This window comes from Callospermophilus lateralis, chromosome 18 (assembly GCF_048772815.1).
Source record: "Callospermophilus lateralis isolate mCalLat2 chromosome 18, mCalLat2.hap1, whole genome shotgun sequence".
NCBI lineage: Eukaryota > Metazoa > Chordata > Mammalia > Rodentia > Sciuridae > Callospermophilus > Callospermophilus lateralis.
Window position 1 is genome coordinate 16,003,149 of NC_135322.1, and position 72,089 is coordinate 16,075,237.

Here is a 72,089-nt window from a genome sequence, read left to right on the forward strand (position 1 = left end):
AAAAGCTCTTTTCACATTCCTTGCATTCATAGATTTTCTTACCAGTATGAGTTTCCTGGTGATGATGAAAATTTGAGCCATAAAAAAAGGTCTTTCCACATTCCTTACATTTATGGAGTAAATTTTCTTAAATTTTCTCATGTTGAGCAAAATACAAAGCCCAAATAAAAATCTTCCCAGCTGGGCATGGTGGTGCATGTCTGTAATCCCATCGACTCAGGAGGCTGAGGCAGGAGGATGAGTTCAAAGCCAGCCTCAGCAAGGGCAAGACTGTAAGCAACTCAGTGAGACCCTGTCTCTAAATAAAATACAAAATAGGGCTGGGCATGTGACTCAGTGAGTGCGCTTGAGTTCAATCTCTGATACTACCCCCCAAAAATGTCTTGTGCCTAGATGGGTTACAAGTCAATGTATCCTATGTGGCAAAAGTTATTGTACTGATGATCTCTTGCAGAGGGCACTCACACCAGCATATTTTGGTATTGTTAAGGAAGAGAATATAAGAATGAGAAGGAAAAATTCATGAGAGAAAAAAACATGTAAAGTTACGCTCATGATAAGTACTATGAAACTCAATGGAAAAGCATACTTTATCTAATTTATGATTATGTTGGGATATGTGCATGTCTGCTCGGTAATTAAAATTGTAACATTTGCTAAATCTATACAAGTTGTTTGGAAACAGTATACTCTAAGATGTCATAGAAATCTTGTTTGAATCACGTCAAAAAGTATAAAAAATATAAAATTTACATAAACAGTGTCCTTAGTTCAGAGAAATGACAGGTGGATTATAGTCATATAAAATGTAACAAACTTGCATACAAAGTCAGTAGGAAAATTTCAACTATTCACATAAACTCATTGGGGTGGGGAGCTGGGGGTTGAACCCAGGTGTACTTAACCACTGAGCCACATCCCCAGCCCTCTTTCTATATTTTATTAGAGACAGGGTCTTGCTGAGTTGTTAAGTGCCTCGCTAAGTTGCTGAGACTGGCTTTGAATTCATTATCCTGCTTTGGTCTCCTGAGCCCCTGGGATTACAGCCATGCACCATTGTGCAGGCCTAACCTAAACTCATTTTTAATGGCCTGTCTCTCAAGCTGGCATATGAAGAACACATTTCATTTCTCCCATGGATTCAACATAGTTCAAAATGAAAGGAGAAAAAAAAAAAAAAAAACCCGGATTCAACTTAAACAGTCCATACTGATTAAAACCATACACTATTGTTTAAACAAAACTTATAGAATTGTATCACCTCAAACTTTAGTTTCTTTTCCTGTTTTTTTTTTTTTTTTTTTTTTGGTTGTTGTTTGTTTGTTTTGTTTTGGTAACAGGTATTGAATTCTTGTGAGGGTGTTGCTTTCTTAACCACTAAGACACATCTGCATCTTATGTATTTTAAGAAAGGGTCTCACTAAGTTGCTGAGGCTGTTCTCTAACTTAGGGTCCTCTTGCTTTAGCCTCCCAAGTCACTGATATTACAGGCACACACCACCACAGCCAACTTCAGTATTTATTCCCAAGAGTAAAAATTTTTATTAAGTCACTGATACACACAATATATATTTAACTTTTTTACATTCTTTTTAGGTTTTGCATTTTTTGCAGTATTCTACACCACTTCAATTGAATCAAGGTTTTAATAGTATTTACATATATTTCCCCTACATGGGGAATTTTTACAGGGCTTGGAATCTGTAAAACCTGAAAACTTTCTTGTGTTTTTCACATTTACAGGGCTTTGTGCATTGTTATATATGGGCCAAATCAGGAGTTTTGCACCTTTTTCTAGTCATGGTCCCTGACTATATTTTGTTCTTTCACATATATGAACAAAACCAAGATGACTAGAGACATTCCACACATCTTTCATTGACATGAGTTTTTTCCACCATTCAATCTCAAATTTTCTAGAAACTTTGTGTGGTAATGAAGCATTTACACATTCTATATTTTGAGTTATTGTCTAGTGTGAATATTTTCATGCTTGTGAAAGGTATTGCAATGACTAAAAGCTTTCCTGCATTGTTTACTTATATAGGAATACTCTACACTGAGAGTTTGTGTTGTCTGTGTTTTGTGAAGGAACTGTGATCTCAGATGTCTTTCCCACATTGATCACATATGTGGGGGTCTTCTGTAGTAAGTAATTTCATTTAAAATGGAATATCTGAGCATTTTATCACCTTGTATCCATTCTTGATGTTACTCTAAAGTGTCCTTTCATTCCTCTGAATGTTATCTGGAAACAACTGAGGGACTCCCATATTCCTTGCCTTTGTATGGCTGCTCTCCATATTCCTGACATTCATATCATTTGTATCTGGTATGAGCTCTGAAAGGAACATTAACACGTGAATGACCAATGAGGACTTCTCCAAACAAATTACTTTGACCAGCTTTTTACTCAAGGAAGTTTTCTTGTTTACCATAGAATCTATAGTACTACTGAATATTTTTTCTACGTTTTGATTACCTATTTATGTTTCGGAGTCTATGTTTCATTTGATTTCTATAGAGGCCAGGTTCCTGAAGGTTTCCCACATTACATCTCTATAGAGCTTCTTTTGGAAAGGATCCAGCAAAGCCCACTCCTCTACAGAAAAGCTCAGAGCGACATCCTCAAAGGTAACTGATTTCATTTCTGGATTCCAGGGTCCCTCAGCCTCCTCTCTACAGTTCCTCCAGGTAGTGGAGGACATAGACTGACAGAGGTTGAGCCACATAGTTCTCTCTTCAGCTGAGGGAATGTCCCTAGAAAAGAGGTGCCACAAAGCACCAGTATGAATTTTCTGATGTTGAGTTAGGTGTGACTCAAGAGTAAATGCTTTCCTACAGTCCTTACATTCATATGATTTTGCACCATTGTGAATTCTTTGATGTTTAATGAGATGTGATCTTTGACTAAAGGCTTTTCCACAGTGCGTACATTCATAGGGTTTTTCGCCTGTATGAATTCTGTGATGACGAATAAGATCTGAGCCAGAGCTAAAGGCCTTCCCACATTCTTTACATTCATAGGATTTCTCACCAGTATGAACTCGCTTGTGAACACTAAGTTGTGAATGAAATCTAAAGGCTTTCCCACATTCTTTACATTTTAATGGTTTCTCCCCACTATGAATTCTCCTGTGACAAGACAGACCTGATCTCAAACTAAAAGTTTTGCCGCATTCTTTACACTCATATGTTTTCTTACCAGTGTGAAAAGTTTGACATTGAGTAAGTTCCAAGTCAGGAAGAAAGGTTTTCCCGCATTCTTTTTCTTCACGTAACATTTCACCACTGTGAACGACCTGATGCTGATTATGGTCTGAGGCAGAACTGAAGACCTTTCTACATTCCTTCCATTGACACAATTTCTCATTAGTATGAATTTTCTGATGTCGAGTTAGGTATGCACGACGAGTAAAATCTTTCCCACACTCCTTACATTCATAAGGTTTTTCACCAGTGTGAATTCTCTCATGGTTAATAAGATGTGAATGCTGACTAAAGGACTTTCTGCATTCTTTACATTGATAGGGCTTTTCACCAGTATGAATTCTTTGATGGCGAGTAAGGTCTGAGCCACACGTGAAGGCCTTTCTACAGTCATTACACTCATAAGGTTTTTCACCAGTATGAATCCTCTGATGTCTAGTAAGGTCTGACATATAACCAAAGGCCTTCCCACAATCCTTACACTTTAAATCTTTCTCCACAGTATGAATTTTGTTGTGACTACTAAGACTTGCACATGACCTAAAACACTTGCCACATTCTTTACATGTATACGTTTTCCTATCATGATGTATCTGAGATTGAATAAGTTCCAAGTCAGGAACAAACATCTTCTGAGATTCCTTATCATCACAGAATTTCTCATCAGTGTGAATTAACTGATGTTGACTATGTTTTGTACCAGAACTAATGGCGTTTTTATGAAAGTCTTTACATTCATGGGATTTCTCACATTTATGAATGTTCTGATGTTGAATTAAGTGTGAAATACGAGCAAAATTTTTCCCACACTCTTTACATTCAAAAGGTTTTCTACTCATGTGAATTATCTGATGGCTAATAAGATGTGATCGCTGATTAAAGGCCTTTCTGCATTCATGACATTCATAGGGCTTTTCACCAGTATGAATTCTCCAGTGTCGAGTAAGGTCTGAGCCACAACTAAAGGCCTTCCCACATTCTTTACATTTATATGATTTCTCACCAGTATGAATTCGTTTATGGATACTAAGTTGTGAGTGAAACCTAAAGGCCTTCCCACATTCCTTACATTTTAAAGGCTTCTCCCCACTATGAATTCTCTTGTGACCACTGAGACTGGAACGTAAACTAAAAGTTTTGCCACATTCTTTACATTCATATTTTTTCTTATCATTGTGAATAGTCTGATATTGAGTAACAGCTGAATCAGAAAGAGAGAACTTCCCACATTCCTTGTCCTCACATAGTTTCTCAATAGTGTGAATTAACTGATGTTGACGATGATTTGAGCGAGAACTAAAGGATTTCCCACATTCCTTACACTGAAGTGATTTCTCACCAGTATGAACTTTCTGATGTTGACTTAGGTGTGAGCCACAAGTAAAAGTTTTCCCACATTCCTTACATTCATAAGGTTTTTCGCCAGTGTGAATTCTATGATGTTTAATAAGATGGGATGGCTGGCTAAAGGCCTTTCTGCACTCATTACATTTGTAGGGTTTTTCACCAGTATGTATCCTCTGATGTCGAGTGAGGTCTGAGCCACAAGTAAAGGCCTTTCTACAATCATTACATTCATAGGGCTTTTCACCAGTATGAATTCTCTGATGTCGAATAAGTCCTGAGCCACAACTAAATGCCTTCCCACATTCCTTACATCCATAAGACTTTTCACCAGTATGAATTCGCTTATGAAAACTAAGATGTGAATGACATCTAAATGCCTTTTCACATTCCTTACACTTAAAAGTTTCTTCCCCAGTATGAATTCTCTTATGACCAGTAAGGCTTGATTGCAAACTAAAAGCCTGGCCACATTCTTCACATTCATATGTTTTCTTACCAGTATGAACTGTCTGAAATTCTGAATCAGGAATAAATGTCTTCCCAAGATCCTTATCTTCACAGAATTTCTCATCAGTGTGAACTGTCTGATGTTGAGTGTGGTCTGAGGCAGAAATGAAGGCTTTCTCACATCCTTTAAGTTCATTCAGTCTCTCTCCTGTATTGAGTCTCTGATGTTGAGTAAAAGCCATGTGTGGGTTCACAGTAAGCATTTTTTCCTCCTGATTTTTCTGTTTTGTTTGAAACTGACTTTTGCCTTCTGTATCACAACTATAACATAATCATCCAAGGTTGCAGATCAACACATTTCCATTGTGGTTTTTTTTTTTTTTTTTTTTTTGATTAACTTCTTGGTTTGATTCCTGGAATGTATGTCTGCAAGATAAGAAGGTAAATAGTTTTACTCTACAAAAGAGATTAATATTCCAAAGTAGACATAGAAATAAAAACTAAAATTAAAGCACAAAGAATTCCCAAATTTTGAACCATCTGAAAAAAGGTAAATAATAAAATGTAAAAGAAGAAATAAAACTGGAAGCATTTGATGAGACAGGAAGTTTTGTTTATATTCATCTGAGGAGTTCAATAAAAAATGATCATACAGCTGGGTATGGTGGCACATGTCTGTAATCCCAGTGACTCAGGAGGCTGAGTCATAAGGATTACAAGTTTGAGGCTACCCTCAGCAATTTAGTGAGGCTCTCAGCAACTTAATGCGAAAATTAAAAAAAAAAATTAAAGGTCTTAGAACATAGCTCTGTGGTAATTCAATCCCTAGTACCTCCTCAACCATCCCAAAAAAATGAAAAAAAAATGTCCAGCTACCACATCAATAACAGAAAAATAAGTTAAAGATTTAAAATTGTGGTTAATTCAGTGTGATATAATCAAACTTTAGGAACCATTAGGCATTAAAAATTGTGGAATAAATAAACTTACAAGAAAAACAGCACAGTTAGGATAGATGAAAGGTATTAAAAAATCTAGGGGCCAGGAAACACAGATGGGATAATCAGGGTAATAAACACGTGAATTATCTCACTCATGTCTTTTGTATCTGTAGGGAAATGATTACACATACTCCTTGACATTCTTTACAAATAGCCAACAAAAGCATACCCAGCCTAGAGTGATGAAAGACAAATATGAAGGAATGTGATCATATCTTCTCATTTTTTTGTTTTTTCACATGTAAATATTTAACCTTGCTCATTTCCTTCACTGTATATCAAAGTCGTTTTTGTCATACAGTCCTAACCAAAGTGCATTTGTTTACTTAGGTATTCTTAATGTCTATATATATTGCTCATCCATTGTAATAGCATTAACTGTTTGGTGCTTTTAATTCCTATATCCTGATTTCCTTTTTTTTAAATATTTCTTTAGTTTTTGATGGTTTTTTTATATTTTATTTTTTTGTGGTGCTAAGGATCAAACCCAGGGCCTTGCACGTACTAGGCGAGTGCTCTACCACTGAGCTACAATCCCAGCCTCTCCTGTGATTTTCTTTTGCTCTTCTAACCAAGGCTAATGAAAGTATCTGAGAAAACAGCTTTAAATTGAAAGTACTTTGTAAGGCACTATGATCAATATTTTGTATAATTCCAAATTTTAAAAAAGGAAATAATACAGTATCCGTTGAGTATATCGGAAGCAATCCAGTCCAGAGTTACAAGTATACCAGGCGCTTAATAACTCAGGGTATGTTGTATTTGTATCAATGAAGATAATTGTAGATGACAGTTCAGATAGAAAAATAGTTCAATAAATCTGTCAAAGGAGTCTGGCAAGAGTTAGGAATACGTAGAAGTCTTAATCTTCTGTGATTCATTTTTCATCTGTACTTAGGATTCAGTAAAAATGTCATCCATTTGTGGTATAAATATTTCTTAAGAGAACAGAATTTCTTGGAAACTAAGCAAGAATTTGAGCAACAGAATGAGGTAAAAGACAGTTCAGTTATAAGGTATGAGCAGTAACTCCAGGGGAAAGATAACAAACCACAGTTTCAACTACTTCTGTTTACTGAAATTACCTTTAGTGATGAGAAAATTACTGAGCTTTACAGAATTTTTATTTTCCTATATGTTAAATAAGAATAAAATCTCTTTTTCTATCAGAGTTCTGTTGATATAGTAGGAAATAATGCACTATTTCTATAAATCACCTGAAAACAGAATAAATGCTTAACAACTAATAAATGATCATCATTATCAATATAGAAAAAAATGAGAATATGGGGAACTAGACTAGCCAGGACTTCTCTTTTTTATGGTGAGTTCTCCTGTCTTTTAGTCTTAACCTCTATTCTGCCACTTCCTGATTATTAAGATTAAAAAAACCCTTTTAGCCTATTATCCTGATTTCCAACAACCACTTTTTTTTTTTTTTTTTTTTTGTACTGGGGATTGAACTCAGGGACACTTGGCCACTTAGCCACATCCCCAGCCCTATTTTGCATTTTATTTAGAGACATGGTCTCACTGAGTTGCTTTGTGCCTTACTAAATGGCTGAGGCTGGTTTTGAACTTGTGATCCTCCTGCCTCAGCCTCCTGAACAGCTGGGATTACAGGCACTACTACGCCCGGCTAGCTCTTTCTTAATGTAGAGCCCATCATGCAGAAATATATAGCCATGTTCCAGTTAAATAAAATTTTTAAAAAAGTTCTTAACCCATTAATTCCCAAGTTTTTAATTCTATGAATGTTTCAATGAATTTGACATGTGCATCAAAATAGGTTAGAAGTCATAATCTAGTTATTACATATTATATTCACATAACTATCATTTAACTATTATAATAATGCTTTTATTGCTTTATAATTTTATTAAATATTATGTAATTGCATTAAATATTATATACTATATTTTAGGTTTGTATGCATGTACAACATCTGGGACAATGGGCCAATGTATTATATACTCTGTTAATTCTTCTAAACCTAAAACAAAATTAGAAAATCAGTGAATGTTAGTTCAAAGAATAAATTAATTGATGAAGAAAATGTACAAGCAAGTAAAGAACATAAAATAAGAAAAATTCAAGAGATAGTAGGTAAAATTAGAACTAAGTCCACAAAACTAAAGGGCAAAGAAATTTGTAAATAAATTTTTAAAAACATAGGAAGGAACTTGATGCCAATAATCCACAATATGATGTCACTGGAGGAAAATTATAGCATCCATCTAACCTTTCTGTAATAATAGGGGAAAACAAAAGTATAGAAATGGAGAGGTATCTGAAGTAAAGAGAAAGTTCTCTTGGAAAAGGGTTTGTGTATGGATTTCAAGTTTTTATCAGAGATATTTTGTCAGGACGTAATACTCAAGCTGGATATTCTAGGGGTGCTGGTGCCTCATTAAGCAGCTGAACTATTATCTATGATGGCTGCCTGATGATGCTTACCCATACTCACCTGGTTAAGACCCTCTTAATTCATTCCTCGAACAATCCTGAGTTCTTGCTGTTTCCTAAATAAATAGAACATGTCTGGCTGATAAAGCACAGTCCAAACCAGCAGATTTGAAAAAAAAAAAAAAAAGACCACATGGCTAAAAGTTCCAAATCTCCAGCTGGTACTTTGGTGAATCACAATTCTAACAAAAATGATAGAGGATCTCTGAACCTTGGCAACTGCTTGCTTTACAAAACAAACCATTTCCCCAGAAAAAAGGTCAAAAAAGCCCTGTAAATATTTTTTTTTTTAATCCACAGTAATAGCAGGAATATCTTCTTTTCTTTCCTTTTTTAAAATTTTTTGGTGCTGTGTATTGAACCCAGGGCCTTGTGCATGCAAGGCAACCACTCTCCCAACTGAGCTATTTCCCCAGCCTGATAGCAAGAATTTCTAAGTTCAAATTCTGAATCTTCCCCAGTGAGATGAGGTGGCTCTAGTTCTCCAACATCACATGTCTGTAAATATCCCTGTTTTTCAGGCCTATCCATTACCCTTCCACTAAGAGAAATCCACAGCCACATTCCTGAACATCACAACTGCTAAAAGCACAAACAAAAATATTAATGGTGAAATCTGATGAAATTTTTGATGGAAAGGGAAAAGGTAGAAAAGTGCACTGTAGGGAACTGGACATACAAGGAACAAAAAAGTAGAGTTGGCAGCCTGTGGTATGGGACAAAATTATATATTAGTGTGACTGAATCCAAGAGCTTTCATGCTATCAAAACTCCTATTGCTCAGTCACAACATCCAGTGACCTTCATATAATACAAGGCACTAGGATGGTAGCCTAGAGTATTATATGTCATAGGAGTCCTTTGTGATGTCACTGAGAGACTGCATTAGGCTGCAATCACTACCTCCAGATTTTTAATATGAAGAAAGCTGGGGTTTTTGTGGGCTGTTCATTTTCCTTGTGTTTTATGTAAACTACTTTTAGTTGAATTCCATTGGTTTAAATAGGAAGAACGCTTTACAGGTATGCTTCCTAACTGAATACTATTTCCTGTGGACGATGTGTAAGGTCTCAGGCTCTCTGCTATGTAGCTAACAATCGGCACAGGTTTTGTTAATACTGCTAGTCTCTCTCAGATTTCCTGGCAAGATCCCAGATCTCTATGAATTTTCTGTCTTGTCATACTTCTGACTAAAAGCCATATGTTGAAATGAATACCAACTAATGCTGAATTCCATTTTAACTAATTGAAATATCCCATTTATGGAGTAAATTAAAAATTTCATGTGCCTTCACTGTAACCACTTGGTTCCTCCTTGTAAAGCTGCAGTTTTATGATAAAGGTGTCTTCTATTCTCTTTTAAAAAATTAATTTATTCTCTTTCAGTGCTCTGTCAGAAAATTAGGATCCAGGAGATACTGAATGCCGTGTCAGGCAATTTGGGAATACTGGTTGGAAAAAAAAAAGAGGGACATCTAGGGAAGGCATGGGACTGTCTGACAACCATCATTTACCACCTTGGAATGAATCAGGTAATTAGTTTAAGGACATGTGATAAAAATGTTCATATGCTTTGAAATAAATGATTACATTTTGGAAACAATTTGAGTCAAATGGGTTATGACTTTAAATTCCAAGAGTTGACCAATCCTCCTCTGGATTATTTTCTTGGTAAAGTAGCCATGAGAACAGAGCTAGAGGAAAAGAATGGAGAAATGAGAAAGGCCATTTTCTTCCTTGCAGTAAGGTTAGAGGAAGTCTGGGAAAATCCTGGCCCTATTCCAATTAGAAAGATTTTACTTAAGCACTATGGAGTTTCAATCTAATTAAAATTGCCAAAATCATTACATGAATCTAGGTATGAGATAACATCATTTTAATTTTTTGCAAGTGTTCTCTACAATTATACAAACCCAAAATCATCTCAATGGCAATGGAATTTTCCAATTGGGAGTGCACTGTACCTGCCCACAGCAGTCCTATATACTTCCATGACAGTAACAAGTTTATTGTACCTACCAACTGATTTTCATCCAAAACATCCAAGAGGGGCCATAAATCTAAAGGTAAGATAGGCCACAATAAACTTTACCAGGCTGAATGACATTTAGAGACATGACTGATATATACAGCCCAAGTAGTCTTTACTGGGGCACAAACAGACATGTGTACAAGTCTTGGCTCAACTGGACTGTCAATTCTCATTAACCTCCAAGTCCTGACACTCTCTTCTTTCTCTGCTTTCTGCCCACATCCTTGCAACATTTTAAGACAATATATGTCTTAGAGAAAATGAGAACATGATTCTGATATTCATTCCCACTCTAAAATGAAAACAAAAAAAATACCAAATAAACAATATTATGTTTGGGCAATTTGTGAGTATATGTGTATGTATGTGTTTACTTAAAAATATGGAATAATCGAACCTATATAAAATTAAATAGAATAGCTTTACAGGTCTCCATGTCTGTTCCCTCAGACTCATCAAAGGTCACTTCATGTCTAGTCAATCTTTACTCTCAAGCAGTCTGTTAAGGGCAGTTATCCTCATTTAAAAGATTAGGAAATTGGTAACTTGCTCAAATTCACTATTAAGAAATAGTTTAGGGGGCTGGGGTTATGGCTTAGTGGTGAAGTGCTCACCTGCCATGCGTGAGGCATTGGGTGCGATTATCAGCACCACGTAAAAATATTGTGTCCACCTACAACTAAAAAATAAACATTAAACAAATAGTTTAGGGTTTTGAACCCAAAGCTTGAATTTCAGAATTTCTAATTTATAAAATGGTGAAAGATGACCCAAGTAGTGCCCTTACGGAAGTAGACTCCATTCTCTGTTAAGTCTGTGTTTGCTGATACTGAAGAAGAGTGAGGCGCTGGATAACAAACTCTGGAATGAAATATATTTGTGTCTGGAAAGCAAATGGGATTTGAGAGACGTATGATATACTTTAAAGGAGTAACTAATTCTGTTTCTGCCAGTCCTCCTGGAAACTGTGTGGAAAAAAACAAGGAGAACGTTTTAGATGCCACAGTCATACTATAAAGAAAATCAAGAAATATTCATTGCCATGAGGAGAAGGCCAGACCCTGAATGGAAGTTTCTGTGATATAAAAAAGAGGTACTAAAAGGAGGCATATAGATATAATGGCAATTCAGCTAGTAAAACAGCTGGCTATATTTTTAACAGCTTTATTGGGGTACAATTCCAAACTACATAATTAGCCCATTTAGAGTGAACAATTCAATGGTTCTTAGTGTATTTTTATATATGTGCAACCATCCTAAGTCAATTTCAGAATATTGTCATCAATGCAAAAAGAAAACCTATACCTTTTTTAGCTATTATTCCTCCTGTTACCCACCTAAACTTAAATAATTAATTATCTAGCTTTTTTTCTCTATTGATAACCACCCCATAGCTTTTAACACAAATAGAATCAATACATGGACTCATGAGTGGTTTCTTTCTTTTCTTTTCTTTTTTTTAGAGAGAGAGAGAGAGAGAATTTTTTAATATTTATTTTTTAGTTTTCGGCAGACACAACATCTTTTTTTTTTTGTATGTGGTGCTGAGGATCAAACCCGGGCCGCACGCATGTCAGGCGAGCACGCTACCGCTTGAGCCACATCCCCAGCCCCATGAGTGGTTTCTTTGATTTATCATGTTTTCAAGGTTCATCCAAGTTGTAGCACATCTAAATATAACTTTCTACTAATAATATTCCTGCACAGATAGACCATATTGTTTACCCATTGCTTCAGTAATGGACATTTAAGCCATTTCTAACCTTTGACTATTATGAAAAATGTGGCTATGAGCTCTCATAGACAAATCACTGTGTACCTATTTTGGAATTTTCACAATGTAAATTAAGTTCTTTTGTTAAATTTATTCTAAAGTACTTTTTTTGGAGTATATTACTGGGTCAATTTCATTTGTGGATTGTTTGCTGCACATGTACAAAGACAATTAATCCTATATCCTCAAGCTTAGCTGAACTCAGTTCTATTTATTTTAAATAATATTTTTATACCTTTATTTTATTTATTTTTAAGTGATGCTGAGGATTGAACCCAGAACCTTGCATGTGCTAGGCAAGCGCTCTACCTCTGAGCCACAACCCCAGCCCCTATTTTTTTTCTCTTGTATATGTGTCTTGATTTTTTAGGATTTTCTATGTAATGTCATCTGGAAATGGAGATGATTTTTATGTGTATTCCAACCTTGATTCCTTTCTTTCTTTTTCTCGTCTACATGCTCTGGCTGAAACCTCCATAATGTTGAATAGAATTAGCAAAAGTGGATATCCTTGCCTTGTCTCCCTGATCTTAGGGGGAAAACACTAGGCTTGCAGCATTATGATATGTCATGTTCAGAAAATTCCCTTTTATTCCTAGTTTATAGAATGTTTTTATTGTGAAAGGGCATTGGCTTTTGTTAAATGACTTTTTTCTGTCTATTGAGAAGATTGTATGATTTTTTTATTATTATTATATTAATAAGATGCATTACATTAATTGATTTGAGGTTAAACCAACCTTCCATTCCTGGGATATATCTGACAATGTCATTTGTATAATTCATTTTGTTACTGGATTTGGTTTGCTAGTACATTTAAAGACTTCTGCACCCTTATTCTTAAGAGTTATACTTTGACTCATTTTGGTATTTAGGTAGTACTGGTTCCTAAAATAAGCAGGGAGCTTGACTATATTCTTCAATAACAACAGAGAAGACACTAGATGAACTCAGAGGCAGTAGCAGAAGTCCTCCTGAATCCACTTAGGTTCTGAATGGCAAATAAGAGCTGGCAATTTTAAAGGGCCAGACTACAATGAAACTGTTTTCTAAATCTGGGCAGAAAAACCTAAAAAAAAAAAAATCTATCATTGCCCAGTTCACTCTTTCAGAGAATGTATTAGTCACATTATTGCAAGATACATATTTTTTTTCATACTGGGAATTGGACTCAGAGGTATTCGACCACTAAGCCACATCCCCAGCCCTATTTTGTATTTTATGTAGACAGACTCACTTTGTTGCTTAATGCCTCACTGAATTCATGATCTTCCTGTCTCAGCCTCCTGAGCTGCTGGGATTTCAGGTGTTGCCACCTGGCTGGCTACAGGAAAATTTTTTACATTAAAAAAAAACAACAACAACAATTAAATACAATTAGAAGTACTGTTTCTAAAGATATTCAAAAGTCTGAAAATGTGTTAACATTCTCGCAAAAAACAGTAGATCAAAATTATCACCCACCAGTCCAACATGAATAAATAATAAATAATGATCTCACAGATCTAAAGCTGGACTACATAATCAAATACATAATCCCAGAAAAGGTGACAAAGCCATGGCTAGACTATAGGTGGGAGTTAGTAGAATGTGGGAGCTACCCTGCCCATGGACTAAGCATCCTTTCTCAGCCTTGAGTAATGGGGATGTTTGATCTGGCATCGCAAGCCATGCACTGTGCGAAACAAGTGGTCTCCACTTAAACTTGGCAAAGAAGTTTGCTCTAGCCCTGGACTTGGGCATTACCCCAATGGGATTGGACATCCCCCATTTGAAACCCTATCCCCTACCTTATTTGGTGAGGAACATTCCATTAAAGCTCCTTTGTGTGTCCCCCTATAAAATAGATTCCGGGTGTACACTCTTTTGCCTTCCAGGATGGAAGAGGACCCTTGAGGTCACAGAGCAGTCCCACCCTTGACCTGAGAAACTCATGTTCATGTGTTGCGTGATCTCTTTGCCATTTTCTTAGACTAATGTTGCAGCCAACTCTTTTGAACCCAGATCATCTTGTCAGCATGGGCAGCTGGCAAGAGTGAATTCAAAAATAAAAGAGAAAATAGGCAAAATATTCTTCCTTCATTCCTTTCTGCAAATAATACACTACAAAGAATACAAAGGTTGAAAAATCATAGACATATAGGTAGTGAATGGAGCAAAATCTAACAAGAAAAGGGATTTTTTAAAAAAAGCAAAATCAGAGCACATCCAATGTACAAATAAATAAGCAGACTCACTAAAGATGAAATCAAAATTAAGGTACCAAGCATAAACCTATAATCCCAGCTATTCTGAAGGCTGAGGTAGGAGAATCGTAAGTTTGAGGCCAGCCTAGGCAACTTAGTGAGATCCTGAATCAAAAAATACAAAAGTCTGGGGATGTAGTTCAGTGGTAGAGGGTTCCTGGTTTCCATCCCTAACACACACACACACACACACACACACACACACACACGCACGCACAGATTTTTTTAAAGAAGGAACAGAGAAATTAAGAGGCAATATCTAATATTCTTTTTTTAACATACTACCAATATCTACATTAACTACTACAAATAATATCATGAAAGTCAATGAAGACAAATGAATGAAGGAATTTATCACATTCATAGATGAGAGTTTCCTCTAAACATAGTAGTTGAGGATAGGTAAGATATATCATAATAAAAATAATGTTCAGGTGGCTAGGTGATACCATACAAGGCAAGGCTGGGGTATAGTTCAGTGGTAGAGTGCTTGCCTAGATGGGAGTTTGATTCCCAGGCACAGCACACACACACAAAAGACACAAAAAAGACACAAAAAAACCTGACAGCAGGATTGATTTCTTTCCTTTTTCTTTTTTCTTTTTTTTTTTTTTTAACAGGAATTGAACCCAGATATGCTTTACACTGAGCCTTATCCCTAGTCCTTTATTTCGAAACATTATCTCCTTAAGTTTCTTAGGGCCTTGCTAAGTTGCTGAGGCTAGTTTTGAACTTGGATCCTCCTGCCTCAGCCTCCCAAGTCACAGGGATGTGCCATCACACCCAGAAGGGAAAAATAATGAGATTTTTAAAAGCAGTTTCCATTCATGAGAACAGGGTAAGAACAGGGTAAGTGTATCTGCATACACAGAAATGACAAGGGACTCACATTGATTACATAAAAAACGCCTAAAAAACAACAATAAAAAGACAAACTCCTCAAAATTAGGCTAAGGATTTAGCCTGGCCTTGCCCAAAGGAAGATGTCCAAATGGCCAACAGACATCAAAATAAAGACATTCCACTTCACTAGTCATCAGGAAAACCACAATGCCTTACCATTACCCCACCATATTTTACTGTCTGACGACACCATGTATTAAGAAGAAGGTGGAGCAGCTGGAACTTGTATAAATTGTTAATGAGTCTCATAACTTTTTCAGCCATTGTGGAAAACTCAACAGTAACTGCTTATGTAGACTCACATTCTCTGACACACCAACTGCTCCCCTAATATATTACCAAACAACCATATGAAGACAAAGCAGCAAGTTCAAGAAGGCTCATAGCATCACTATTCATGATAGCCCAAAGAAACAATCCAAATGTCTGTCAAGAGTAAAATGGACACAGACAAGTGATATATTCATGTACTGAAATACTATTTAGCAATGAGGATAACCTGAAATGTTTCTACAAACAGTAATCTGGATGGTTCTCACAAATATAAAGTTGAGCAAAAGAACCAACACAACAGGGTACACATATTTCATGATTCCAGTTCAAACAGAGACAACTGATGTATGGTGGGTACATTGAGGGAACTATAGGTTGCATAGAAGCTCCAAAGGAGCTTAGGTTTCAGGTAATGTTTTTATTACTGGACCTGGGTACTTTCCCTTGTGGTCCTTCATTTAAGCCATACAGTTGTGATTGTATTGGTTGTTTGATTGCATTATCATGTACAGACTTGTCTATACACATGATAAACTCTAATAAAATTTGGGGGGGAGAAATATATATATATATATATATATATATATATATATATATATATATAGCATAAGCAGGAGTTATGATCTTAAAGATGCTAAATCTGTAGCCTCTAATTCACAAAAAAAATATATAATAAACATAATGTCTATATATCAATTAACAAAACTACACATTTCAGACTGAAGTTGTAGCTGACTGCTTTTCTCCCATGCACAGCACCCTAAGCTGGATACTCAGTGTTACAAAATCAAGCAAGCAAGCCAAAAAACAAAACAAAACAAAAAAAAACCCCAAACTTTCCTAAAGCATAAGTTACAGGTAAGTTTCGTCAGTCATACAGGATTTTAATACACATCTCAATCCATTACAAACAAGTGCAAAACTATTAAGTAATTATAGACTGAGTATATATTAGATCACGACAAGAAACATCATTAAATGCCAAATTTCAAAAATCACAACACAGCAAATTTATTGCCTAGAAGTACTTGGAAGATGGTGAATTGGAAGAAGGGTGCACTTTCCAGTCTCTCTGTGGCTTGAGATTTAAATATTGGGAGTACTGCTTCTCAGCAAGGTGGGTGATAGACAGAATTCACTGGATTTCAACAGTGGACAGTAAAATTATCATAGCAACTCAGAAATTCAGAATCATTGAACACAGAAAATGAAGTGTTAGAGATGTGCTAGCTTTGGCAACTATGTCTGTTCACTGCAGAAAAGAGGGGTAACACAGGCAGAAAAAGAAAAAAGCACTCTGAAAATATCTGGCATGAGAGCTCCTGTGGAACAGACAGGGAGGCTGATCTTAATTGACCCAAGACAGTATGCAAGCTGATTGAAAAGTACTCTGAATCTCTTGGCTGGCAAGCAGAACTGAGGTGTGAGTCATTCTGAAGACACCTCATGGCAACTCCTGGCAGCGGCAGGGGGGCAGTTCATAATAATGTTGCCAGCCTATCCCAGCAAACGTCTGCCATGGAGTCCAGAGTGTGCCCAGTATGATTGATACGGGCGCAGAAAGGACTGTGCCCAGGGGAATCCAGACTGGGATTACTGAGGGGAGAGAGGCTGGTGTTTCCTTTGCTGATAGCCACTCATTCAGAATGGGGTAAGGTCAGAAATTGGTCAGGCAGGCCATGTTTACCCTCCAGGTCTGTTCCTGGGAAGTTCACATCCATGACAGTGGATTAGGGTTTAGATCCCTCACTATGCAACTCAGAAGGTCCCTGAGACCCAGACATCCAGACATTGGCATCTTCCCAGTAACAGGGGGTGGGATCTAATCTCTGGAGTAAATACCACCCTACAAAGTTTCAAAGGATGTTCCAAACTAAATCCCAGCAGCTGGAATTTTTCATTTAGAAATCTGCATTAGCCCTGCTCTGGGAGCACACTGACACAGTCCAGAAAAAACTCCAATTGTCAGTACTCCTAGTCTGTCCCATCTTATGCTGTGAGACAAGAAGCTGAGAGCTACTACAACCAGCTTTGGTCCAGGCCACACCAGCTGGAAGTTTGGTGAGAAACACAAGTCAGATTTAATAACACCCAGTCCTTGAAATAGGGTTACAGATCCCAAAAAGAAACAGCAAGAAGGGCACAACAGCATACACAGTGAACATCTGTCCTTGTCAACAGTTTTGACCACAGCAGAAACAAGTCCTTCATTTTTCATTAAGAATTATATTCTGGGGGCTGGGATTGTGGCTCAGCGGTAGAGCACTCACCTAGCATGGTGAAACCCTGGGTTCGATCCTCAGCACCACAAATAAATAAATAAATAAATAAATAAATAGAATTTTTTAAAAAAGAATTATATTCTGGGCTGGGAGCTTAGTTGTAGAGCGCTTGCCTAGCATGTGTGAGGCACTGGGTTCAATCCTCAATAAAGGTATTGTGTCCATCTACAACTAAAAAGAAACAAAAAAGAATTATATTCCTATTTTTTCTTTTTTAAAATTCTGTGTGTGTTCTTGCTGTACTGATTGGTTTTCATATAATTTTATTTTATCATTTTTCAATTGTTTGTTATTTTGACTTTGGAATGATAGGGGTTTTTTTTGTAGTGGGTTTGTTTTGATTTGCTTTTAAGTGTTCTTACCTTTGTTTTTGTTTCTCTTGTTACTTTTTCCTTTTCTTCCCTAATAGTCAAATTGTATTGTTTCCTCTTTTTCTGTTTTAGCTATCAGCTGTTCTCTGACTTCCCCTCTGTTCACTTTTTAAATATTTCAAACTTTCTCTTGTTTTCCTATTTCATTTTCTTTTCACTTAAGGAACCATAATTTTACTATGTTTTAGAACTATTTAGTGTATATAATTCCGGCCTCCCACCCCACATGGTGTTGTTGTGTTAATACTGTGGACGGCATAGTTCACACCTGCTATTTAATGCCACATCTAGTTGTGGTTGCTTATTGTTGTGGACAATCCTAAATGCTAACCTCCACCATAACCTTTTGTTTGGCAGTTAGTTTTAGAGATATTATAGTAGACACCCAACATTTATTTTAACTGGATAACGGTTACTCTGTTACTGCTATTGCTTGCTTCCCTTTGTGCTAAGAGGGCTGGAAGTAATTGGGACATTACAAGTTCATAGGGTAGAGACCCTGCTGCTGAGCTACACCCGCATCTCAGCCAAGTGACAATGAATCTTATTCCATGTACAAACTAGCCTCATTTAAGCTCCAATAATACATTAACACATAGGATAAGGGAGACAAAAACCCCACTTAATGACCAAGCCCCCATGTAGGAAGAGCTAGAGGGGGACCTCAAGTCCCACTCCTAGACAACTACTCATACAACAAAACAGAATTCCCAAGATGATAGCTAAGAGGAACCCAGAGTACTGCAGCGGTTCTACAGCAGCAAACTGACCAAATTTGGAGGTTGAAATCAACACTCAGATTATAAGGAGCTTAGGTGCTGAAGTTAAAATATACCAAAAACACAAGACTTATTACCAAAAAAGACAAATACACATCAAAGGATGCAGGAATTCTTATCTACAGCAAGTTGAAGACCTCTGAAAACATAAGACCACAGGCAAATAAGTATGCCCCCCAAACTTTAAAATCCTCTAACAAAGGAACCTGCAGAAACGAAGTAGATGAAATTCAAAAGACACTATAAAAATTGATTATTAAAATGTTCGATGAGCTAAAAGAAGATCTAAGGAATGATTTAAGAGAGAAATGAGATGAAAACCTTCATCTTTTTTCCATATTTTTATTGGTACATTTTATAACTGTACATAATGGTGGGATTCATTGTTACATATTATATGTGTACACAATGTAAAAATATGATTTGCTGGTAGCATTCACCAGTATTTCTTCTTCCCTTCCTGCCTCTCTTCCCTTGCTTCTTACCTCTACTTACTGATCTCCCTTTGGTGTGAAAGACCATGTTGGTACAGAATTAATAAAAAGAAAACAATCAGAATTCCTGGAAATAAGACACAGTGATAAAACAAAAAATTCATTTGCAAGTATCACCAACAAACTGTACTATGTAGAAAACAGAACTTCAGACATTGAAAACAGTATATGAATTTGAACACTTGATATTGAATAAAGGAAAAAAATAAAAATCACTATTAGAATATACAAAGAACTCTGGGAAAAACATCAAGAGATAATACATGTAATTGGGATAGAAGAGAGGATAAAGATACTATTTAATGGCATTAAGAATCTTCTCTAGGGGCTGGGGATGTGGCTCAAGTGGTAGCGCACTCGCCTGGCGTGCGTGCAGCCCGGGTTTGATCCTCAGCACCACATACAAACAAGGATGTTGTGTCCGCCGAGAATTTAAAAAAAAAAAAATATATATATATATATAAAAGAATCTTCTCTAGAGTAAAATTATGGCATTTTCCAGTAAATGGTTGGAGTTGGAGAATATCATGTTAAGCAAAATAGCCAATCCCACAAAACCAAAGGCTGAATGTTTTCTCTACTATGCAGATATTAATTCACAATAAGGCAGGGGGCACTAGGGAAGAATAACATTACCTTAGATAGGCAGAGAGAAGTGATGGAATGTGGGCATAGGAAAGATAGTAGAATGAAACAAACATTATTACTGTATGTATATATGTGACTACATGATCAATATGATTCTGCAACATGTACACTCTACTATTATGTATAACTAATTAAAACAATTTAAATTTTTTTTAAAAATCTTTGTGAAACAACACATTTTTTTCCAAACTATAAAAATGAGATGGACATCTACATAGAACAAAAAAGAACTTCTCCAAGACACATCACAATCAAAATGCCTAACACAGAGAATAGGAAAAAAATATTAAAAGCTGTAAGTAAAAAACATCAGTTCACATTTAGAGGTAAATTTGTGCATCTGTAGGCATGAATTCCTCTTCCTCTGTTAAGGCTTACTTTTGACTTCTCAACTCAGACTGTAAAATAAAGGACGGCTTGGAATGAGGTATTCAAAGTTCTGAAAGAAAACAATTGCCAGCAAAGACTGCTATATCCAGCAAAGCCATCTTTCAAAAGTGAAGAAGAAATAAAAACTTTTCATGATAAAGTAAACCAAAAGAAGGTTGGGGTGTGGCTCAGTGGTATAGCACTTGCCTCACATGCATGGGACACTGGATTCAATCCTCAGCACCACTTAAATAAAATTAAAGTATCATGTCCATCTCTAAAAAATTTTTTAAAAAGAATTCAAAACCTCTAAAAGAGCACTAAAAAAAGTAGTTAAAGGTATACTACACACAGAAGAACTCAAAACATGCCCAAAGCTCCCAAATGAATGTTCTCTAGAAGAGCAATTAAATAAGTGAAGTTAAGACTGAATTAAACATAAAAGACAAACAAAATGATACAATAGAACAAACACTTATCCATAATAACACTGATTGAGATGGGCACAAGTGGCACATTCCTGTAATCCCAGTGACATGGGAAGCTGAGATAGGAGAATCACAAGTTCAAGGCCAACCTCAGCAACTTAGATTCTGCCTCAAAATAAAAAATAAAAAGGAATAGAGATGTGGTTCAGTGATAATGCACCTTTTGAGTTCCATCCCTAGTACCAAAATAACACCAACAACACTGAATGTAAATTTCTCAACTCTCTAATTAAAAGACATAGATTAAACATTCCTTATATATAAACAGATATGAAAAATTGTGCTCTATATGTATATTGTAATGCATTCCACTGTTGTTGTGTATTTTTTTAAAATTATAAAATCAATTAAAAGACATAGATAAATGGAATGGATTAAAAAACAAGATCCAACTATATGCTGTTTAGACTCATTGGCAAAAACATCCATAGGCTTAAAGTAAAAGAATGAAAAAAGAAATGTCATGCAAATACAGTTTGAAAACAAGCAGGAATACCTATTATATCTGAAAAAAAAACCCACTGATTTTTAAGCAAAAATTAATCAGAACAGACAAAGGAGGTCATTAATACTGAGAAGGAGAACAATTCAACAAGAAGATATAATGATAGTAAATATTTATGCCTCAAATGTTGGTGCACCTGATGACATGAAACACCCATTGACACTAAATTCCAGATAGAACCTGATACAGTAATACTGAGTGATTTCAACATACCCCTCTCACCAATAGACAGGTCCTCCAGACATAAAATTAATAAAGATAATTCTGACATAAATAATACTAAAATAAAATGGGCCTAGCAGACATCTATAAAATATTTCATCCAAAAACAGCTGAATTCACAATCTTCTAAGCATGGGATCTTTTCCAACATAGACCATGTTCTAGATCACAATGTAAGTCTTAGCAGATACAATAAACAAACTGATATAATGCATTTCAACAGATCATAATGGAATGAATTAGAAATCAACAACAAGAATTATAGAAACCACATAAACACACAGAGATTGAATAATGCTCTTTTAAATCAGAAATGGACCATAGAAAAATGTACAGGAAAATTTTAAAATTCCTAGAACCAAATGAGAATAGTGATACAACATGCCAAAATCTCTGGGGTACTAGAAGGCAGTTCTAAGAGGAAAGCTTACAGTAGTAAATGCCTATATTAAAAAGAAAGATTCCCAAATAATCAATCTAATGTCACATCTCAAGCCCTAAGAAAAGCAGGAAAAAACTAATTCCAAAACTAGTAGTAAGACAGAAAACAATTAAGATCTGAGTTAAAATTAATGAAATTGTCAGTGGGAGGGGAAATCAATGAAAAAAAAAGTTGGTTCTTTGAAAAAATAAAGTTTAACAGGGCTGGGGATATGGCTCAAGCAGTAGCGTGCTCGTCTGGCATGCGTGTGGCCCAGGTTCAATCCTCAGCACCACATACAAACAAACATGTTGTGTCTGCCGAAAAACTAAAAAATAAATATTAAAATTCTCTCTCTTAAAAAAAAAAAAAAAAAGATTAACAAGCCCTTAGCCAAACTAGGCTAAAGAGAGAAGAAGACCCAAATCAACAAAATTAGAGATGGAAAAGGAGATATTACCACAGATATTGCTGAAATCCAGAAGATCATAAGAAACTATTTTGAAAACTCATATTTCAATAAATTGGAAAATCTAGATATTGAGAAATTTATAAAAACTTATGATGTAACCAAAATGAACCCAAAGGATATAGAAAACCTATATAGATCTGTTAGAGTCTGTAAACAAGTCAGGATGGCGCCTGGCAAATGTTAGGGTCTGTAAACAAGTCTGGATGGCACCTGGTATTTTGCCAGGAGGAGTGGTTTGTGAGGTGGTGCCAGCGAGCCATTAAGTGTGGAGATTTCTTATTGGTTGACTGCTGTATCTAGTTTATGCTAATTAAGATAAGCTGTGTGGAATATATAAATACTGCTCCTGTCCTACAATAAATGGCTCCTACTCCTGCTGTATCAAGGTACACAAGTTGTTCGTCACCCCCCCCCCCCCACGTTAGTTTGCTGCAACCGGACTGCGGCACAGGTAAACATCAAATCAACAGGATTATAGTGGTAATAAAAAGTCTCCCAAAATGGTTGGGGCTGGGGCTCAGTGCTAGAGCACTTGCCTCACAGGTATGAGGCACTGAGTTCGATCCTCAGCACCACATAAAAAAATAAATAAAAACAAAGGTATTGTGTACAACTAAATATTTTTTTAAAGTTATTAAAAGAAAAAAACTCTTCCAACAAAATAAAGTCAAGGACCAGGAAGATTCTCACCTGAATTCTACCAGATCTTTTTTTTTTAATATTTTATTTACATTTTAGTTTTAGGCAGACACAACATCTTTGTTTCTATATGGTGCTGAGGATCGAACCCGTGCCACACCTATGCTAGGGGAGCTACTGCTTGAGCCACATCCCCAGCCCCCTACCAGATCTTTTAAGGAGAACTGATACCAATCCTCTTGAAATTGTCCCATGAAATAAAAAGTGGGTGAACAAACCCAAAGTCATTCAATGAAGCTAATAACATCCTAACAACAAAACTAGATAAAGACACAATAAAGAAAGAAAACTAAGACAGGCCTGGGTTGTGGCTCAGTGGTAGAGTGCTTGACTAGTATGTGTGAAGTACTGGGTTCAATCCTCAGCACTGCATATAAATAAAATAAAGGTTCAGTGACAACCAAAAAAAAACATTAAAAAAAAAAAAACAAGACCAATATCCCTGATGAACATAGATGCAAAAAACCTTAATAAAACATTAGCATGTCCAAAAACACATTAAGAAGGTTATATACCATGGTCAAATTGGTTTCCTTCCATGGATTCAAGGTTTAATATATGTAAATGAATACATGTAATTCATCACTTAAATAGAATTAAGAATAAAGTTATATGATTATTGAATCGATGAATAAAAAGCCTATGACAAAATCCAGCACCCATTCATATTAAAAACACTGAAGAGGGACTGGGAATATAGCTCAGTAGAGTGCTTACCTTACCTTGCATGCACAAGGCCCTGGGTTCAATCCCCAGCACCTCCAAAATAATAATAATAATAATAATAATAATAATAATAGAAGTAAAAAATAAAGAAAAAACACTGAATTTTTAAGAAAAAATACTGAAGAAACGAGGTGTAGAAGGAATGTACATAAACAGCCCAAAGGCTATATACACAGACAAACCCATAGTCAACAAACATCATTTTGAACAGAGAAAAACTGAAAGTAGGATTGGGGTTGTGGATCAGTGGTAGAGGGCTTTCCTAGCATGCATGAGGCACTAGGTTCCATCCTCAGCACCACATAAAAATAAATAAATAAAATAAAGGTATTTTGTCTATCTACAACTAAAAATAATATTTTAAAAATCCTGACAGCATTTCCTCCAAAATCAGGACCACGATGAGGATGTCTGTTCTCACCACTCCTATTCAAAATATTTCTTGAAACTTTAGCCAGAAAAACCAGGCAAGAGAAGGAAATAAAAGGGACAAAAACAAGAAAAGAAGCCAAACTACTTCTCTTTGCTGATACTATTTAGAAGACCCAAAAAATCCCAGAAGACTTCTAGAGTTAATAATCAATTTAAACACAGTTGCAAGATATAAGATCAACACCCCAAAATTAGTTTTCCCATATTCCAATAATTAGAAAGAAATAAAGAAAACTATTCCATTCACAACAGTATTTTTAAAACCTTTGGAATAAATCCAACTGAGGTTGTAAAGACCTCTAGAATGAAAATTATAAAACACTGAAGATAGAAATTGAAAAAGACTTAGAGTATGGAAAGACTACCATTCATAAACAGGCAGAATTAATATAATCAAAATGGTATTTTTCACAAAACTAGTAAAAAAAACTAGTAAAAAACTATTTTTACTAGTTTTACTAGTTTTTTTTTACTAGTTTTACTAGTTTTTTTTTTTTACTAGTTTTGTGAAAAATACCATTGGTATTTTGATAGAAATTGCACTGAATCCATAAATTGCTTTTGGTAATAATGCCATTTTGATTATATTAAAAATATAATAAGTAAAAAAAACTAGTGAAAAATTATTTTTACTAGTTTTACTATTTTTTTACTAGTTTTGTGGAAAATACCATTGGTATTTTGATAGAAATTGCATTGAATCCATAAATTGCTTTTGGTAATATGGCCATTTTTATTATATTAAAAATATAATATGGAAAAATAAAAGAGCAAGACAAACCAAAGCCATTATGACCAACAAGAGTGAGGATACAGGATCTGCGGTTGTGGCTCAATGGCAGAGCACTTGCCTAGCATGTGTGAGACACTGGGTTCGATCCTCAGCACCACATATAAATAAATAAAAAATAAAGGTACATCAACAACTAAAAAATATTTTTTAAGAAAGTGAGGATACAGGTATCACAACACCTGATCTCAAAATGTACTACATGCCTATAGTCATAAAATCAGCATGGTATTGACATAAAACCATACATGAATACCAACATAATAAACTAGAAGACATAAAGACAAATGCACATAAACATAGTCATCTGATCCTTGCCAGGTGCCAAAAGCATAAGCTGCAGAAAAAGATAGCCTGTTTCACAAATGGTACTGTAAAAATTGGATAGCCATATGTAGAAGCATGAAACTAGATTCTATCATGAAAAATCAACCCAAAGAGGATCAGAAACCTGAAACAGTGATACTCCTGGAAGAAAATATATGAACAACATTCCAACATACTGGCATAGGCACTGACTTCCTCAGACCCCTAAAGCTCAAGAAGTTATCAGTGGAATAGTATTACATTAAAAAGCTTCTGCAAAATGAAGGAAACAATTAAGAAGGTGAAGAGAGCTTACAGAATGGAGGAAAATCATTGTCAGGTAGTCATCTGATGGGATTAATAACCAGAATACATACAGAACTCAAAATACTTACCACTAAGTATACTAAATGGATAAATGGGTGATATATCTAAAGAGAACTCAACAGAAATACAAATGGCCAACAGGTATAGGAAAATATGTTCAACATCCTTAGCAATCAAGGAGATGTATATCAAAACTACACTGAGATTTCATTTCACCCTAGTCAGAATGGCAATCATCAAGAATACAAACAACAGTAATTTCAGACAGGAATGTAGGGGACAAGCTAAATTTATACATTGTTGGTGGGACTAAAATCAGTACAACCAATTTGGAAAACAGTATAGACTAGGAATAAACTGACTAGGAATGACTAGGAATAGAATCACCATATGACACAGCTTCCCCATTCAAACAGAACTTGCTCTCAGTTGGAGAATACGACACTGTAGAACAGAGTTGAGGCAAAGAACCTCACCCCCCCGCTGGTTACAGACCCTAACATTTGCCAGGCGCCATCCTGACTTGTTTACAGACACAGGTGTGGCTATATACTGGACTGGTAGTCAGTAACGGGTAAGGTCCAATTACAATGGTACCAACCTAAGATAACGGGTAAGAACCATATGTACTATTGGACAACCTAAGGCAGGCACGGTCCCTAAGCCACATGCTTGTTGTTTAAACAGAGAGGGGGAGATGTTGAGAGCCACAGCCGAAAGGGCCCCAGCAAACTTTCAGACTGCCAGCTGATGATTGGCTCACAGCGGCCCCAGCAACATCTAGCTGATTGGCTCCTCTGCGGTGATGCTCATTGGGCTGTTTCCCTGCCCTTTCAGGCCACGGAGCTGCTCATTGGGGGACTTTTTTGGCTCCGCCCACACAACCCAGCCAATCAGCCTCAAGAGCAGGAGGATTGTGGGAGGTGGGGAGGCTGGTGGTTGGGGGAGTGGCTTGTGGGAAGCCGGTGGTGGCAGTTGGGCTCTGAGGGTTTTTCCTGAGGAGCTGTTTTGTTTGGCCTGTGTGGTTCTAAAAATAAAGTTCGTTTCTTTTGACAAGTGGCTCCTGAATTGTGCCCAGCCAGACTGCGGCATTTATTTATCTAAAAAATCTAAAATCAGCATACTATAGAGATACCTACAAAGCAATGTGTATAGCAGCACAATCCACAATAGACAAGTTATGAAACCAGCCTAAGTGCCCATCAATAGATGAATGGATAAAGAAAATGTGGCCTATATAAACAATGGCATTCTACTTAGCCATAAAGAAGAGTGAAATGGGGAGTGGGGACTGGGGTTGTGGTTCAGCAGTAGAGCGCTCACCTAGCACATGCGAGGCTCTGGGTTCGATCCTTAACACCACATAAAAATAAATAAAATAAAGGTATTGTGTCCAACTACAACTAAAAAAATAAAAATTTTTTAAAAAAGTGAAATTACGTCCTTTGCTAGTAAATCAATGGAACTGGAAAATATCATGCTAAGTGACATATGTCAGACTTAGAAAGTCAAGTGTTGAATGTTTTCTCTCATGCGGAAGCTAGTGGGGAAAAAAGGAATTTTTAAAAAGTGTGGGGAATAGAAGGGAAAGCAGTGGAGAATTAGTAGGAGACCAAGTAAGGGAGAAAGGAAGGCAAAGGGGAAGAACTGGGGAAATATACTGACCAAATTATGCTATATGTATACATGAATGTATCACAGTACATTCTAATTTTATATGTAACTATAACTCACCAATTAAAAAACAGGGCTGGGGGGCTGGGGATGTGGCTCAAGCGGTAGCGTGCTCGCCTGGCATGCGTGCAGCCCGGGTTCGATCCTCAGCACCACATACAAAACAAAGATGTTGTGTCCGCTGATAACTAAAATAAATAAATATTAAAAAAAAAAAAAAAACAGGGCTGGGGCTGGTGCTCAGTAATATAGACCTCGTCTAACATGTGTGAGGCCCTAGGTTCAATCCACAGCACCACATAAAAATAAATATATAAAAGGTATTGTGCCCAACTACAATTGAAAAAGAAAAATATTTTATATTTTATGGAGAAGACCAATAGAGTATAGGAAGGGGAAAGAGAGAAGAGGATAGTACTGGAGATTGAGAAAATTATGTTACATGTATTTAGGGATATGTCAAAATGAATCCCATTATTAGATAACTCAATGTATTAAAAATAAAAATTTTATAAATTATCCTAAAATAAAAGGATTTTGTGCATGTCCTTTTCCTGAAGTCTTCAACATTATCAACAGATTGAGCTTATCTTATGTCACAGGGATCAAGACTCCCCAGTACTGAGGCTAAGATACTACATCAATGTATTAGTTATTAACTATTACTCTAACAAATTACTACAAGTGTGGTGCCTTAAAATAAAACACTACATTATAATAAAAAATGCTGTGATGGGTCTTTCTAGGATGAAATCAAGGTTCAGTGGGGAGTGTTGTGTTCCTTTCTGGAGACTCTACAAGTGAACTTATTTCCTTGTAATGGACTTTCCACCTCCAGGGGCCATCATCAACATCATGGCCCCCTTCCTCCTTCTGGCCAGCAAAATTAAATCTCCAGTAGTTACATACATCTCTCTGACCATTCTTCTGTGGTAACCATCTCCTTCTGTCCCTAAACTAACCTTGAAAGATGCATTAATTTTAAGGGCTGTAATGGCTTGGATTTGGAATGTGTCCCCAAAATGTAGCAGTGTTCAGAGCTGGTGCTTTGGAGAAGTGATTGGATCATGAGACTCTCAACTTCATCAATGGATTAACCCAGTGATGGATTCATAGCTGAATGAACTATAGGGAGATGACAGAAACTAGGAGGTGGGATCTAGTGAAAGGATGTGGGAACTGTATATTGTCCTTGGCTCCTATTTCTGTCACATTCTTTAATGCTGCCAAAAGGTAAGCAGCTTTGCTCATCCATACCTTCTCCACTATTATGTGCTGTATCCCACACAGGCCCAGAATCAATGGATCCAGATGACAGTGGACTGAAACCTCTCAACCATGAAACAAATCTTCCCTCCTTTAAGTTTTTACTCCTCAGGTATTTTGACAGTGATGAAAAGCAAGCACAAGAACACATGCAATTATATTGCAATCAATTAGACAATATAGGATAATCTCAAGGTTCTTAATCTAATCCATTCTACAAAGTTCTTTTTGCTATATGAGATAACATTCACAGCTTATACGGATTAGGAAGTGGATATATTCGGGGCCAATGATTCTTAAGGCTTCCATCCTCAGACTTCCAATGTTGGGAATACTAAAGAAACCAACCCTCACTACTCCAATATTACCTCTCCAAAACTAGAAATGGGGCAGATGGCCTAGTTGTTCTTTATGACTTTTGGACCCTTCTTCTTTCACCTTTCCCAAAATCTCTAGTTTTGAATTTCACGCCAGGAGATTATATGTTAACTAGTCACACCTGACGGTGGCTTACATGTATGAAACACAGGCTCTTTCCCTTTATTTTCTGAGATTTTGGACTTAAGGTTCACTTTGTGCTACACTTTTAGACTTTTTTACATTCTTGAAATTTTGGGGTGGTCACCCAAAGGAGCCTGGTTTACTCATGCCGGCCCATACTTCTCCCCTCTTGTGGCTCATTCCCAACAGCATACTGACAAGTTGTTCTCCCACCTTCCGCAGTTGCTGCTCCATTTCTCTGCTCTTAAATACAGAGAAACTCCTGGAATATGTTGTCTATACTGTCTCTGATTCCTCTTGCCTCCTCCTACTTTGCCCGCTCTCTTCAAACCAGTCACCTTCCAGCACAGAAAAAGCAGTCCACGCTTTCAGGAATGCCTATGTCTTTTACTAAACCGGCCGAGGCTGCTGCCACCACGTTTACACACCTGATCACTCATAAACTCAGAACCCTGTACATACAGTCACATTTAAATTGTCCATAAATGTCCCACAGTTCCTGTCACCATCGAGGGCACGGAGTCACTCCCCGATGGCTCCGGGGCGTCACTCCCACGTCTGGCTCCGGTACCAATCTGACACCCCCTGCCCAGGCTCCCTCCCGCAGTGCTCGCTCGGGCAGGCGCACACAAGCCCAATTTCCTCCAGGCGCTCTCGCTGGCAAAGCCCCTCACTCCCCAAATCCCCGGACTCCGCCGGTGTCATTCCGCTTCCGGGTGTCGGACTCACCTACCCGAACGCGAAGTCCCCTGGAATCCTGGAACGTTCCGCGCGGACTCTCGTGCGATCCGTTTGCGGTCCCTAAAGGTGCGGAGCGTGCACTGGCGGTTGCGCGGCCGCGGTGCACCCTAGGAAGTGTAGTCCCGAGAGGGCATCAGTTCACCGGCCTTGGCTTTGAATCCCTTCCCTTCTCTCGGGAAAGACCGACGCCCAGCACCGTCTAGGTGTTTGGGTGAGAGCTTCAAAGAGTTCCGGGCTTCGGTTAGAAGACTTTAACTGAGCTCTCCGTGCCACCGCTGCTCTGCAAACCTGCGCCCAGCCCCAGGAACGAGGACGATTACGCAAGGCCTCTTCGCCCTGGAAGTAGAATTGGATTTAACTGCTGGGAAACGTAGTCCAGAGCCGGGCAAGCCACAGAAACGCCTCCGGATCCGTGGGTCACTGACAAATGTGGTGTGGCTGGAAAGTCCTGGAAGACGGAGTCACCTGGCGCGGAGTCCATCCGGTCTCGGCCCCGCAGTGTGAATACCTTTCCGCACCAGCTCAGAGTCTGGCACATGATGAAGAAGAAAGAGGGCTATTGGGATGGGTGCATTGCCCCAAGGGGATCCCCTGCCTGAGAATCCTAGAGAACTCCTGTCCTGTTGTTAAGGTCGGGCAAGCGTCGGAGGAAGAGACCACCAAGAGACTGTCTCATGCAACAGCAGAGGGTTTATTGGGGTTCAGCATGCTGGGGCTCAGAGCTCATTTGAGAGGAGCTGAGAGCCAGGAGAACAAATTAAGCAGAGTTTATATACATTGTTTGAACTGGGGAGTTCATGCGGAGGTCAGGGAATGCGGGAGAGGTTATTTGTACAGAGCAACCAGATGGTCAGGAGGCATTTCTCAACATACATTTAACGGTTTTTCCGGGAATTGTTTTGACACCTACATAAATTTCAGGTTTCAGGAAAACAGAACTTCAACTAAGAAAACAAAACTTAACCTTTACGTTCTTAACCTTTCACTGTAGTATCCCTGCCATCCTCAAACAAATATTTAACTTAGCCCATCATCTAATTGCCTTAAATTGTTTCAAGTTGATGTTCGTGATAAGTTTTATTTTATAAGCATTGTTCATGCTATTCTTTTTGCTTAAGTTAATACATGCCAGCTTTGCTCACTGCTTCCTTTCCTGCATTACATTTGGATTTATATCTAAACTGTTGGACAGAGGATAAATTTCTTTCTGTATTTGCAGATTCACCAAATAATCAAGTCTTTCTTTCTTAAAAAAATTTTTGTTGTGAAATAAAAAATATTTGGAAAAGGTTCATTAAAGGTGTAAATGCAGTATAACTCCACCCAAAAAATAAGTCAGGCACTGTTAGTATCTCAAGAGGCCCAGCTGAATACTATACTGACATGTAGGGTATTAATATCTCTACTTGGGATGGGGTTCTAGCTCAGTGGTAGAGCTCTTGCCTAGCATGTGGGAGGAACTGGGTTCAATTCTCAGCACGCATATAAGTAAATAAATAAATACAATAAAAATCTATTGACAAATTATGTGTGTGTGTGTGTCGCTGGGGATTGAACATAGGGCCTTGTGCATACAAGGCAAACACTCTACCAAACTGAGCTATATCCCCAGCCTATATATATATATATATATATATTTTTTTTTAATTTAAACTTGTCAGGTTTTATCTGTTTGAAATTTACATAACTGCAATCAAATTGTGCAGGAGGATTACAAGGTTGAGGCCAACTTTGCAATGCCCTAACCAACTTAGAGAGATGCTGTCCTAAATAAAAAGGACTGGAGATGCAGCTCAGTGGTAAAATGCCCTTGGTTCAATCCCCACTATAAAAGGGTGGGGCAAGCCCAGGGAAATCCACAATTGTACACTTTCAAGACTCCTTTTCCAATGGAGCCATATGTGATATTGAGTTATGACAACACTTTTGAGATTCTATTAACCAGGGAAGTGCTCAAGATTTTTGCTAGAGGCCTGTCACTTAGGCAATGCCTGCCTGATGCATACCAGAATATCAGATTCCCAGAAGGAAAGCAGATGTGCAGCATGAAACATATTATTTGCACAAATAGATTAGGCATAGTGAGCCACTTTCTTCAGTTCAGATAGTGGGAACCCTTCAGAAATCTAAGTCCTAGATACAAGAGAGGGACTAACCTTGTAAGCAGTCTTTCTTTTTTTAAAATATTTTTCAGTTGTTGTTGGACATAATACCTTCATTTATTTATTTTTATGTGGTGCTGAGGATCAAATCCAGGACCTTGCATGTGCTAGACAAGTGCTCTACCGCTAAGCCCCAACCTCAGCCCTGTAAGCAGTCTTTCTAAGGAGTTGTCACAGGTTGATTGTGTTAACTTTTCTACACGTAACAGTACTATAAAAGATGCCTGGTTTTCAAAAATAACAACCATAAATTACAAAGCATATGAAAAAGGGAGTAAAATTAAGACATAAATGCAACAGAGCTCGACTCAGATATCATCCAGAGATTGGAAATTAAAATAACAGTGATAAACATTTTACTTATTTAGTACCAGGGATTGAACCCAAGGGCGTTTAACCACTGAATCACATCTCCAACACTTTTTATTTTTTATTTTGAGATGGGACCTCACTAGGTTGCTTACAGCCTAACTAAGTTTCTGAGGCTGGCTTCAAACCTGGGAGCCGCCTGCCTCAGCCTCCTGTCTTAACCTCCTGAGCCACTGGGATTACAGGCAGGTGCCACTAATATTTTAAAAGCTCTAATGCAGTGTTTTTAACCAGGGGTGATTTTATCCTCCAGGAGACATTGCTACTATCTGGAGAAGTTCAATTGGCATCTAGAGGGTAGAGGCCAGGGATACTGCTAAAAACACTACAAGCACAAGGATAACCTTCCACAATGAAGAATTGTTAATAGTGTTAAGCATGAGAAACCATTAATAATGAAGGCAGTGTTATTAGAAAGGGATAGAGAGATTGATTAGTAGAACAGAATAGAATCCAGAAAATAGATCTACGCAAATACAACCATTTGGTTTTAAACAAAGATGCAAAACAATTTAAGGAAGAAAGGGTGTTCTTTTCAACAAATAATGTTGGAACAACTGATCATCCATATGTGCATGATAATTAGAAATGAAGATGTAAAATATAAACCTGAATCTTTTTAACAATGGAATCATAGAAAATGGAATGTAATGAAACATAAGCCTCAGTGTGAATGACTAAGAACTTTAAAAGACTGCAGTTCTATGAAGGACGGAATGCACATATAAGCTGTGAAAATTAAGAGGAGACATGGATGAGGTGGGGAATGAGTGTAATCAGAGATACTAGGGAGGGCTGAGGTGGGAGGATCCACAAGTTCAAAGCAGCTTAGAAAACTTGGTGAGACCCTGTCTCAAAATTTTTAAAAAAGGGGAGGGGGGTTATGGATGTTGCTCAGTGCTATAGCATCTTTGGGTTTAATATGTAGTACTTAAAACAAAATGGAGAGGAATATAGTCCTTTAAGAGCTGCTTAAATAAAAGATGGCATTGATAGAGGAAGAATTATAACAAAAATATTCACATTAACTAAAAAAGTGCAGGGTGTATAATGAAATCCTGAAAAACAGTGTTGTCAACTCTCTCACTGAATATTCATGTTGGAAAGCGACTTTTTTACGTTCCTTCTACCTACTACCCTCTCTTCTTGTTTGAACAACTGAAAGATTTCATCTACTTTGATAATATGATAGCCTATCTGTGAAAAAGGCTTGAATTTTAATTCAATTACCATCTCAAAACTGACATTTAGTCTTGATATTTAAGAATAGTACCATATAAATGGGCAAAGCAAAAGTAAACAACTGTTGTGTTCATAACAACTAAAACACTCAGGGTCACTTCAGGTGAACTGGGCTGCATGAAATAATCACACAAGAGATACCTTTTTCTTTGGGAACTGTGAGGGCTCCTCTGACCTTAAGGGTCTGCAGAGAGAGAAAGAGAGAGCAAGCACGCGCTGAACCCTTTTATTGAGGAGGAGCCATTGGGTCGGGTTTCAGGGGGTTGAGTCTAGCTTTGTGATGTCTCCTGTCAGCTGGTTGACTGACATCTAGGAAGGCCACACCCAAAGGCAAAGCAAGGGCAGGGGACACACAAGGGCGGTTCCATGGAACATTCTATCCCAAACAGGGCAAAGGAATAGTATTATAAAAGAATAGATGAGTGTAGCTCAACCCCAGGGGTGACACGGCTTCTACTTCCTGGGCTAGGACTAAGTCCAAGTCACCACGAAATGTACTGATTGGTCAGAGCCTCTTGCTTCAGGCCTGGAAGACGTGGGTCATGCAAAGTGGCTCTCCATAAACAACCTTTCATATGCAATCGTATAGCAAAGGGCTGCAGACTATTGAAAGCTTGCATCTCAAAACTGTATCTCTTATCCCTGTAATATTTCTAAATATTATGGAAAGGAGGGTCTGGGACTATGGCTCAGCTGTAGTGAACTTACCTGGCATGAGTTTCTAGGTTGCATGAGGATCTTGGTTCAATTCTCAGCACTGCATATAAATAAATAAAATAAATAAAGGTCTATCAACAATTTAAAAATATATTTATTAAAAATATTATGGGAAGGAGACACAATGTTACTTTCAAATTTTGAATTATACAGAATATTCACATACCAAATGTGGCTGTGCAGCTGTTGCTCTCCATCATTACATTTCTGTACATATTTTAATTGTGGCTAATGCTGCTGATTGAATTAAACTATCATCTCTGAATATTTATTCTACCAATTTCTCCTGAAAAAAAAAGAAGAAAAATGCCTATGGCAAGGATCCTGGCAATAAACTATAATAGGAATCCTGTCCAAAAATCATACTGACTGAGGCATTGGCCTGTGCTTACAATCCCAGCTAGTCAGGAGGCTGAGGCAGGAGAATCACACAGTAGTAGCCATCCTAGGCAATTTAGCCAGACCCTATCTCAAAATAATTATTTAATAAGAGTCATAATGATTTTAAAATTTATTCCAGAACAAATTTATGAAATTTCACATAAAAATACCCTGGATTGTTTATTATTATCAATCATGTAGTTTCCCCCCTTGAAGTAGATGCTCAAGGAAGTACACATTCAGAATTTGAAAAGGAAATGAGACTTAGAGGCTTCATATTTCTCCAGTCACAATATCAACCACCCATGCAGTGATGCACATTCAGAAGATCTCACAAACACACTCACACACAAATCCACACCCAATCTCCTATCCCCAATATTACTCTTCACCATCACAAAGCACCTTTCCTATACACATCCTTGTTACCCTCACGCAGTTTTTTTTTTTTTTAATTCCACTTGTTATAGGGAGACCGCTCAGAAAACAAAGACCAAATTTGAAACAAATTAAATAGCTTCATTACCTGGCCAGGGACACTTCTGCCATCCCCAAATGGCCTTCTAACACAAGCGCGCCAGGCTGTCCGCGGTTCCAATATTTAAGGAGGAAACCCACATACTGTGGAATCTGCGAATTGCAAGCAAGCAAGGTACAAAGGCTGAGAAAAGCAATTAGTGAAGCAGTCAACAACCACACCTGGGTTCTAGCACAGCTGTGGGTGTACATCCTGGGTTTGAGTGTACTTTGTGGGTTACAAAGTACAGAAGGTGAAAGGAAAGTGGCCACAACACTCCGAGCGACCAAGAGATCTTTTTGCAGCAGTGCAACAGAGGAGGAGAAAGTGAGGGAGAGAGAGAGAGAGAGAGAGAGAGAGAGAGAGAGAGAGAGAGAGAGAGCGCAAGAGAACAAGAGAGCAAGAGAGAGAGGGGCCCAACAGGAGGGAGTTTTTATAGCCCAAATCTAACGGGCCTCTGGGTCTGCAAGCTGCCTTCTTGGCACAAGGGAGGGATTGAGTGTTCAGCCTTGAGTGGGGGTTGAATGTTCAGCTTTGAACAGGTGATAAAGGACCAGGGTGGGGGGGTTGAGTGCGTGGGCCATCCTGTAGCTAACATTTGTTCAGCCTGCCCTGTAGATAACATAGTTCAGCCTGTTCTGCACCTAACATTCCTCCCTTTTTGTTTTTCTAAGTGACACAGGGGACGTCGTAAAGTCCTCTAGCTACTTCCTGCTTAATGGTGGGCAGTGTGGAACCTAGAAGGGAAAGTGGAGGAATGTTCAGGGGACAGGTCTGTGAACACCAGGGCAGCCAGAAATAACATCCAGTGGATATAGACAGTTATTTCGGAAGGGGCAAAGTCCATAAAGGTTTTTTGAAGCCATAAGTTGTCAATAGCATCAAACCATTTCTGAGCAGGACTGTTGTAGGACCTCTAGGAAGTATCGGAGGTGGCTTGGTTGAATCCAGTAATGTTAAGGGTGACAGCCCGATTGCAGCCAGTGGAAGAGCAATTGCCTTGACCCATAAACTGAGAATGGGTGGTGTCATCCTGGTGCCATGTTGCTTGGATGTAGAAGCGGCATCTGTGGTTTGAGATAAAAACTTGAGAATAATGATTAGTAGAAGAAGAAGAGGGTTGGTGAGAAATTTTGAGTTTGGTGGTCTTGGTGGAAGTCCAGGACTGGAAATTTGGAACAGGTGCCTTTTTTAAGGCAGGAGACATAGTACCAGGGAGAGTGGCCCAAAAGCTTGGCCACCCTTGGGGTAGTAACTATGACTGTATGGGGTCCCGTCCAGCGAGGTTCCAACAATTGAGAATGCAGTTCCTGAAGTAAGACTTGAGTCACCCAGTTGAAGACAGTCCAATTCAGTTTGTGGTTGTGCTGGGATTGAGGCAATGAATGGAATAGGAAGACACCAGTCTGCATGTTCCCTTAGGAGTTTGCATAGAAGTGTGAGATTAGGCAGGTAGCACACAAGAGGAGGAGGAGTGATTGGAAAGCTTTGGTTGATTAAGAAAGGGCACCCATAGAATTGCTCAAAGGGGCTAAGGCCTGAGGGGGTCCTTGGGGCTGCCTGATTCAGGTGAGGGCCAACGGCAGGAGATTGGGCCAGAAGAGCCTGAGTTCAATAGCATGTTCAGTGAGATGATCCCTGAGAATGCCGTTAGGCCTCTCAACCTTACCCAAGGATTGAGGGTTGGTGGGGGATGTGGAGCCTCCAAGTGATGTTGAGGCCTTTGGAGACTAGTTGAACAACCTGAGAAGTGAAGACTGGACTGTTGTCTGACTGGATGGAGGCAGGAAGTTCGAACCTGGGAATGATCTGCTGGATGAGGATGGAGGTGACAGTGTTAGCAATTTCCCTGGATATAGGGGAGGCTTCTATCCAACCTGAAAAAGTATCAACCAAAGTAAGTAGGTGGCGAAGCTTTTTGTGCCTAGGCACATGAGTGAAGTTGATCTACCAGTCTTTGCCTGGCTGGTGGCTCCTCATCTGAGGTGTGGGGAGTTTAGGTTTAATATTTCCTTGTGGGGATACTGTAGAGCAGACAGAATAAGCAGAGTGGACCTGATGGAGAGTAGTTCTCATTCCTATGAAGTGAAAGAGGGGTTTTGAAATCTGGAAAAGGGGGTTAGAGAGGATTTTAGATGGGCACAGAGTCTCTGGAGCGAGAGGAGTTGGTCATGGGTCGTAGGTCTCCATCTTGGGCATCAGGACTGGTAGTCTTAAAGAAGTAGTTGATTGACTGAATGGCTGGTGAATCTATATATCTGATCTTGCAGGAACTTCTGTAGGCAATTTAACATACACGGTCCTTTAGGAGAAACATAAAGAGGACTAATAGGGGTCCTGTGAGGGGGAGGAGCCAAGGCCATACTTGACTGAACATTTCCCATGGAGCCTGTTGGCCTAGTTGCTGTCTCCTTTTTTCTAGCTGTTCTTATCTTTTATTACTACTAGGAATGACTTTTTGGTTTAACTGTTTTTGGTAGGTGTTTAAGATCAAGCTGGTCAAAATTGACTTTGTTTTTATCTATTGTTAAGAGTCAGCCGAGTTCCCATAGGGGTCACTCGTGGGGGAACTTGACAACAGCTTCTTAGTTCTGCTAGGGCCATTTGCGCTAGGATGGGTCCAGGTCTTGCTTGACCATGTGGCTTCCCTTGGAAGCATCAGGGATGTCTCCTGTCTCCAGTGACCCTCCTATTCACAGCAAGTGCACTGATTGGCTTTTCATTCTCCAGTGGTCTCATTAATCTCCCTGATCAGGAGGTTATGTGGCCCAGAGTTGCAAAGATCTTTAGAGAAGTTCCCTGTTCCCTGGATTCAGACTGACTCAGAGGGCCAGAGCCAAATATTGGTTTTCTTGGCCATTTTAATTTAACTTTAAGTCTTGATCATAAACATTCAGCAAAGTCAGTTTCACCCTAAATTAAGAGTATTGGGCTTTAGCTGAAGTCTGGCCCACTTTGGAGTCATTCTAACATTTTGTAAGATGGGAGGCAGAGCCTTATCTCAGATAAGGCTAATATTTATAAATCTTAAGTAAAGTGTTCTACTATTGAACTGATCTTTGTTTTTAAATATCATTTTTTATAAAGTTTACATATATTGTTGCTTGATGTCACATGAATACTAACTAATACAATGTATTACATTTAAATTGTACCCAGTGTATAGAACTTCATATTAATCTTATTGATAACAGGTCCAGTTATAGAACATTAAATGATATAAATAAATCTCCAATATGTTATTTTTATAAGTCTAAAATTACCATGCAACCTTTTGGAGAACACCAGCTTGATATAAATTTTTTAAAGCTTCTATCTTAAAGACTTATATACCTGGAAAATATGAACACATTTAATACACAAAGAAGAGTAATAGTGCCACAATTACATTGATGTTTTATATTAATCAAGTTTAGCTCTTAAAGAAATAACATATTATAATATTGCAAAATAACAGTTGTTGTTTAACCATAGTTGTATACACAGATCTTCTTTAGCACTTACTTACACCTATATAGCCAACGTACACAGACTTTCTTTATCACTTGCTTAAACCCTCTTATTTACTTAACAGATTCTCTTATCCAGAAACACATTTTTCTTCCATTAAATCCATACCTAGAACCTTCTAATTTCTCTTTCCTATCTGTTAACTCCTTCTTTATTCACATTTTGAAACAATCCTTAAAAATTTCTGAACTTAGGCAAATTATTTCATTTTAATAAGAGATATTTTGTTATTTGCAGCACACAATTAATCACATCTGTTGACCATTTCATGAAAATATGAACAATGTTTAAGTATATAGAATTATATTGTTGTAGGGATGGACAAGGCAAGGCACCTAAGATAGCAGCGAATATAGGGAAACAGTTTTATTTGGTTGCAGCCAGATTCAGAGCGCACTGCTTCTGTTGTAATCAATCAATCCCCTGAACCCCAAGTTTAGGTAGTTTCAGAATTTTGTACCCAACATGTAAGGGGAGGGGCTCAGAAGTTCAGAGTCTGCAAAAGTTCACAAAAAGCAGTTTTTCGTTGTTTTTGTTGTTGTTGTTGTTGTTGTCGTTGTTGTTCTGGGCAAGTTAACTTTTCAAGGACACTTGGGAGGGGGAGAACTTTTTTTCCCTTTCTTTCCTCCCCCTGCCAGCTGTTACCATGGAGCCCAGTTGGTTACTTCCTTATCTTAGAAATGTAGCCATCTCTGTGAGGCCCAGCTCAAGGCCAGAGGCCTTGTCCACATTTTTGTGAAAAACTAGTAAGAGGGTGTCTAGCTTTTAGAGTGCTGATTTTTTCCGGCCAGTGGCCAAGTAAAACAGGGCAATATGAAAAGAGGAAGTTTATCTACATTAAACTCTTTTGTAGAGATTTTTTTGCTGAAAGTCCCAAAATCAGCCATGGTGAAGATTTCTGGAGAAGGTCAGTTAAGACTTTTCAGTGGGCCTGGTAGGGAGGGGGAAGACGGGAAGGCGAGGCTGAGAGCAGCTCCATGGTGGACCTGAGATTGAGGAAGGAGAGATATAAAAGAATAGGATTTTCCCTAGCAAGGAAAATTTGAGCAGTAGAACAGGATGGGAGTGAATATCCCAAAAAGCCTCTAAGGGACTTTAAATTCTTAGTAACCTGTTTTCAGTGATGATAAAGCAACTTTAAAGGCCATTTTATCTCAGATCTTGGATAGGGGTCTGAGGGCTCTCCTTAGCTCATTTGAGCTTTGGGTTAGCTGGTAAGAGGACCTGGTGGGACCCGGTGTGGATGCTGACAGTAGAAGAGAGGAGTTGGTGGAGGGATTCCTTCAGTACCTGCTACCTCAGTAAAGGGTCAATGGTCTGAGAACCGGCCGAGGTTTGGGTTTTTGAGCTAGTAATTGGAGGGGGAAAATCAGGTTGCTGAGGTGGTGGGGGTGACCGCAGAGGGGCTGGGGCAGAAGGTTGAGGGTGAGGACCTTTTTGAGCCAGGTGATAGAGTGGAGGTTCCTCAGCAAGGTCGAAAGAAGTGGATGAGTTCAGAGGAGGAGAAGATTGGGGATCAGTGGTTGTGGGTGTTGGTTTGTAGGCTAGAAGAATTTGCAGAGGTTTGCAAGAGGTGCAGAGAGCAGGATTGGATCGGAGCAAGAAGAAAACCTGGACATAAGCCATCTTTACCCATTTTTTGAATGCTCCCAGTAATTGTAGAGATCCCTTAGAATGGAGGGATCCAGGGACCCAAAAGGGGGCCATTTGTTTTGGTTGTTTAAGGGATAAGTGGGCCAGGCCTGGGTGCTATATTTGATCATTTTTTTGGTTTTGATGTCTGGTGTCAAGGAGAGGGTTTTGAGGTTATCCAAGAGGCATTGTAGGGGACAGTCGACCCGCAGAGAGGACACATTACCCATGTCGCAAACATAGTATAAGGAGGAGGGAAGAGGACGCAAAGATAGTATAGGAGAGAAGGAGGAAACTGATTTATTGGCAAAAGGGGCGTCCCCGCTAGAGCCAAAAATCAGGAGTGCCTTAGTGGCAGGTTTGAGCTGCAGGGTTTGGTTGTCACCAAATCCTGACAGTCGAGGCTCTCATCCTGGACAGAGCCGGAGCCGTGGAAGACCTTGGCCAAGGCTTTTCGGGACCCCTCCTGGAGAGGCCGGATACTCCCAGGGCTGGAAAGAGGGGAAAGAGAGAGGGGAAGAGAAAGGAAGAGGAGGGTAAGCGTCTCTCTAGTGGCTGAGTCTTGGAGGTGCGAGGACTAGGACTTTAGGAGAGCCACTGAGACCGTGAAGGTCTGGGTGGGGTGTGATATTCAGTTCTCTGTTATGTGTCCCCGGAGGTTACACAGTCCTTTGAGGGAGACCTATAAAGCCTATGCTGGTAAACTACCATCTGGAAAGGGAAGAGAATAATTTTGAACCCAGGAGTATATTCTGCCCTAGGAAGGAGACCCTGAGGGCCACCGTGGCCTTGAAGACTGTGGTGGGGTGTTTTCCTCCCCGCAGGTGGGCAAAGAGGTTTGCCGGACAATCAACGGTCAAATCCTCCTGACACCACCATTGGGTTTAGGACTCCAGGAAGGGGAAACTCACCAATCGAAGGCTGGTGATGGATGGAGTTCTGGCGATCGAGAAAATGGGTTCAGGTCGTCCGGTGAGTGGCACTTCAGAAGGAAGAGGGACCCAAAAGTGGGTTTTAACCCTCTCCAGGGCTTCGGCACCAATGAAAGGAAAGTGACCACAACACTCGGAGCGACCAAGAGATCTTTTTGCAGCAGTGCAACAGAGGAGAAGAGAGAGAGAGAGAGGGGGGGGGGGGGGCAAGAGAACAAGAGAGCAAGAGAGAGAGGGGCCCAACAGGAGGGAGTTTTTATAGCCCAAATCTAACGGGCCTCTGGGTCTGCAAGCTGCCTTGTTGGCACAAGGGGGGGGGGGGGTTGAGTGTTCAGCCTTGAGTGAGAGTTGAATGTTCAGCTTTGAGGCAAACAGGTGATAAAGGACCAGACAGAGGGGGGTTTGAGTGCGTGGGCCGTCCTGCAGCTAACATTTGTTCAGCCTGCCCTGCAGATAACATAGTTCAGCCTGTTCTGCACCTAACAGAAGGCAATATATATTGTTTTGAATTTAGCAGAAAACAGCTTTTATCTTGTTTTCTCAACAAAAACAAGGTGGAGTCGAGACTAGCTCCCACTACGGTCTAGCACACTGGGGCCTTCTTTTGCCCATTCTCCGTACAGGACCAGGGTAGAGGCTTCCTCTTGGTCACCCACCCCAGCAGAAGCTCACGTCCCACATTGGAGGTCACTCTCCCAGCTCGTGGGCGCCCTCCACTACTGCCTGCCTTAAGAACCTCTGTGCGCTGCCGGGTTGAAGCGGGATTCAAAACTGCGGCCCAGCAAGCCAGTGTGGTCACAAAGGCCAAGCCTGCAACTCCCGGATCTGGAAGGCACAGACCACTCCGGTCACTCCCATCCCACCCCCCCACCCCCCAGCTGCAAAACGTTTGTCCTCATTTCCTGGGAGGCCCCGCGGCACAGTGTGTCTAAGGTGAGTGGTCGAAGCCCGGGGCACGGAGGTACTTAGACTGGGCTGTGTCAAACAAAAATTTCTCTAGACGTATTAAACAGACATGGAACACGTGGTTAAAGGAGTATTGCAGGGCTGGGGTGTGGTTCGGCGGTAGAGCGCTCGCCAGGGTTCAATCCTCAACACCACATGAAACTAAATAAAGGGGCTCTGGGTGGTGGCTCAGAGGCGGAGCTCTTGCCTAGCACAGCTGAGGCACTGAGTTTGATTCTCCAGCACCACGTAAAAAAATAAATGAATAAAAGTTATAAAAATATTTTTTTAAAAATAAAGGTATGGTGTCCATATACAACTCAAAAAAAAAAAAAAAAAAAAAAAAAAAGTATTGTAGGGCCAGGGTTGTGAGAAAGCGTAGAGCACTTGCCTAGTATGAGCGAGGCACTGAATTCGATTCTCAGCACCGCATAAAAATAAAGGTCCACCAATAACTAAAAAGTATATATAATAATTTTAAAATATTACTATAGTCAATGTGGAATACAATAGTCGTTGGGAATTTATAGCCCGCGGATAGGGTGAGAGGTTAGTGGATAGTAAAGCACTAGGGGAAACTTTAAAGGGTTGTGAGGATTCTAGTTAAAGTGGCTTGGGGAGACTCTTTCTGGAATGAGGTTCACACGGAGGAGGCCTAGGCAAAAAGAATGCTCCGAGGAGTCTGATCAAACTTTGCTCTAGGGGAGTTCTTGTCGGCTCAAGGATTTTGGAAGGCTATGAGCAGCTTGGTTGGAGGCAGTTTGGGCCTCTTTGGTTAGCCATATCATTGGAAGGCATCTGAGCATGCCTCAGCCTTCTGTCGCTTTGTGGACTACACTTCCCAGAGGCCTCTAGGTCCAGTCCTCCCTCTCGCGAGAACTAGTTCTGAGAACTGGGCGGGATTTTCTGACCGGTTTGGGAGATAGCTTCAGGGCTTTGTGAGGGCTGGGTTCGACCCGTTCCGGCCAGAGTGAAGCGGAGTTGAGTGGAACGTAGGGGGCGTAGGTGAGGCGGCTGCGAGCTGGGCGTCTCTGAACCCCTGGCCTGTGAAGCTTAGTGGGTGGGGAGCCGTGAAGGGGAGACTGTGAGGAGCGTGCGAATGATTCTTACTGAGTCTTCACAGTGGGCGTGTGTCTGTGGGATCGTGTACGGACCTGTGAGGAAAGGGAGGAAGACTTGATTAGCGATTATGATCGCGCGTGTATGAGTGGAGTTTAATTGTGTAATCACTTGTTTTATTATGGTTAGCGAGTGTGAGGTTCCTTGAGCGTGTGTCCGCTTGGGAGACGTGTGTTTATGACGTTTCCCAAACTGTGAGTGGGGTGTGTGTAGGATGCTCTGAGATTTATTTTTCGCTTTCCTCCATGTGTGTTTGTGATTTTGTTGTTGTAGGGTGCGTGTGAATTCGTTGCTGTCACTGTGTCCCCTAGGTTTATGGTACTGAAAGTGTGAGGTACCTGTGGACCCCGCGGTTGTAACTGTGTCCGTCTCCGTGGTGTGTGATTGTGCGCGGCCGATAGCATTAGTTTTGGGTATCTCTGACGTGTGTTCCCTTGGTGTGTGTTTTTATAACTATGTGTCCTTATCGCCAGTGTGTAAGTGGGGCGTCTTTATGCCTTTGTGACTCCAGCCAGATTTGTCCGTTCAGAGACAGATTCTGCCCAGAATTGCAGTGACCCTGATTTTCTCTGATGCTCCAAATTTCTCTGTCCAAACTGTATGTGCGGGACAGTCGGGGCTGACCTAGACTGACCTCTGAAATGGCCCGTCTGACCCCCAGAAGAGCCTGGTGTTTCCTGACTCCTTTTTCTCCTTCCCCAGCTCTGCCGTGCTTAGATAGAGGACTCCAGAGAGGAATTGAGAATGGCTGTCGAATATCCACAAGGCATCTGAAAGGTAGCTTGTCGTTTCCTGTTTCTCTTGAAAATTCTTGCCTATCAGGTAACATGGTTCCTATAGTTTTCTCTTTGAAAAACTGGTGGCTCCATACTCCAACCTGTGCTCCCCACCACTTAATTTTCCGATTTTTAGGTTGTTTTAATTCTACTTTCTAATGTATTTTTAAAAATAATGTTTTTCTATAATTATAAAAGCAAAATATGATTATTTGAAATATTTTCAAAAGTACAGGCATCACCAATGAAGAAAACTTAAATTCCTACTAAAATCAATGATTTTTAAATATGTCCTTGCAGTACATTTTATGGGCGTGTATAAAATACAATGTTTTAAAATTTTGTGGTTTTGTTTTGTGTGTGTGTATTTGAAGACTTTTAGGATCAAACTCATGGCCTCATTCAGTGTGAGGCAGGCCTAAAATAAAGTTTTGAAAACTTGAATTTACACATTTACCATGCGGCACATCCTATCTTTTCACATGGAATCATATTCAACTACTTTTCCACTCAGCTTAATTTCAAAAAACACTTTGAGATGCATAATACTTATTTGAATGCTTGCATTTTATTTTCTTCTAAATTATACACAGAAATGGCATAAAACACCTGTGGGTATAGTTTAATAAATAATTATAAAGATACATTTAAGTAGTGCTGAGATTAAGAAATAGTCATCACTGAAAAAAACCCCTCATTTGTCCCATGTATAATCATAAATAACATTATGTTCCAATACTGATAATCACTGTGATCATTTCTTTGCCTTTCATTAGAACTTTAGTACTTATATATGATTTCCCATACCATATTGGTTTGGCTTTCTAGATGTGTATAAACAGAAAATTTTAGTATTTTTTCATAAAAAATTAAAAAGAAACCACAACTCATTTTAATGTTGCTGAATATATACTGTACCAAATATAAGCATATTATAATTGATTTATCTGTGCGAATTCTGATTTTTGACTCTTACAAGTAATGGAACTGTGAATCTTTTCTGCATTTATGCTTCTCTTCTTTTTTTAATTTTTTTTACAATTAAGAAGTACAGCATGCCTTTATTTTTTTATGTGGTGCTGAAGATCGAACCCAGTGCCTCACACATGCTAGGCAAGTGTTCTGCCACTGAGCTACAGCCCCAGCCCTGTGCTTCCCTTCTTATAGCCTATATACCTAGGATCAAATTGCTGATGGATAGGATTGGTGTATCTTCATTTTTGCTAAGCAGTACCAAAGTGTTTTTTCATAATACTGTGCAGCAGTTTAAAGGGATTCCTTTTGTTCCATATCTATTCCAGGTCTTGGTATTGTCTTACTTTTCAATTTTTCTCAAATTGCAATGTGTCTAATGTTATCACATTTAATTTATATTTCTTTCATTATTAGTGAAATTCAGTACCAGTTCTTGGGCATTAGAACATTCTCTTTATCTAAAAATTTTGACAAATTGTTGGCTCCATTCTCCAACCTCTGCTCCCCACCACTTAATTTTCCAATTGTTTTAATTCTACTTTATACGGTATTTTAAAAATATTTTTAGTTATAATTTATTTATTTTTTTAAATTTATTTTTATGTGGTGCTGAGGATTAAACCCAGGGCTTTACACGTGCTAAGCAAGCACTCTATTGCTGAGCCACAACTCCAGCCCCTATATTATTTTTTTTAAATAATTTTTTTCTATAATTATAAAAGCAAAAACATGATTATTTGAAATATTTTTAAAAGTACAGAAATTTCCAATAGAGAAAACTTAAATTCCCATGATTTTTTAATATGTCCTTGCCAATACATTTTATGTGCAGGTAAAAATATACTTCTAAAGTGCTCCTTCAAATATTTTGTAGTACTAGTAATAGGAATTGAACCCCGGACTGCTTTATGACCAAGCTACATCTCTGACCCTTTTTACTTTATTTTGAGATAGGGTCTAGCTAAGTTACTCTAAAGGTAGCCTTGGACTTGGGATCCTTCTACCTCAGCCTTCTGAGTAGCTGGGAATTACAGGTGTAAACCACCACTATGCCCCACTTTGCCAGTTATTAATCTCCGATATAACAGAATTGTGAGGGGGGAGACTCATATATATATTCTGCTAGCCTTTTGTCAGTTATATATATAATAAATATTTTATCCTGTTTGGGTCTTTTTCACTCTTTGTTCTCTTTGGTTGAAGTTCTGAGTTTTGATAGACTTCTTTCTATCAGAAGTCTCTTCCTATGATTAGTGCTTTAGAAATTTTCTTCTACTTGAAATAATGAAGATTTTCTGCATTCTCTTCTAAAAGCTTTCTATTTTTTGTTTTAACATTTAGGACTTTACAATACATGTAATTAATTTCTATAGGGAAGGACTCATTTCATCTTTCCCACAGTAGGGGAATTCAGTTGCTCCAGTATCATATATTTAAAAGTGTATCTTTTCTGCACTGATATGAATGCCAGTTTAGTAATAAATTAGGTAACTGTATAGATCTATGTCTATCTTTCAATTCTATATTCTGTCCCATTGATTTGTTTGTCTCTCCTTGCAGTAATACCATACTACCCTGTTCATTATAATTTTATATTTGGAAGTCCTCTCACCTTTTTTCCTCAGCAATATCTTGGCCACTTGAATTTCCATATAAATTTTTGAATTGTCCTGATTCCACCAACATCTCTTGGGATTTTGATTGTATTGTATTTGTGTGTGTGTGTGTGTGTGTGTGTGTGTGTATGGGCAGAATTTGATGGGTAGAAATTTGGGAATTCATCCAGTAATATAAACCTCTCAGTTGATCAAGGTCTTAATGTTTTTTTTAACAAAGTCTGGCTTATCTTCTATAAATAGATCTAGATAATGAAGCATCATTTTGTGTAGCTTTTGTATAGTTGGTCAGGATTTTGAACACTTCAGGTAATGATCAATCATAGAAAATTTGCCTGTGGTTTTTTTTTGTTTGTTTTTTATTTATTTCTTACATACATGACAATAGTGGAGTGCATTACATTCATAATTATCCATTCACAGCATAATTTTTCGTAACTCTATATAGAACCTGTGCTTTTTTATAATAAGGAACTATGACAAGTTTCCCTTCTTTTCTTCCTTCTTTTAATACTCTTCCTCTCTCTTTCCTTCCATCTTCTTCAAGAAAAGCAAAAATAAAAAAATTGAAATGACCATTTACTAACTTGAACAGTTAGTTTATAAGAGAAAAGTCTTGGAAATTCACTTGCTGATGTGCCATAGAACATGAATTCCATTCACACGCACATGTTCTTTCCCAAGACCAATAACTTTAGTTTGCAGTTAAGCAGAACCATGACATTCAGTTTTCCTCAATTCATTCATGAGCTTCAAAGTATTGGACTTGGAGGCAACAAACAGGTTACTGGTAGTAGTACCTGGGATAAGATAAAACTCTGGGTAAAAGTTCTTTTTGTTAAAAAAAATAGTTTTAGTTATACATAGGCACAGTACCTTTATTTTATTTGTTTACTTTAATGTGGTGCTGATTATCTAACCATGTGCTTCACATGTGCTAGGCAAGCACTCTGCCACTGAGCTACAACTCCAGCCTGATAAAAGTTCTTTTACATGTTATCCTGACATTCCTGCTTTTATTTTCCTTTTTTAAAGGCATTTAATTCTGCTATGCTTTTATTTCAATTTCCCTGTGTTTGATTTTTGATATATATTCGTCTCCTTTTTAGTTTGTTTCAAGGAAGTTTGTATTTCCATTTAGGTGTAGATGTAACATGAGAATTATAATTATATAGGAGTGCATTTTGTCTTGGTCACTTTTAAATTTTGATTAAATTTCAAACTTGCATAAGTTGTAAGACCCGGATTAAGTATTCCTTTGTTACTCATATTCACCCATAGTTACATTTTGGCCTGTGGGCATTATCATTCCTGGCATATGCACTCTCTTATCCTTTCTCTCTCTCTTCTACACACACACACACACACACACACACACACGCAGGCACACGCAGGCACACGCACATGCACATACATGCACACATGGAAAACACAAGTTTTATCTGAACCATTTGAGAGTAAATGTAAACCATTTGTCCCTTTTACCCTTTGCCACCTCAGTTTATAATTATTTAAGAACAAGAATATTCACTTAAATAACCACAGGGAAGTTACCAAGCTAATTGTAATATTCATATGATACTGTTATCTAATCCACAATTTATATTTAAATGTTTTTACTCATCCACATAGTATCCTTTACAGGACATTACTCTCTCTCCTACACACTCCAGGATCCAGTCTGTGATCACATATTCAATTTACTTATCATGTCTCTCTAATCTTCTTTAATTTGGAAGAGTTGTTCTCTCTTTCCTAGATATTTATGACCTTGACATTTTTGAAAGGGATAATCTAGTTGTTCTGTAGAATACCCCTTCATTTGGGTTTGTCCTATGATTATTCATGCTTACATTCAGGTCATGGATTATTTGGCAGGACTGTCACAAATGTGATACTTTATTCTCAGCACATCACATTAAAAGATATAAGATGTCGACTTCTCCCATTTTTGAAGATGTTAACTTTGATAACTGATTAAGGTGGTATCTACCATATTTCTTAACTGTAATACTATTATTTGTTTTTAATTCATAGGTAATATGTGGGAAGATGCTTTGAAAATATACAAATAACTTTTCACTAAATTTTCACCCACCCACATCCATTTGTAATTATTGTCATCCATTTAACATTCATTTGTAATTATTGTCTGAATCTATTTTACTAATGATGTTTTCAAAATGGAAGGTTATTTTTTTAAATCTCCAATATTTTGTCCATATTAACTATTTGTCATTTTACTATAAAGATGAGCTTTCCCTTCTCCCCTACTTATTTGTTAATTTGTTTATGTCAGTGTGAATTCATAGATTTTTATTCACTTAGTTATATCTGTTACTATTTATTTTCATGCTCAAATTTTCCTAGATTTGGTCATGGGAACCCACTGAGGCTCCTGTGTCCTTTTAACTTGTCTCCATGAATTCTTTGAGCATTTCTTTAACTCCTGGCATGCCAAGATGTTCCAAGATCATTTTTAAAATTTTTTTTTGTAATTGTAGATGGACAGAATGCCTTTATTATTTTTTTTTTAATGTGGTGCTGAGGATCAAACCCAGTGCCTCATGCATGCTAGGCAAGCACTCTGCCATTGAGCTACAGCCTGAGCCCCGCCTCCAAGATCATTTCTAAATACTACTCTCTATTTCCAGCTTGGAATGAACTTTTTATTTCAAGAGCTATTTCCTTGCAATGAAGAATATTCAGAAACGAAGATCTGGGTAATAGGACTATAGCATCCATTCTAGTCTTTACCTTTTCTACTTTTGTATCTCTCTTTTCCTGGAGCTGAAATCATGGCTGTGATTATCCTCATTATCTTTACCAATTTGTTCAATTCTAGAATATACAAAAATATAGTTTTAGAATACTGACCCATACATAGTACAGTAAAAATAAAAACCAAGATACTAAGTAGAGCTCACTATTTGTTTATACTTCTCTGTGTCTTCAAACAAGGTATATAACTAAGAGACAGTTTTCAAATTTATTTGGATGCATTTTTCCCTCAGGGTAGTTGTGATATTTATTAGAAATACATTTAGGTTCCTTTGTTACCATTTGTATTGTTTGACTTTATTTTTATTTCTATATGGCTGGTTTCCTTGTATGAATATGCAAGACATTAACAGTGTTGTGAATGTTAAAACTACACAAAAAAGTACAGTTAGGGCTGGTGTTGTGGCTCAGTGGCAGAGTGCTTGCCTAGCATGTGTGAGGCACTGAGTTTGATTCTCAGCACCACATTTTAAAAAATAAATAAATAAATAAAGGTGCCATGTCCATCTATAACTAAAAATATTTTTTAAAAAAGTAAAGCAGTATCACTATGCTCCCACAAATATATTGTGAGATATATTGGATGAACTGTTTCTAGAAATTTATATATCGAAGAATTAAATCCCAGTACTTCAGAATGTGATTATATTTGAAAATAGGACTTTTAAAGAAATGATTACATTAAAATGAGGCCACTGGATGAACCTTCATCCAATCTGATTGGTATCATTATAAGAAAGGAAATTTGGATTCAAAGACATCAGGGATGCTCACATACAGAGGAAAGACCATGTGAGCACACAGCACAAAAGTGCCCATCTAGAAGCCAAGGAGAGAGACCTCAGAAGAACCTAAATCTGTCAATCAAAGTGTTGATTTTTAGAATTTTATTTCCAGAATTCTGAGCAAATTTCTCTTATTTGGGCCATCCAGTTTGCAGTATTTTGTTATGGCAGCCCTAACAGAAAAAACTAATACAGTAAGTTATTTTCTCTTTGATCATCATATGTACTTGTCTCCCTGTATTATGCTGAGATTGGACCCTTAGTATAGAAATGGAATGATTCTGGTGGATCTTGCAGAGAATGAGCATGTATTTTGAAAATTCTAAGTAATGTTATCATTGGGTTTCCAATCAGAGGGAAACTATTCTGTATTAGACGTTGGCTTGCAAAGTAATTTAGGAGTTTTAAGTATCAGTTTCATCTGGATCCCAGTCATATCCACAATTCAAAGTATCATTCACTCCCCTGCAACCTTCATGCAAAAAGTATGGCAAAATTGTGAATTTGACTATCATCACAATTCAGCTATGAAGACAAATTTTCATTGATTTTTCAGCAGTATCAGCTCGTTTGACTACAGAAAATAAGAGTTTCATTAGGATTTTCATAGAAATACTCTGTTCATCAAACTTTGATTTCTGAGCTTCTCAGTTTCTCTTTATAAGTGCTCAAGTTAGATAAAAATGAAACTGTCTTACACATGGTCCTTGTAAAGTCATTGTCACTGCCATAACTGTCAAGTATAGTAACTATTTGATTCTCATGCCACTTCATTACAATCAACCATAGCTTGATTCATTGTAATGTCACTACATACTATGGGTAACTAGTATCCCAAATCCTACTGGCATTGTACCCAAGCCAGAAGTTAGTAAAAAGGATGGAATAGCAGAGTGCAGCAAAGATTCAATTCATGTCTAAAGGGCATGAACAATCTAATTCCAGAATCCCATCTTTATAGACCTGTCTCCTGAGATCACTTCAAGTAGTAATTTTTTTGTAGTTAACATCTAATCAAACACAGAAATTTGAACCTAGGGTGCTAAACTTAAAGCACTCTCAACTCTACACTTGCATGACCCAGAAAGTGAGTGCCTCAAACTTGGCACTCTGAGTCCCTCCTTTTAAGAAAACACACATTTTCAGGGTTATAAGCGTAGGGATGGCATTTTTGAGTAAGTGCCTTCTTAAAATGAAGCACTGTACATTCCTCCCTTATATGACATAAGTCCTGTCTCTGCTGTGGTTCTGCTCCAGTGGAACTTGCTGGAAATATGCTTTCTAAAATTTTGCCAGGAATTTACCCTCTAGGATAAAGAGATTTCTTACCAGAAACATTTGCTAGCAAAACCATCAGAAGAAGCTTCTGGGGTGCTGCTGTCATCATGAAGTTTAAAGTAATGAAACATTGCTGATACCTGAAAGCTCTCTGCCTGCTCAAACCAATTAATCTCTTTCACTTCCCACTGAGGTGTAACTGTGAAGCTGAATTTTGCAAAAACCATTCCTCTGTAATTTTAAAAATTTTCATCAACTTTATATGACTTCTGAAAGAATATTTTAGTTTTGCCTGTTTTTAAACTATATATAAAGTGAATCATACTATCCATTTGTTACCTTTAGTTATTAATTAATTCATGTTGAATAATTTAGATATATCTTGCTAATTTTCTGACATGTTACTTCATTTCATAAACTTTATAACTATATATTAGTCTATTTTTTTTCAATATTTTTGTTATAGATGGACACAATACCTTTATTTTATTTATTTGTTTTTATGTGGTGCTGAGGATGGAACCCAGTGTCTCACACATACTAGGTGAGCACTCTACCACTGAGCCACAACCCCAGCCCTATATTAGTGTATTTTATACAATATATTTTTAATGAACAATTATGTTTCTAGCTTTTTGCTTTTATGATCTGAACATTCTAGGACATGTTTTCTCCTAGCAGAGGAATTACTGGGACCATAGGGAAATGCATGGTCACCTAGAAAATAGTAAACTCTTTCAAAGTGGTTGTATGAGTTTCTACTTCCAATAGTATATGTTTGCCCATTGATTGCTCTACACCTTTGCAAACATTTGGAATCACTGAACTGTTTATCTAGTACACTTAGTAATATCTCATTTTGGTTGTAATTTGCATTATCAATGAAACTGAATATCTTTTCCTATGCATTATCTTTCGGCTCCTTTTCTCTCATCTTTTTTTTTAAACTTATTTACATTCAAGTCACATATGATTATAAGTAACCATTTATAAGTGTACAATCCAGTGGCATTATTTAGTGTATTTATAATATGCAACAATCTGTTCTCTGGTTTTAAAAGTTTTTCATAAGTTCATAAAAATACCCTGTAACCATATGAAGCATAAAACTTTTTTTTTTTTTTGTACCAGAGATTGAACCCAGGGGCACTTAACCATTGAGCCATATCCCTAGCACTTTTTAAAAAATATTTAGCTATATGTGGACACAATATCTTTATTTTATTTTATGTGGTACTGAGAATCAAACCCAGTAAGAATTGAACCCAGTCCCTCATGCATGCTAGACGAGCGCTCTACCTCTGAGCCCCAACCCCAGCACTTTTTTGTATTTAATTTAGAGACAGGGTTTTACTGAGTTGCTTAGGGCCTCATTAAGTTGCTGAAGCTGGCTTTGAACTTATGATTCTCCCTGCCTCAACCTCCTGAGCCTTTGGGATTACAAGCATGGGCCACTGTACCTGGCTCAAAACTTTTAACCTTAATGAATTTAAAGTATGTAATTTTTTTCTTTGTTTTTGCTTTTGGTGTCAAATCTCAATCTATTGCCAAATCCTGGGTCATGAAGATTGATAAATCCTTTTATTTTCTTGAGAAGAGTTTTATGATTTAATTATTTTTAGGTTATTAATCCATTTTGAATTCATATAGGAGTCTGACTTCATTCTCTTGCATGTGTTTATCCCAGGTGTCCCAGCTCCATTTGGTGAAGATTTTCTTCCCTGTTGAATAGATCTGTTATCCTTATTGGAAAACATGGATGTTTGGGTTTATTTTTGGATTCTTAGATTTATTATTTTTTGGTCTATATTCTATCTTTTAAAAAATATTTTTAGTTGTTGATGGACCTTTATTTTATTTATTTATATGTGTTGCTGAGAATCGAACCCAGTGCCTCACACATGCTAGGCAAGCACTCTACAACTAAGCCACAATCCCAGCCCTGATATGTCTATCTTTTTTTTTTTTCGAATTTTTTAATACTTATTTTTTAGTTTTCAGTGGACCCAACATCTTTATTTTATGTGGTGCTGAGGATCGAACCCAGTGACCCCCACATGCCAGGCGAGCGCACCACCACTTGAGCCACATCCCCAGCCCCCTATATTGTTTATCTTTATTTCAGTACCATACTGTTTTGATTACTATAGCTTTATGGAAGTGAGTTTTAAAATTTTAAGATTTTTTTTTTAAATATTATGTTACTACTTAGAACTCTTTACAGTTCTTCGTGAATTCAAATGTTGCCTTTTGTGTTTCTCCAAAGGTCATTGAAAATACGTCCTTTTTTTTTGTGGTGCTGAGTATCGAACCCAGGGCCTTGTGCATGCAAGGCAAGCACCCTACCAGCTGAGCTATATCCCCAGCCCAGGAAATTTCCTTACCTTTCAATGATTTGTTTTGATTCCCACTTTATATGTTCATTTTCTAAGAATGCATTTTTGTGCTTAATATTCCTTTCATGTTGTCCTATTCTTGTATTATATGAAATAGTTCTCACATCCCTGTGTGGATATTAATGGTAGATCCTTTTCTTTCCTTATGTAGTCTCCCTTCTGGGAGTTCCCCCAATTGTTTCGTTTAATTTCTTTAATGTTATAGGCTTTCCTCAAATATCTGATGATATTTGCCTCTTTTTGTTTTGTATTTCTTGGGGCTTGGGAAGTATATATCTAATGTATACAGTCTGTTTCACTGTGACAATACCTAAAATCTACTCAGCAAAATCCAAAATACAATACAATATTATAACTGTTGTCCTCATGTTGTACATTACATCTCTGGAGTTATTCATCTTATCCACAACTTTGTGTTCTTTGACTTAAATTTTCCTATTCCTCTCTCCACAATTCCTGGTAAACCATGGTGGGCTTCTACATTTTCATTCATTTGTAGAATGGTTCTGTAATTCTGTGTATTCTACTTTTAAAATTTTAGAATACACATATAAGTGATATTATGCGGTGTTTTTCTTTGGTCATGTAGCATGTTCTTTAGGTTTGTCCATGTTGTAGCAACAAATGATAGGATCTCTTCCATTTTCAAGGTTTATATATTCTATGTATTCATAATATATGGAGTATCAATGTATTTTTTAATATACATGTATATATATGTAATATTTTTTATTCATCAATTTATGGCCCCTTAGATTTCTGTATCTTGGCTGATGTGAATAATGCTGCAGTAATTTGGGGGTGCAAATAGAGTGGATACTAAGAAGCTGATAGCGCTTTTTATATGTTGATTAGTAAATTTTCATAGGTACTTACTTAATGTCCCCATTTCTTAAGCCTTTCTGGGCTTCTGTGACATAAAATATCCCCTTCTTGTTTTTTCTTTGTTTTACCTTCCTTAGGTTTGTTAAGTTAGTCATTATTTATCTTTATGCTTTCTAGCTTCAAATTGTTTGTGCATAGTTTCCACTTTAATTCCCTTTGACTTGGTGGATTTGTACCTTCATAAAAATATCTTTCAGTGAAGTTTTATAAAGTAAAGGAATAAGTACATGTGGTCTGCCTACCCTTTCTCAGAGAAAACATGTCTTCTTTTTACAGAAATCTTATTTTTAGAAATTTACTTTTAAGGATAAATTTAAAAAATCATTTAATTAGACACAATAAATTTTGCATGTGCCAAGGTTGAAACAGACATTTTTGCCTTCATGAATCTCAGCTTTATTATAACAGACAGACATTAAGGAAACATTCAAATAGGAAAATCTCAATTGTAGGGTACAAATGTGTAATTATCCATTACAAAAACAGAACACAAAGGTGGGGGGGGAGATCCAGAGAAGTAATGGCAGGGTGTCATATTTAAGACATTTCAGGAAATATCTTGATTAGGTTATGCCATTCAACAGAGACCTGTATGACCACCAGAACTTGCAAGGCCAAGAGCGGATGGGGGAAACATTTTAGGCAGATGAAATCATGGTGGGTGGGCTTCTACATTTTCATTCATTTGTAGATCTGAGACCAGAGTAGCTATAGCTTATTGTTAGGAGGAGGACAATATCCCATTGAAGAGGCAGGTAGGAGGACTCAGAATTTCTAAGACCAAGTTAAGGAATGTGGGTGTTATTCTAAGGACAGTGGGAAACCACTGAAACATTTTGAACAGAATAGTTCCAAGCTAAAATTCATTCTGGCTGCTAAGAGTGGAAAACTGAAAATGTAGCCAGCTAGATAAAATGATGTTTTAGAGTGCAAGTAAAAGATGATTTTGGCTTGGATTAGCTGCAGACAGTCGATTTAAAGAACAATTTCAAACAATATTTAATCCTGGTCTTAATAAGACCAGTGTATGAGCATTGCAGGAAGAGACTAGTTTTGGAATGTTTTCACCTTTTGGGGCTTGAGTAGAACCTAATGTCTTCAAATCTGTTTCCTTTTCTAGTATCTAATAGTATGGCAAGTAAATCTTACAAAATAATAGTTACCAAACACTATGTAGTGACTTCAAAACATTCAATAATTGTCAGAGTCACCTGTTTCTTCTTTGTAATCTTCTAATCATACCACACCCTTACATTCTTTTTCTCTTCTCTTTAACTTTAAAATGAGATTCTCAGTTACTCTGCTATACCTTTGCTGTGTCCTCTCTTTTTTTCTCCAAAAGTTAACTTCTTGGGGCTGGGGATGTGGCTCAAGCGGTAACGTGCTCGCCTGGCATGTGCGGGGCGCTGGGTTTGATCCTCAGCACCACATAAAAATAAAATAAAGATGTTGTGTCCACCAAAAACTGAAAAATAAATATTAACATTCTCTCTCTCTCTCTCTAAAAAAAAAGTTTAACTTCTTAAATTTCCAAGACAAACATTGCTTTCATCAAATTACATAAACAAACCACAGAGGAATCATCCTCCTCTATTGCTCATTCCATATTCATTTGGCACATTACTCAGCAATTTTCATCTGGCATCTGCCTCATCTAGAGTACCTTTCTCTTCTACTTCCCTCAGTTTATTTGAAAATTATGTTTGTTACTTAACCATCTATCCCTGATTTTCATTTTTTTTCTTTTTTTTCTTTTTGGTACCAGGAATTGAACCCAGGGGTACTTAACCACATCTCCAGTACTTTTTTAAAATATTTTATTTAGAGACAGGGTCTCACTAAGTTGCTTAGGGCCTCTCTTAGTTGTTGAGGCTGACCTTGAACTCATGATCCTCCTGCTCCAGGCTCCTAAGTTGCTGGGATTAAAGGCATGTGCCCAACTTATCCCTGATTTCCCCCCATGTGTGTTATTATGTTTTTTATGGACACATAAAATGCCTTTATTTTTATGTGGTGCTGAGGATCGAACCCGGGTCCCTCCCGTGTTAGGCGAGCGCTCTACCACTGAGCCACAATCCCAGCTTCATGTGTATTATTTAATGATGCAAACAACCCTAAAATATATATCATAATTACACTAATTTTTAAGTATATATTACTCTAGATCATCCTCCAAAAATAGTAGGATGGGGTAGTACATCTGTTTATTTATCAGTCTTCCCAAATGTGCATGGAATTTTTATCCTTATTTTTTATACTGAAATAGTTGAACAACTCACTTAATTTGTTTTCCTAAATACCTCCTTTACTTTTCAATGTGACTTTTTCTCATTCTGCTTTCCTGATATATCTCACATTTCCCAGTAATATTTAAGAACTGCATAAGCTGCCTAGTTAAGTCTTTCATATTTACTATAAAATTTTCATTTCTCCCAAAACATCAAAAAGTGAATGTTTGCTTTTATATTTTCTTTCAGACTGTCAATCAAGGTTGAGAACAAGAAATTATTTCTGAAAGAGGATATGTATGGAATAGAATCATCCTGATGGGAGATAATGGAAAAACTTACAAAATACAGCATTGAGTATTCAAGTTTCAGAGGTGATTGGGATTATAAAAGCCAGTTTGAGAGAAAACAGGGATCTCAGGAAGGACATTTCAGTCATATGATTTTTACTCCTGAAGACATGCCCACTTTCAGTAACCAGCATCAGACCATTCACACTGATGAGAAACTCCTTGAATGTAAGGAATGTGGGAAAGATTTTAGTTTTGTATCGGTCCTTATACGACATCAGCGAATTCACACTGGTGAAAAACCTTATGAATGTAAAGAGTGTGGCAAGGCCTTTGGTAGTGGTGCAAATCTTGCATATCATCAAAGAATTCACACTGGTGAGAAGCCTTATGAGTGTAAGGAATGTGGAAAGGCCTTTGGTAGCGGCTCAAACCTTACTCACCACCAAAGAATTCATACCGGTGAGAAACCGTATGAATGTAAGGAGTGTGGGAAAGCCTTTAGTTTTGGATCGGGCCTTATTCGACATCAAATCATTCACACTGGTGAAAAGCCTTATGAGTGTAAAGAATGTGGGAAGTCCTTTAGTTTCGAATCAGCCCTCACTCGACATCACAGAATTCACACAGGTGAGAAACCTTATGAATGTAAGGATTGTGGGAAAGCCTTTGGCAGTGGTTCAAACCTTAGTCAGCATCAGAGAATCCATACTGGGGAGAAACCTTATGAATGTAAAGCATGTGGAATGGCATTTAGTAGTGGTTCTGCACTCACACGGCATCAGAGGATTCATACAGGTGAGAAACCATACATATGTAATGAGTGTGGGAAGGCCTTTAGTTTTGGATCAGCCCTTACTCGACATCAAAGAATTCACACTGGTGAGAAACCTTATGTATGTAAGGAATGTGGAAAGGCTTTTAATAGTGGCTCAGATCTCACTCAACACCAGAGAATCCACACTGGTGAGAAACCCTATGAGTGTAAAGAATGTGAGAAAGCTTTTAGAAGTGGTTCAAAACTTATTCAGCATCAAAGAATGCACACGGGGGAGAAGCCCTATGAATGTAAGGAATGTGGCAAAGCCTTCAGTAGTGGTTCAGATCTTACTCAACATCAGCGAATTCATACTGGTGAGAAACCATATGAATGTAAAGCATGTGGGAAGGCTTTTGGTAGTGGCTCAAAACTTATTCAACACCAGCTAATTCATACTGGGGAAAAACCCTATGAATGTAAAGAATGTGGAAAGTCCTTTGGTAGTGGCTCAGCTCTTAATAGACACCAAAGAATACATACTGGTGAGAAACCTTATGCATGTAAGGAATGTGGGAAGGCTTTCCGTAGTGGCTCCAGCCTTTGTCAACACCAGAGAATTCACACTGGTGAGAAACCTTATAAATATAAGAGTTATGGGAACGCTTTTGGGAAGGGTTCAGAGTTCCAACAACATGAGAAAAGTCATAATGGTGAGAAGTTCTGTGAATTAGGAATTCTATGAATCGAGGGCTAGGGATGTGTGAACACTTACTAAGCATGTGTGAAGTCCTGGGTTTAATCCCCAGCACAAAGGAAATTCTATGAACTGAAACTAAGTGGTAAAGTAAGGAATTTCAGCACATGACAAAAGAAAATTCATACTGGTGAAAATCTCTACAAATGTAATTAAGGCATAATGCCTCCCACATGCTTAATAGGTCAGTAAACCTAAGATAAATCATAGTGGGGAAAATCACTGGATAAAATAAATATTTGAAGATCTTTATCTATATTCATTCTTTATAACTGTCAAAAAAATTCATACTTGTGAATATTAATTTTTTTTAATATTGTATTTTTACATTATTTTAAAAATTGAAAAATTTTACTTTTGGTTTAACTTTATTACTTTTAAAACTAAATGTAATTATGCTATGCTGTATCCAACCTTTAATATTCTTTGTATGTAAGTATATTGTTAATATTTTATTGTATTTTTAAGTATTCATTTGTCTTTATCAAACCACTGTTTTGTCAAATATTGAAATTTTTACCATTATAAACATTTACCTTGATGGTCCCTTTTGAATGTGTCTGCATTATTTGTTTATCATTCATTTCAGAGATAATGTATGGATCTCTTCTGCTTGTAAAAGATTTATACATCTCTTTATATAAAGATTTTTACTTCTCTTTGACCATCATTTCTGACCTCAGTTCTTCCCTGATGTTAGTCAACTTATAGATTCTTTTTTATATCCATACGTGATATAATTTTTGCATAGGTGAGCATGATTAGAGTCCTTCAGAGGCTTTTTGTATGGATTTTATAATTGTGCCTAACACATAATAAATATTTGGTTAATATTAGCAATAAAAATTGTTATCTCTCAAGCTATATTATTGTTTGTGGAAAAGCTTTTGACCATGTACCATATGTTAAGCAACAACAAATACATCATAATGGAGAAAAATGTTCATGTAAATTAATATAGGAGAGTTTGATCACCATGTATTCCTTTTTGAATAAAAATAATTCACCCTAAAGAAAAATATGAGATTATAAAGTATGAGAGGACAAAAGCAACATAAAATTAATACTAGGATGGAAATAAAAATTTAACTATGGTAGTCCTTCCATAAAAAAAATCTGAATACTATTTCAGTGCCAATCTGCATCAATCTTTAGTTAAAAATAATACCAAGATAAAATTGCATTTTTGTTTGAAATAAATGTTAGCAAAATCAGTGAGGACCTGCCAGATCTTACACTGAGGAAATTTTATAGCTCTAAGCCCATCACTGTTTGAATATGAAACAGATTATGAGTAAAGAAACTAACCATAAAAATTCAAGAAGTTGGAAAAAGAATAGCAATGAAAACACCAAGGATAATGAAAAGTAAAAATGAAGAAAAAAATATAGTAAAGAAAAAAATAAATGAGATTAATTATCACAATGTGTTGCTTTGGGGGGGGACAAGAATATAATTGCAGATAATATAAAAGTATGCTAGTTGCAGTGGCACTTGCCTATAATCCCAACAACTTGGGAGGCAGAGGCAGGAGGATAACAAGTTCACAAATATCTTTCTCAAAGTCAGCCTCAGCAATTCAGCCAGGCCCTAAACAACTTAGAGGAAAACAAAGTGGGCAGAGGGCTGGAGATGTGACTCCATGGTTAAGCACCCCTGGGTTTAATCTCTGCTACAAAAAAAAAAGAAATATAAAAATGTATTATATGTATTATATGTATATATGTATATGTATATATATATAAAAGTATACAACAGTATATATGATATGTACTATTAGTATGTTGTATAATATTAGTATCTTATATACATACTAATAGTATATATATTATATATATACATACTAATAGTATGTATATATGTATGTGTATGTGTATGTATATATATATATATATATATATATATATATATATCTGGTAAATGAAGTTAGATGAAGAACATTATGAAAGAGGAAAGGGTATGGTTCCAGGTTTAGAGATTTTATGGGTTATATATTATTATTACATGTAACTTTCAATGCCGTATATTGTAAGACATGTCATTTTTATTATATTCTCAATATTTTAAAGCTGCAGATTGGTGCTGAAGTTGTGGCTCAGTTATAGGGTGCTTGCTTAGCATGTGTAAGGCACTGGGTTCGATTCTCAGCACTGCACATAAATAAATAATATAAAGGTCCATTGATAACTGAAAAATATTTTTTAAAACTGTGCCAATTAATCTGTAATACATAATACATTTAATCCCAATTTCAGAGATCTTAAAAAATTGGATAAAAGTAAATTTTAGAACTGATAAACCATGTTTAATTTTCTTTATATTTCAAATTTTGTTGCTGTAAGAGCATGTAATTGACTTTTAATTTTCAATCTCTGAATATGTATTATTATCTCTGCTCATATTCTTAGCCATTATTCTTCTATATTTATTTGAAGGAGACACATTTCATTTGCTGTTTCACAAATATCTTTCTCTTGGGCTGGAGTTGTAGCTCAGTGGCAGAGCACTTGCCTAGCATGTGTGAGGCACTGAGTTCAATCCTCAGCACCACATAAAAATAAAAACAAAGGCATGCTATCCATCTACAACTACTAAAAAAGTCTAAAAAAATTTTTATCTTGATTTTCTTCAAACTTTCAATTGTTTTTATTTACTTTATTCTAAGTTCACAAGTACATTTCATTATTAATTCGTTTTTTGTTTTTATTGTGTTTTCTTGAATGCTTAGGTATAGTCCTTTGCAATCTCAAATTGCAAGCACTTTAGGTGAAAGATTTTCTTTGAATATTGCTAGAGCCCCTAAATTTTATTAACATCTAGATAATTCTTGTTTTAATTTTGAATTCTTTTTTATTCACTGGTTACCTGTGTGTGTGTGTGTGTGTGTGTGTGTGTTTCAATTTTTAAAAAATTTGCTCTGAATAAGATTTAGCCAATGGAGTTATGTGTGACCTATAAAAAGACTATTAACAAGTTAAATCATATATATATATGCATATTATGTAAAGTAATATATATTCTCTGTAATACAGAGTTCTAGGAAATTGTTTCATATGTAGCTTGTCAACATTACATAGTCTCTGGTTATTTCATTCTGAAAAATTTGAAGTATACTTTTTCAAGGACTCCTGTGAAAGAGAGGTTTTTACTTTTGATATATTTTTCACTACTTAAGCTTAAAATTCATTTGTAATGATGTTGAATTCCAATTTTTCTAATGTTAAGCTGAAAAAAAATCCTGCTTTGACTTAATCATGATCTTTGCCTTTAAATTATTCTGCTCTTCAGCATTTTATTCTACCTGATTGCACAACTATTCTTGTTGGGTGTCCTGGATTCTAGCTCCTATTATACAGAAGCACCCTAAAGTGATCATCATGATTTTGTCTGATGTAGTGTTTAAGTTCTCTGATGACTCTAAATCTGCAGAAGAACTAACCGAAAAAAAAAATTACATATATGATTACATACACAAATTACATATACTTATACAACTATATGTATAGGAAAAGTGATAAATTTTACTACATGAAAGATTTCTGCCAATTAAAAATAGCATAGAGCTTTTCAGCCAGAACCACAGTCTTACAGTAGTTCACCAAAATGAACACACAGGGAAAGAGGAGAAGAACCAGATACATGTTCTCTAGAACTTTTAGAAAACATGGAGTTATTCCTTTGGCCACATATATGGGCACCTACAAGAAAGGTGACATCATAGACATTAAGGGAATGAATACTGTTCAAAAAGGAATGCCCCACAAACGCTACCATGGCAAAACTAGGAGTTTACAGTATTAACCAGCATACTTTGGCACTGTTGTAAACAGCAAGTTAAGGACTATATTCTTGCCAAGAGAATTATTGTGTATATTGAGCATATAAAGTACTCTTAAAGAGCCAAGACAGCTTCCTGAAACACATGAAGGAAAATGATCAGAAAAAGAAGGAAGCTAAAAAGAAAGGTGCCTGTTTTCAGCTGAATCACCAGTCTGTTCCACACAAGAGAAGCACAGTTTGTGAGAAAATGGAAAGAAGCCTGAACTGCTGGAACTTTCCCTATGACTCCAAGGCTCCTGAACTGTTAAAAAAAGGTAAAAAACCAAAAATATGAAACATTGATATTAATTTATAATCCGTTAAAATGATATTAATTTATAATCAGTTAAAATGACCAATAACTTGATGGGGAAGGAGAAAAATTCTTAGTAACAGATATACCTTTTAAATATTTTTAATAATTGATTTGTTTCCCTTATAACATAGGACAAATGAAATGACAATGAAAATTGTTTTCCTGTCTTGTTTCATCAAAAGGGTTTTGTTTTTGTTTCTTGTTTCCACGGATTGAACCCAGAGGCACTTAAGCACTGAGCCATATCCCCAGACCTTTGTATTTTTTGTTTTGAGACAGGGTCTTGCTAAATTGCTTAGGGCTTCACAAAATTGCTAAAGCTGGTTTTGAACTTGGAATCCTCCTTCCTCAGCATGCCAAGTTGTTGGGATTACAGGCATGCACCATCACACCCACCAAGGCTATCTTTTTTAAAACAAATTCTCCTCTTTTAAAAAAAAATAGTGCTGGGCACAGTGGTACACACCTGTAATCCCAGTGGCTTGGGAAGCTGAGGTAGGAGGATCGTGAGTTCAAAGCCAGTCTCAGCAATGGTGAGGTGCTTAGCTACTCAATGAGACCCTGTCTCTAAATAAAAAAGAGGGCTTGTGGCTCAGTGGTTGAGTGCCCCTGAGTTCAATCCCTGGTACCAAAAACCAAAGGATATCATTTTCTTCTCTACCCATTCTTGACTTTGGAACACCTTTTAGACATATTTTAAATATTTGAGATGCCTTTTGTTTATTGTTTTCCTTATAGTTTTCATATATTTGATGTCTCTGAGTTCTGTGACAACATTGTGAACCCTACTTCAGATGGACTATTTTGGCATGCGTCAGCAGCCATTATCCTACTTTTTTTCTTTCTTGAAGAGTATTGTTCTTTTTCAAAATCTCTGTAAGTGTTCTCTGGTTTCTTCTTAAATGTGGCCTGTTCTACTGTAAACATTACATACAGTATTGTTTCATTTTTGCTGAGAAAATGTTTTAGGGACTTACAAAGTATTGTTTCAGGAGGTATTATTATTCTGTTTTATTAGAAATCTGTGTCACAGACTAATCTCCCTCCTTTGAATTGCAGAGTTTTATGTGTTGTTTTTCTGTGTCTACTAGTACCTATACAAGAAGGTATGAATAAGTTTTGACAGATGACATGGCCTACTAAAATTCCTAGTATTTTTCACATAATTGAAATAGATTCTATAATATTATATGAAGGTCATTCTTAAAATTTTTCTTTTCCCCTAAAATAAAATATAATTCAAAATGTGAAAAAAAAATTCCCAGAAGAAAAAAAGGAAGTCTAGAATTTTATAACTTTCTTTGTCTGCAAATACAGGCAATCTTATATCTCATTTTACATTAAATATATTGGAAATTATTATACTTTTCTATTTTTGACTTAGTACCTCCAGAAAATGTTATAATTTAATAATTTATTAATTTATACCCACTAAGCATTAGATGGAAATTTGAGAACCCAAATCTTGATGTCTAGTATTCTTTCCATTATAGTATACTGTTTATACAGTTAGTCTCAGAAAACATTGGAACAGGAAATTATACCTTTGTGTAAGGATGGAACTGAGGACAAGAAGACTATAATTGGGATCTAAATTTAAAGAGATAACAGAATTTCTCTGTCTGGATTTTAGCCCAAAAAGATGCATTAGGGGGGACATAGTTCTTCTCTTAGAAATTCACATAGAACAACTTTGAGGGGTGGAGGCTAGGAGTCAACCTTGAGATGACTCTGATCACAATTTAATTCCTTTTGAATTTATTGTTCCACGGAAAAACTTTGGGTTACTCAGAAGAAAGAAGGAGTAATAGAGGAGGGAGCTTCTGGGTAGCCACTTACAAACAGGTTCAGGTCCCTGGAGTCCAACCTTCTATCACTACAGGAGTCTGAGGGGTCAGGCTTAGTCAAAGAATGGGATTTGTGCATTCTCCAACCCACATTGGGTGTTGAGGGGGGATTTGTAGGTGGGGAAAATAAACAGGGTTGGAGCAGGGGAAAGGATGGTCATTTGAATCAGTAATTAGTTCTGTTCACTGTGGTGCCAGCAACCTTGCCTTGACTCTGCCCTTTTGAATTCCAGGGAGGAATGTGTATCTCTTGTCATGGAAAGCCACAACTCAGGCAAGGTGATCCATCCCCTCTCCTTCCTGAAATATGTTGTCTTCCCAGGACATATGAACATTTGTTTTCATGATCCTGACCTTTCCTGGGCAGGAAAGTCCTACCCAGAACCTCCTAAACATTTTTGCCCATTCCAGTCACACGGCCCAGGTCTCTCCCTTTTAATCTTCCATCTAATTGAAAAAAAAAAGTTATTCTTTCTATTAAACTCCTTGGTTTATGTGGGGCCAGGAATTTTGATAGGACCCCAAATCCTACATGGTGGTTCTGACCTAATTGAAAAGTGATGAGACAGAGCTCAGTACTTAGGCGAGAGCTCATTAGGGAAAGCCATGAATACTAATTAGTCTGTTTTCTGTTGCTAAAATAAGTCCCAAGTCTGGATAATTTATGAAGAAAGGAGGCTTATTTAACTTACTTTTGGAGGCTGAAAAGTTCAACATTAGAGAGCCTCATTGTTCTGCCTCTAGTGAGGGTCTCCCTGGCTGCATCACAACATGGAGATGGCATCATGATGGGAGCATGTCTGAGAGGGAGTTAGCAGTCACACTGTAAGTTAGGAAGAAAGAGTGATTCAAGGTCCAGGCCTGCTCTTTATATAACAGCTAATTCTCATGGTATCTAGACCCATGAAAGCTAGAATTCTTGTAATCCCAAGCCCTTTTTACTTTTTATTTTGAGACAAAGTCTCGGTAAGTTGTTCAGGGTCTTGCTAATCTGATGAGGCTGGCCCCAAATTTAAATCCCTCTGCCTCAGCCTCCCCAGTTGATGGGATTACAGATGTGTACTACCATACCCAGCAAGAACTGGAATTCTTGACAGAAAGTATGAATCCATCGATGAAGTTGATGCCCATGGCTTATTTAACTCCCCAAATCCTTACCTCATAAAGGTTCTACCACCTCACCACCACCATAATGGAGACCAGGCTTCCAGTACACAAATCTCAAGGGGTTATATTCATCTACATAACAACCAAAGCACCATGCTATTCTCCACTGAGTAAGATTTCCTAGGAAGAGAAGATAGAAGATGGTTTGTGAAACTGTCACCATCTTTCATTAGTTTTTCTTTAAGCAAAGATGAAATTTACATTTGATGGTGAAGGGTTACAAGAAGGATCTGCTTAAGGCTTATGTTGTGGGGAATCATATGAGAATTCAGGCTGCCGCAGTCTGGCTGGGCACAATTCAGGAGCCACTTGTCAAAAGAAACTAACTTTATTTTTAGAACCACACACGCCAAACAAAACAGCTCCTCAGGAAAAAACCCTCAGAGCCCAACTGCCACCACCAGCTTCCCACAAGCCACACACCCCAACCCAGCCTCTTCCTCCCACAATCCTCCTGTTCTTGAGGCCGATTGGCTGGGTCGCATGGGCGGAGCCAAAAAAGTCCCCCAATGAGCAGCTCCATGGTCTGAAAGGGCAGGGAAACAGCCCAATGAGCATCACCGCAGAGGAGCCAATCAGCTAGATGTTGCTAGATGTTGCTGGGGCCGCTGTGAGCCAATCATCAGCTGGTAGTCTGAAAGGGCAGGGAAACAGCTCAATGAGCATCTCCACAGAGGAGCCATCAGCTAGGTGTTGCTGGGGCGGCTGTGAGCCAATCATCAGCTGGCAGTCTGAAAGTCTGCTGGAGCCCCTTCGGCTGTGGCTCTCAACACAGGCCACTCATTTTTATGATGTGCATGCTTCACCTGGAAATGCTGTTTAAAGACTTGTCACAAGAAGAGATAAATACATTAAAGTATGCCATAAAAATGAACCAAGATTGGGGCTAGGACTGGGGCTCAGTGGTAGAGCGCTTGCCTAGCATATGTGAGGCACTGGGTTTGATCCTCAGCACCATATATGAATAAAATAAAGGTCCATCAACATCTAAAAAATGTGTAAAATGAACTAAGATCTTCTAAAACCTCAGTTCTATGCAGATTTGCTATGATGAAGATAAATTCATTTTCATCAGACATTATATGTTGAAATATCAATGAAATATCATAAAAACAATGTTTTCCCCTCACTCATTCAGCCCATCTCTCCAAGGCAGTTTCTCCCAGATTTCCCATTATTCTGTTATTTATGAAACAAATATAGCTGTTACCCGTTGATCTCCCCAGTTTAGTAATGGCTTGTCCATACCCTACCCCAGACACATTCCCAACAAACTCAAAGCTCTGAAATTTGTTTTAAATTAGTATTTTACACTCAATATTACTGTCTGAAAATGGAAAACTAAATCAGAATACCCAGTGAACTTAACAATAGTAACAACTGGGGAATCAGAACTATTAGGTATTAAGATAAACCTATAATAATTAAAAGTGTAGCCTGCAGTAGAAACATAATACATCACTAGAATTACTTAAAACTCCAGCTATAGACCCAAATAAATAAGGAAAGGTAATAAATGATGATAAAAGTATTTTCACACACGCACACACCTTGTCATGTTACCAGACAGACCTGGAACTTCTGGGCTCAAGGGATCCTCCTTCCTTAACCTCCACAGTAGCTGGGACTACAGACCCACAGCACTACACCCAATTAAATAAGGCATTTTGGATTATTTAATGTGATTTTAAAATGTTACAAATCTTGAGGTTTAGATTTTTTTTTAAAGAGAGAGAGATGAGATGAGAGAGAGAGAAAGAGAGAATTTTTTAATATTTATTTTTTAGTTCTCAGCTGACACAACATCTTTGTTTGTATGTGGTGCTGAGGATCGAACCCGGACCGCACGCATGCCAGGTAAGTGCGCTACCACTTGAGCCACATCCCCAGCCCGAGGTTTAGATTTATTATTTCATATTTATTTATGTATTACATAAATATTTTCCAGGAAATATTTTTAGCAGCCATAATAAGGTAAAAATGAAACAAATTTTCATCTATATTTATTCTAAAAGTGTGAAAGCATCATCCACAGTTATCTCAATAATTCAAAGTGAACTGGCTAGGGGCATAGCTTGGTGGTACAGTGCTTGCCTCACATGTGTAAGGCCTTGTGTTTCAGCCCCAGTAACACCACCAAAAAATAAAAGGAAAACTTACAGATTTATAGTGGATAGGACTTTAGGCTACAACCTTAATAATGACATTAAAATAAAAAATGGAGAGATTGACATCATGTGGCTCCTTATGTGATATTGTAAGATAGACAAAATATGTCCCAAAAATATTTAGCCTGAATTCAAATATAGGGAAATAATTTAAAATATATGTAGAAGGACATTCTGGGGACTAAAAATATGGAATTGTGAAATATAAAGCTATAAAGTATAAAAAGAGACTAATGAGATAGATAACGGAATGTAGCATACGATTTTTGTATCTTGGATTTTAAAAGCTTTGAGAAAAATTTAAATATGTACATATATTAGATCATAATATTGTGCAATTGTTATATCTCCTAACTACATTTATTCTGTCATGGTCATCTTAGAGAACATCCAGTTCATAGGACATGTGTGCTATAATAGTACTCTCTGCAACTTTCTCAAATGGTCATTACACACACACACACACACACACACACACAGAAATAGCGAGAAAATTTGTAATAGGAAATGTATTAAAAATGATAAGTCTAGGTGAAGGGTATATATGTTTATTGTATTATTCCTGTAATTTCCCTATGCTTGACATTTCTAAAAACTTTTAGGAAAATAAATGTATAGCATAAATCAATAGTTGAAACTTTGTAATTCAGGTAGTTACAGACAGATAATGAATCAAAGGAATTAAATGAAAAACTTAAATGTAGACCTATTAGTTCAGAAAATAATTCATACAGTAAACATGATATTTAATATTAATTTGCAAAATATAGATTATCCATTAAATGCCCTTGTGTAATTGGGCACTCAAGGAAGAGATTTAAAAACTTAATTCCTAATACACAGTCTAAAGAAAAATTAAATGCAAATGAAACAGAAGTTTAGAGAATTAAGAAATGAAACAAAAGTTTAGAGAATACATTGAGGAAAAATAGTGTAAATTGTAGGAAAATATCTATTTTTGCTTGGCAAAATTATAAAGGAAACACTATTGAAAGTCAAAATATAAATCCCAGAATGGGAAAAATTTTTCCCCCACAATTTTTATCACAAAACAGTCTTATTACCTACAAAAAGAGTAATATAAATCATTAAAAACAAAGACAAATAATGACCTACTAGAATATGGGAAAATATATCACAGAAGGAAAACTGCAAGAACTATGAATATATCTTTTATCCTCTTTTGCAATAATATGTGTAATTTAAAGATTGGCAAGATGAGGACATCTGGTGTCTAATCTTTTAGACATGTTGTAGGCAAATGCGTTCCTAAACATGTTGCTTATGGGTGGCTGAACTGGTATAAGCTAAAGTAAGGAAATAGAGAAATACCTATCAAAATTGAAAATTTCTCCAGGTTTTATGGAGGAATTTATGCAATAGACATTATTAGACATATCCCCAAATATGTAATTTGTGGTACTACTGTTATAGCAATAGACTAGGTAAAGTGATTCAATTATAATAATAAATTGGTTCAATAAATTTTGATACATTTATGTAAGGAAAAATATGCACCAAATTAAAAGAATGATTTATCTTCAAATATGAAACATTTCTTTCATGAAAATAAAAAATATTTTAAGTAATAGGTAGAATAAACTAACATTTTTGTTTAAAATATATTCATCTGGGGAAATGAACTCAGGCACAGAGATGAACAAATATCCTTTGTGGGGCTGGGGATGTGGCTCAAGCGGTAGCGCGCTCGCCTGGTATGCGTGCGGCCCAGGTTCGATCCTCAGCACCACATACAAAACAAAGATGTTGTGTCCGCCGATAACAAAAATAAATGAATACATATTTAAAAAAAATATATCCTTTGTGGTAGAAGGTTTTTCCACATTCATTGCATTCACAGAGTTTCTCTCCAGAATGAATTTTCTCTATCTGGCCCAAAGCTTTCCAACATTCCTTATGTTCATAGGGTTTTTCTCTTGAATATTTTTGTGGTGTGCAATGAGTTTTGACATGTGACTGAAAGCTTTTCCACATTCTTTACATTTAAAAGGTTTTTCTCCTGCATGAATTTTATTGTAAATTGAGGTTTCTTTTCAGGCTAACTTATAACACTTATAAAGTTTCTCTGTGGTATGAATACTCAAGATGTCTACTGAGGTCCAACTCCTCTGTGAAGCCTTTCCTACACTGAGCACAACTAAAGGGGACTACTATAATAGAGGATGACCTTCGGCAGGATTTGCCAGCTTTATTATATTTGTGATGTTTCTCTGTTACATTATTTTCCCCAGGATAAAGTAAGTCTAAAGTGTATTTCACACTTGTTCCAAAAGAGTCACATGTATAGAAGCATTTCCTTGTAAAATTAATGTCTGAAGTCACAAAAGACATTTTTCCAACATTTAAAAACTCACTGCCTTTCTCCTCTAACATAGTTTTTTCCCTCCCCCAGTATCCCCTCCCTTTTTTCTTTTGTTACTAGGGATTGAACTCACTTTATTTTTTATTTTTTAATTTTTTGTGATGCTGGGGATTGAACCCAGAGCCTTGGGCTTGCGGGGCACTTTAATACTGAGCTATATTCCCAGCTTCATAATTCCAAGTACACATCATGAAGTATATTCAAGTATTCATCTCAAATAGATCCCAAGCATATCACTAGGCTATATAATCCTCACCTTTATAATCCCAAATAGCTGGGATTAAGGTGTGTACCACTATGCCCAGCTATCATTGTTTTCTTCAGTATTGCAACTCCTTTTACAAATCTTGCTGTTGTGTTTGCATTTGCTTACCAACTCCCACGTCTTCTTCTAAGACAATATAATGATATCAAATAAAAATTTCCAGCATTACATTGTTTCTTATTTTTAGAAATAAACTAATGTGGAGTCAATTCTTTGGTTTCAGGGCTTGTCTCCCAAAATGAATGGAATCCCAACTGTAAGTAGTCCATATTGCCTTGGTTTCAGAAAGAAATCTTAGAATTTTTTTTAAAGCTATATAAGTACCTAATACTTACCTAGTTTTATTTTGTATTCTAGGAGAGAATAAGTTGTATAGAATATGATCTCTATAGCTTTATTTATTGCTACAGGTAACTTAAATGTTCATTATCATCTACTGTGTGCAAAAGAGACCTTATACTTGGAAAATTGGAGAGATGGAATGGCAGAAGAAATGGTTATGTGATTCATTGGAGGCAGGAGGAGGCACAACACAAGAGAGATAAGCATGAAAGTTTGGGCATGTAAAATTCAAGCCATCAGTACAGCAACCAGGTAATGACAACATTAAGACTGTTAAGTTTGTTAATGAAGTTGGGACTGGAACGGCTATGAGTAATTTGATAGTCATCAATCTATATAATGGTAACTAAACCATTAGAGTGGGGTGTGATGATTCACTGAGAAAAGGACAAGGGACAAGAAGGTAAGTCATCAACAGAATTCAAAGGACAAGCACCATTTGAGAAACAAGAAAAAAAAGAATTCAATAATGGAAGATTGTTTTTAAGTTGTCATACGATTTTAATTTATCTTGGCAAAA

General features: G+C 37.2%; 2 protein-coding genes across 3 annotated transcripts; one reads left to right on the forward strand and one right to left on the reverse strand.

Annotated features, from left to right (window-relative positions):
• Window positions 1-1,468: 1,468 nt before the first annotated feature.
• Window positions 1,469-30,505, reverse strand: LOC143383289 (uncharacterized). Of its 2 annotated transcripts, none has more exons than XM_076837644.1 (2): window positions 30,205-30,505; window positions 1,469-5,430 (listed from the first exon to the last, which is right to left on the reverse strand). In XM_076837644.1, exon 2 carries the CDS (start codon window positions 5,265-5,267, stop codon window positions 2,508-2,510), a length of 2,760 nt encoding a protein of 919 aa, XP_076693759.1. In that variant the 5' UTR covers window positions 5,268-5,430; window positions 30,205-30,505; the 3' UTR covers window positions 1,469-2,507. The 2 variants fall into 2 exon arrangements, with proteins under 2 accessions (XP_076693759.1, XP_076693758.1); XM_076837643.1 differs by having other exon boundaries at window positions 30,201-30,252.
• A 13,037-nt stretch (window positions 30,506-43,542) lies between these two features.
• On the forward strand, window positions 43,543-59,526 carry LOC143383308 (uncharacterized). The gene is made up of 3 exons (XM_076837716.1): window positions 43,543-43,624; window positions 44,441-44,515; window positions 57,708-59,526. The coding sequence occupies exon 3, from the start codon at window positions 57,787-57,789 to the stop codon at window positions 59,248-59,250; it is 1,464 nt and encodes a 487-aa protein (XP_076693831.1). The 5' UTR covers window positions 43,543-43,624; window positions 44,441-44,515; window positions 57,708-57,786; the 3' UTR covers window positions 59,251-59,526.
• The last annotated feature ends 12,563 nt before the right edge of the window (window positions 59,527-72,089 follow it).

Excerpts from the sequence above, each read along its gene's own strand:
- LOC143383289 (XM_076837644.1), bottom strand. The coding sequence starts at position 5,267 with ATGCTTACTGTGAACCCACACATGGCTTTTACTCAACATCAGAGACTC.
- LOC143383308 (XM_076837716.1), top strand. The coding sequence starts at position 57,787 with ATGGAAAAACTTACAAAATACAGCATTGAGTATTCAAGTTTCAGAGGT.